General features: G+C 38.6%; 1 protein-coding gene and 1 long non-coding RNA gene across 11 annotated transcripts; one reads left to right on the plus strand and one right to left on the minus strand.

The window, feature by feature from the left end:
• Window positions 1–641: 641 nt before the first annotated feature.
• Window positions 642–47,495, minus strand: MDM1 (Mdm1 nuclear protein). 10 transcript variants are annotated; one of them, XM_072655315.1, is made up of 16 exons: window positions 47,303–47,473; window positions 46,274–46,562; window positions 43,206–43,320; window positions 39,988–40,364; window positions 38,784–38,918; window positions 33,296–33,460; window positions 16,918–17,006; window positions 16,728–16,827; window positions 9,021–9,059; window positions 8,500–8,675; window positions 7,335–7,637; window positions 6,618–6,766; window positions 6,418–6,530; window positions 3,528–3,777; window positions 2,826–2,891; window positions 642–1,541 (listed from the first exon to the last, which is right to left on the minus strand). In XM_072655315.1, the coding sequence occupies exons 4-16, from the start codon at window positions 40,222–40,224 to the stop codon at window positions 1,429–1,431; spliced, it is 1,935 nt and encodes a 644-aa protein (XP_072511416.1). In that variant the 5' UTR covers window positions 40,225–40,364; window positions 43,206–43,320; window positions 46,274–46,562; window positions 47,303–47,473; the 3' UTR covers window positions 642–1,428. The 10 variants fall into 10 exon arrangements, with proteins under 10 accessions (XP_072511416.1, XP_072511415.1, XP_072511409.1 ...); XM_072655314.1 differs by having other exon boundaries at window positions 38,784–38,921; XM_072655308.1 differs by lacking the exon at window positions 46,274–46,562 and having other exon boundaries at window positions 38,784–38,921; window positions 47,303–47,495.
• An 11,190-nt stretch (window positions 47,496–58,685) lies between these two features.
• LOC140534363 (uncharacterized) lies at window positions 58,686–66,084 on the plus strand. Its single transcript, XR_011977259.1, has 3 exons — window positions 58,686–58,927; window positions 59,407–63,713; window positions 65,058–66,084. It is a non-coding gene; the product is annotated as an uncharacterized lncRNA (long non-coding RNA).
• The last annotated feature ends 6,005 nt before the right edge of the window (window positions 66,085–72,089 follow it).

A 72,089-nucleotide genomic window follows, 5' to 3' on the forward strand; every position in this document is an offset into this window, starting at 1 on the left:
ACAGCCTGGCTCCTTCCTCCCTTTCCAGGCTTGGTGCACTTGATTCCTCTCCACTTCCTCTACCGTCCACTGAGCCCCAACATTTCCAAGGACGGTGCCCAACCCCCACATCCCTTTCTCCACAGTCTATTTCATGGATTCCTTGGCTTCCTTCAACTCAGTTCAAACCCCTTTTCGAAGAAGCTTTTCCTGGTCCTCCCTCACTGCTAGTGTCTTTGCTCAGAGATCACTTTCCACTTAGACTGTATTCATCTTGTTTGCACCTAACTGTTTTCATGTGGTCTCTCCCATTAGAATACAGTGACTCCTGAGGGCAGAGACTCTTTTTTACTTTTTTTGTATCTTCAATACTTAGTAGAGTGTCTAGCTAGCATACACTTAGTGCTAAATAAACGCTTTTTCACTTATGTGTGCCCTATAAGTAAAGAGAAGAGATTAAAGATACTGATTCTCTAATGTCTTCCTTAACATTCTTATCCTCCCCCACTACAAAAAGGTGAAAGATCTGGATTCATCTTCTATTGTATTGCAACAAAAGCTTTAAAGGAAGTACAGAAAACTTTGGCCACCTTGCTCTTGGAGGAAAAACTTTGTAAAAAGATTACTACAGTTCCATGAAATAACTTTCTGGAGAAACCAAACACTCTTGATGTTTTTTTTTATTTGAAAATGTCTAAAAAGTTTCAACACTTCATTATACAAATAACTTTTCCACTTTCAAACATTAAAATGTAAGACAAAGTTCTTATACAAATGAAAAACACAGACCAAAAATATACATTATTTTTAAGCAAACTTTCTCGTATAAGATAAAAAATATATATACAGTTAATATTTTCAACCTAAATACAATTATTTTAATCATACTAAAAGTAACTTTCTGAAGGAAATTTTTTTAAAATTAAAAAATACTAAAAAAAAATTTTTTAAATTAAAAAATAGTAGAAGTGAACATTGTGGGTACACATTCAATTTATGCTATCTTTAATTTATAAACATAGGTAACAGATCCTACAAAACCACACATTTCAAACTTAGTTCTTCATTTTTACAGTTTAACTTTTCAGAATACTCTTGGTAACATGGATGTAACTCTCAATCCTACCAACAACGCTTGATAAGAAATAGTTAAATTCAGAATTGTGAAGGACTGAGTAAATCCATTAGTGCCTTTTTAGATAAGTCTAAAATGGCAATGAATTTAAAGTTAAAACTCAATTTGTCTACATAAAGAAAACAAATTAAATGACTGAACTGAAATGGCTATTAGAATACAATTATTCATATCCCTAGACAAAACCAACCTTCCCTTCTCCCCAAAATACAAGAATCCCAAATACTTTAAAAACCTCAACTCCATATGGAATGAAAATAAAAATAATCACAGAAATAGTAAACAAAAATGGAAAGAGCTAGCCATAAAGAGCACTATTTTTTGCCCCAAAAACTCTCTTTCCTTTTCTGAGCACGTGCCAAAGTTTGAGAAGCCATCAGACTAGAGGCTGCAGACCGAGCAGAGATCTGGGACAATCTGTCATCATCTACAATGGAAAAATCCACAATTACAAGTCAGGGTAACCAAAACCAATCATTCCTTGTTGTGTTCATAACAATTCAGTAGAAAATTCAGCCACAAATACCAAAAAGTCCTATAACATAACAGCATCAGAACAGGAAAGCTAGAAGCCAGAAGCTCCAAGGTGACTTAATAGATCAAACCCTTCATTTTACAGATGAGAGAACTGAATCCCAAAAATGTGAAGTGACACAGGACAAAGTCACCAAACTGACAAACAGGAAAAATGGGCCCAGATCCCAGCCTCCTTGTTTATAACCCATCAACACCACTCATGATTCTGGGTTTCTGTTCTTAAAAGCAGAATATAGATGAATATGCTCCATACTATGAGTATTATGGCATATCTTTAAAACTTTAAGACAATTTAGAGAAAAAGAAACTGCTTCTAATTTCAGGAGCTTGTAATTCAATTAAGGAGGGCAGCTAGGTGGCAAGGTATAGACTACTGTGCCTGGGGTCAGGAAGACTCATCTTCAGGAGTTCAAGTTTGGTCTCAGACACTTATTAGGTGTGTGACCCTCGGCAAATCACTCAACCCTGTTTGCCACAGTTTTCTCATCTGTAAAGTGAGCTGGAGAAGGAAATGGCAAACCACTCCAATATCTTTCCTAAGAAAATCCCAAATAGAGTCTCAAAGAGTTGGACACAAATGAAAAATAAATTCAATTAAGTACTCAATTTTCTTCCTCAGTTTTCTGTTCAGGAAAATTTGGCTGAAAGCTTAATGGGGAAAAAAAAAAAGTCTATCTTTAAAAAAATGTGCATTAAGAAATCTCTCAAGTATTATCATTTTTAAGTGTATAATGATTTAATAACTATTTGCTAAATCTTCAAAAAAGACACCTCAGAGGGCTACTAATGCAGGGGGAAAATATCAAACCCTGAAATATGGGAATATAAATACATGTATTTTAGTAATTAAATTAATAATTGAGAAATTCAAGCATATTTTGTTAATAATCACTTATACTTTCTACAAACATTCTCATCAAGCTTTCAGAGCTCTTCCTACTGAGACTAATAACAATCAGTGAGGGTGAAAATTATGCACTGAAAAAAATGTATTTGCTCTTCAATTAGACAGAAAAGGGTTTCTGAGGAAAAAATATACAAGTAAACACAGGCAATTAAAATATATAAAATATTACTCTAGACCCAAATCCTAATCTGTGGGCTGGATCCATGAAATGGTTACTTTTAGAAACCTTACATATTATCAAATCTTACTCAGTTTTTAGTAAATTACCTTCATCATTAATGACTTCTTGGTGAGGTAAATGGTAAAGGCCTGTTCTTGGGCTCACAAGGTTTCCTATGGGGGGAAAAAAGCAAAACAGATTTTGTTCTGGCTCTAAACAGCTGATTCCTTTATACAAAACCACTTATAGAAGGCAAACTACAAAATATCAATTTTATCATTTTTATAAATATAAAAGCCTGATACAGCTGTCTAGTAAAGGTGTCCACTAACACGTGGACAGGCTGTCAGACTTACAGTGCTAACTAAGATGATAATTGCTAAGCTGGACATGCACGCAGTTAGACAATGCCCATTATTCATTTGATTTTTAGGGGATTGTGGTGAGGGGAAGGGTCCTTCAGGGGCTGCTTTTAGCAATCTGAACTGTCTCTACTGTACTTTAAATGTCACTTGTTGGATGTAGAAACTAACAGCATATGAAATACTGCTGAATCACATCATTTTCACAATATGTGTGTGGCTATGAAGTAAGAGGTTTGTCCTACGCGTTACTACCAGTTATCAATCTCATTACTTCAGTTGTGAGACACGTCCAATGCTGTTGACAACATCTTTATAAACAATTTAATTAGCATAACATACAACACATGTATATATGTACATATACCTACATTTGAATGTGTATCTCAGTGTGATATATAACAGTACAACATAGGTTTTAAAGAAAAAGATTAAATAAAAGATCACCATTATGCTGGAACTCTGCATTCCTGAGTGACCCCTGAATGCGACAAGATGGATTCCAGTTCGATGGAGCACAGAGAGGCCGAGTCCCCTGCACAGGAACTTTTGTGGAATGCTCAGGATGCTTTGGGCCTAGATGAGCCCCCTCAGATTTGGAAATATTGGTTTCAATTTCATCTCTCAATGGGAGGGGATCCACTGTTTTCATACCAGCTGCTGGAGGAGTGAATAAGGTTCTAGGCCCAAGTTCTTTCTAAAAGATAAAAAAATCTAATGAAAGGCTTCTGATGATAAAAGAGAGAAGTGAATGCTAATTAGAAGGGGAGCCCTACGGCAGCAGTAATAACTTCTGATTAGAAAATTAAAAGAGGAAGAACAAAACAGATTATAAACAGGCATTTATATGCTTTAAATAAATACTTATAGGGTAAATACTTACTGAACTGCTAACCATTGATGTTCTCCTGTCTGATAATTCCTAAGTGATTTCCTGTGATATTGGCTGTCTCTTTAGGTTTAGAGCTAAACTACTTCTCTCTCTTAGATTTTATTTTTCTTACAGTAAAAGTATGCTGACCCTCAGTGGTGGTGAGGCCTCTATCAGAAGACTGTGGTTCACATTATAAAAGCTCAAGCTTTATACAAGAGCTACACTAAAGTACACTCATTTCTCTTCTTTGAAACCATGTAACTATTAAAACAGCTAAACACAGCAAACATTAAAGTATGTAATTTTTATAAAGTATAATTTGTTACCAAAAAAAAGTTAAGGTTGTTACCTTTCTCATTCTTAAGTGTTAAGATTCTTAGTCCTTTCTTCTTGCATCTTCACACCAACATACTTAGTGCTTTCTCTAATCTATTCACTTCTGTATTAAAACCCCTAGGCTAATTCACGGCTTCCTAGCTTCCACTGACAGCAAAGTTCAACCACCCTTTTTCTCTCTGTAGCTAATGGCTTTACTTTTCCTAGTGATGATGAATCAAGTTCTTTCTAAAACGGCTCCTAAACTAATCATATGAAAAGCCTTGCTTCATCTGACTTTTGTGCTTCTAGATCTTAATTCTTCTTCACATGTAAGAGAAAACAGAAACAGAAAAACTGCAGAATCTCAATGCTAAAAATACAAATCTGAAGTGGTCATCATTCACAAGTCAAGGGCTGACTGGCAAAGAAATTTTCAGTTTCTTGGGCTGTTATTTTTTTCTCTTTTGGAGATGAACTGCATGAGATTAGTAGCTACATAAAGTAACTCCTTTTCTTGAACTGAGATTGTTGCAAAACAATGGAAAGATCTCACAAATTACCTGATCAACAGAATTCTTCCAACATAATTTCTAAAACAAAATACTAACATAAACATAGCGGTCCCTAATCTGGGGTCTGTGAACTGTAAAAAAAAATTTAACTTTATATAAAAGTTTTTTAAACTTTTAATAATATTTAATGACATGTTATAACATTTATATTCAATAAAATTTAAAGGAATAAGTAATGTTTTCTTATAACATTATTTACTAATATTTTGATAATCACATTCCAATACAATTGGTTTCCTTTGTAATCCCACAGACTTATTTTACTCTGTTAAAAACATCATCCTGAAATACAGATCCATTCGCCAGACGGCTAAGGGGTCCAAGACACAAAAGGGTCAAAAATTTCTGGGCTCACATCTGAATAGGGTCATTTTTACCAGTGTGATATTACTCAGTGAGTATCTGGAAATCTAGTGAAAATCATCTGGCAATCTGTCACATCCAAATATCTTCAGATTCAAAGCTGCTATTCACCTCTTACAAGTTGCCTATTAGGATGCACCTTGAATGTGAGTGTAGTATTCATTTATTTCATATTATTCAAAAACTTCTAATTTGACCATAATAAAAATGAACTACAGAAATCAGTCATGCCATGCAGTACCTACTTCAGGACCCTGACAGAGACCCCAAGAACAAAACATTAACTGAACAGTCTCATAACTCTACAATTTTATTATGTAGCCTAATGATGTGTAGTTTTAAAATGATGCATCACAAACAAAACAGAAGCTCCTAGAGAAACTTAACTAGACTACGAGATGGACTTCAGCCTTCATTCCCCATTCCTTTTCCTATTCTCTTAACAAGTCAGCGTGGTTCTACCCAAAGCAGCCATTAGTGTGGCCAAGCAAACCGAGCCATACCATCCAGGCCACAGCTGGCTCTCGAGGTCCAAGTTTGAATTTTACTTCTGACAAAAGTTGGATCTGCACTTACTATATCAAAATTGTTAAGGATTTTTCTCTTTTGAAATGACACACAAATGGGATTAAAATTGTTTAAGCCTGAAACCACTACTATAAAATGTGATTTTTAAGTTTCAGCTAAAATAAATCAGTATTTCATGCTAATCTGCTTGTAAAGAAACTGTTCTGGCATTCTCTACTACACAATATCAAATAAATTTAAGAATAAAAATTAAGTTACAATAAGCCACCCTTATTTATTCTAAGATTATAGATGGTTCATCTATGTACAATCAGCTCACTTGATTAAGTTACAGAGCTAATATGGCCCAAGTAAAAGTTTCAATTTCTAAATCAGACATAAACTACATACCCTAAACCCAACAAGCCATCTCATTAATGTTTCCTTCCTCATTCACAAATGGCCGCAGGTGAGGGACTGTGGTCAGCAAATTCATTTCCACTACTAGAAAAACCATTTCAAGAGCATACTTCACTAACAGTCACGGGTCATCTTATGAAAGAATACTTCTTATAGAGCTAAAGTTGTTAGGCATTTACTACATAGTGCTAACATATTTATTTAAACCAGAAAGAAATTTGGCTTCCTTTGCTCTCCCATCCCCACTCATTAAATATATTCACCAAAAATGACTCTATCTTACCCTATTAGATTCATTTTTTGAAGTTTCTCCTAAGAAATCTGGAGAGGGTTTTTTTTTCCTATGTTCTGGGAATGAAGACTTCATCTTAGATGGAGACACTAAAACAGCACCCCCTGGAAGAAGAGAGAAGGAAACACATTTAATTAAAACTGGACAATATTAGGCAGAAAAGATTCTGCTAGCTCTTCTCTCCTTATTACCAACAGCCGGAGTAGTTAGATCATGATGAGTCCTGGGGGCTCCACCAAGTTCTTTGAGCTTCGGAGTTGGGAGCCGGCCACCTTTTTCTGAGGACACAGAAGAAGAATCTGACCTATCTGCTGAAGCACTTGGCAAGGAAGCAGTCTCTCTGCAAAATATGATCAAAGACATTTGTGCCATTGATACGCAATTGTTAATTCTAAACTTACAAGAGGGACACTTCCATTATCAAATGTAATCAAATCTAGGTCATTCATACTAAAGAGACCTGACGCTATAAAGTACAGATAAGTGACTCACCTTGCCAGATGAGGACTGGTCCTTACTCCAAGTAGCTATCCTGAAATGCCCTTGGCCTGGATGACCAAAGCCACACACTAATTTGAAGGAGTAATGAGAAAGGCAAGGAATTCTGATTATGGAGCAGGGGCTAAAGGACAATTGAACTTTAGGGCAGTTCTGTGTTCCACTGAAAATAACTGAGTCAAATTCTTAACCTTAGTGATATTATATAAAGGGATCTATTTAACGATATTTATGCAAAATATGTTGCAATTTGTCTACAAGTTTCAAAACTTAACTGTTATTTTACTTAATTACTAACAAAACGCAATATCAAATAAATCTTTTGCCTTTTACATCAAACTAAGCACATTAACTATAAAGTACAATGTAGAGAAAAAGTGATTTCCTATAATAGGCAATTAAAAACTCACCCTGCTTGGATCCTGTCTTTCTTGGCATCACTATCATTTTCTTCTAATTCCTTGGCTTCCTCTCTACAATTCTGCTTGTCATTTTCATTTTTCTCTCCTTCTATTCTTCTTTCATGGTTATGTATCTGATCACCAGGGCTGCCTCCATCCCAAGCCAATTTTCTTCTAACAGGGAGGGTGGGAGCATCTGACACAGCCAATTTTTCTGTAGTATCTTTCTGGTATTGTGTTTCCAAAGGTGGCTTTTCTTCTGCTTTTTTGGGGGAATCATGGCTCTGCAATGTCTTATGACCTGTAGGAACTCTGTGTGGCCAAAACAAATGTAATTATAAGCTGATAACATAGTTTCTCCATTTTGAAGTAATTTTATTCCAGCTTGTTTCCCTCCATTACCCATAAATATATATTATTTATGTATACCTATATATAAATAACGTATGTGTGTGTGTCTTCTGCCACTGCAATGGATATAATGAAAGTGGGGTAACACATACAAATAGGTTCACTTTAAAGACTAGTAAATGAAACTAATCATCTGGAGTTCACACAAAATTCGAATATAAAAGCAATTAGTTCCCTGTCACACTTGTGATTACAAGAAAATCCACTCATGAAGCCACACCCACAAAGCCCACCAAACCCACATCTGACAGGTGCCTGCACACAGACACTAGCAAGTCATGTCGCCTAGATGGCCCCCTGTACTGTTACTCAGTCTTCACATACAAGTGCTCATTTTTAAAAGCACAAATATGTTTGAAAATGAGAAACCTCCATACAGTGAAATGGTAAATTCTCCTTTAAAGACATCATTAAATCAGCAAACATATATAGAGCAAAGAGACTCTGCACTTATCTACTGGGGAAGGAAAACTTCACCCCCCCATGCCAGATACACTAATTTCATGATACACACAATAAACAAAGTCAAATTTATTTGCTCCTACTTCCTATGGCACTTTTACTTTAGCAGATATTTATTGGTATTTACTTCAAAATCAACAAGATCTTAAGTGTGATTTTCACTTTTCAAAGCATTTGTAAAGTCTGAGTGATAGGTGTCATATTCTGATATCATTATTCCATTATTTTTTCAAATCCAAGTTTTGTAACTATAATGAATTGTTTCACTATCTAAAAAAAGGGAAGGGGGGAGGGTTCTCACCCAGCAAGATCTAGGGCTCTGATGTTGTTACTAATAGTTCCTTCTGAGCTGGACACAGAAGAGACATCCCATAGACAATTGTTATCAGAGAGAATCTGGTTCAGATGATCCCGAGAAAAATGTGTCCCAAGTACCCGTTTCCTATAAAATTCAGCTTTCTCTCGAAGTTCTTTAACCTACAAAAGAAGAATCCAGATGCCATGTATCACCATAAAAATCTAACTTTTGTTATAAATATCAAAAAAGCACAAGACAGACAATCTTGCACATCCACAGCACAAATTAGGCCACAAAATGAAGAAAAAAAGAAAAGAAAAATTAGCCAAATTTACATGACTATATGCATTCTGAAAGCAGAAATCAGAAGAGTCAAGCTGAAGCAAAGTGCTAGTTATTCATTCAGCAGGCAGGGAGATTATGTAGCAACTAAGAATATATTGATTTTGGAGTCTACTTTTTCAGTCTCAGCTTGCACAAATATTCTATGCATTAGATTTTTAAAAAACTCAGAAGCAACCAACCTCAGCATACCACAGGGAAATTAGAGTGTTTTGAGAACCCTAGGAGGAGGAATATAGAAAACACATTTGAAATATGTCAGTATGATAATACCATATTATCATTACTGGGAACCAATTAATCACACATTACATCCTCTCTTTTAGGTACACAGAACTGACCCAATGCTATTTTATTTTCTCAGTTCCCCAAAATCTCAAAAATAGATGGGCCCTTGGAGGTCATTAAGTTCAACTCATACCTGAATGAAAATCCTCTCTACAACAAGCTTCTCAGCTGGTCAGTCAGGCTCTGACTGACGCCCTCTGGTGGCGCAGACCCTACTCCTGCCTTCCCAATCACACATGCACTGCAGAAGAGCTCTGACTAGAATCAAGTTTTCCTCACAAGTCACAATCTGCCTCTTTGTAACTTCCACCCATTGCCCGCACTCCTATCCTCTGAATCCAAAGGAAACAAGACTAATCCTTTTCCCAAGTGACAGCCCTTCAAACACGTGAAGACTGCCCCATCCTCCATGTTCCTCATGTGAAGGGCATCTGGCCACGTCACTCCCCCGACACACTATGCTCCAGTAGTTTCCCATTACCTGCTGGATCAAATACGAACTCCTCTATTTGCCATTCTGAAGCTTTCAGAAACTGGTTCCCACCTACTTCTAGGTTTTTTATAAACTCTTCTGCTTTGCACACTCAACAATCCTGCCAAACTGGCCATGTTGCTATTTCTTTCTCTGTCACCATGCCCTCACAGAGACAGGACCGAATGCCAGGAATGCCCTGTCTCCTAACCTCTGCCTCTCAGAAACCCTCTTTTCTTTCAAGAGTGAGCTCAAATGCCATCTCCAAAATGAGATCCTGAGCCTCCTAGCTGCTGTTGTCTCCCCCTGCTCCTACCAAATATATCTTGCATTTACTTGGTATGTACATAATAAACGTAAATAGATGTTAAGTAAGTAAGGGCAGAGATTGGGTCATTTCTGTTTTGGGATCCCCAGCTCCTAGCACAGTGCCTGACATACAGTAGGCCTTTAATAAATGCTTAATTAGCAAATCTTCTCTTCTCAAAGCTACACATTCCCAGTTCCTTAACCAATCCACATATGGCATGATATGAAGGCCCTACATCATCCTGGTCATGCTTCTTTGGATGTTGTCATGCTTATCAATGTTCTTACAAACTAAACATAATACCCCAAAGGTGATCAAAACCAGGGAAGAGTATGACAGGATTTCCCTAGTCCTAAGCATTAGGCAGACTTAATACAACCTAGCATTACAGGAGGACTTTTGGTGGCCATATCACTCTGGTGACTCATATGGATACTAACCCCCAGGTTGCTTTCCAGAGAAACTACTTTCTATACCTGTTTACCTCAACTTTATGAAATATATTTTTTTGAACTTGTACAAAATTTTATTATTCAATCCTTATTCAATTTCATCTAATTCAGTTAAGCCCATTATTCTAGCCCAGAGGTTTTAAAATCTTTTTTGTGTGACATGGATTCCCGTTTGGCAGTCTGATGAAACATATGGATTCCTTTTCAGAGTAATATTTTTAAATGTATAAAACAAGAAACTACGCTGAAATAGTTACTAAAATACTGAAAAACAAGTTTACAGACCCCAGGTCTGTGGTTAGAGGCAGCTAGGTGGTGCAGCGCAATACAGCACAGGCCTGGAGTCAGGAAGTCAAGGTCAAATTCAGCCTCAGACTCGTATTAATTGTGTGATCCTGAACAAGTCACTAAACCTCTGTCTCAGTTTCTGCAATTGTAAAGTGGGAATAATACCCCAACCTAACTCCCGGGATTGTTGTTAGGGTCAAATGAGATACTATTTATAACCATTCAGGCCAGCACCCTGTACGTGGTAGGTACTTAATAATACTTCCTTCCTTCCTTCTTTCCTTCCCATGCTAAGAACACCTGTTCTAGCTAAGATCTGTTCTTTTCATATCCTGTCTCCATCATTCAACCTATTAGCTATAGCCAGGGCTACAAATTTCCATCTGTTCATAGTAAGCCAATGCCAAATCTGCTTAATTCTCCAATAGATACAATAGTCACTGGGATAAGAACTCACTGTTTGATAAAAATTGCTGGGAAAACTGGATAACAGTGTGGCGGAAACTGGACATAGACCAATTCCTGACACCGTACACAAGAATAAAGTCCAAATGGATACATGATCTCGGTATAAAGATTGAAACTATAAACAAGTTAGTGGAGCAAGGAATAGTATATTTATCAGATTTATGGAGAAGGGAAGAATTTTTGACTAAACAAGAGATAGAAAGCATTATGAAGTGCAAAATGGATAATTTTGATGACATTAAACTGAAAAGTTTTTGTACAACCAAACCCAAAGCAACCACAATTAGGAGAGAAGCAGAAAACTGGGAAAGAATTTTTGGAACTAGTGTCTGTGATAAAGGCCTCACTACATAGAGAACTAGGTCAAACATACAAGAATACAAGTCATTTCCCAACTGATAAATGGTCAAAGGACACGAACAGACAGTTTTCAGAGGAAGAAATTAAAGATATCTATAGTCATATGAAAAAATGCTCTAAATCACTATTGATTAGAGAGATGCAAATCAAAACTCTGAGATACCACATCACACCTATCAGATCGGCTAACATGACAAAACAGGAAGATGATAAATGTTGGAGAAGATATGGGACAGTTGGAATACTAATTCATTGCTGGTGGAGCTGTGAGCTCATCCAACCATTGTGGAGAGCAATTTGGAACTATGCCCAAAGGACTACAAAAATGTGCATACCCTTTGACCCAGAAATATCACTTCTAGGACTGCATCCCCAAGAGATCATAAAAATGGGAAAGGGTCCCACATGTACAAAAATATTTATAGCAGTGGCCAAAAACTGGAAATCAAGGAGATGCCCATAAATTGGGGAATGGCTGAATAAACTGTGGCATATGAATGTAATGGAGTACTATTGTGCTATAAGAAATGATGAACAGGTAAGACTTCAGAGAGACCTGGAAAGACTTATATGATCTGATGCTGAGTGAAAGGAGCAGAACCAGGAGAACTTTGTACACAGCAACAACCACAGTGTGCAAGGAATTTTTCTGGTAGACTTAGTACTTCACTGCAATGCAAGGACTTAAATAATTCCCAGTGGTGTCTTGGGGCAAAATGCCTTCCACATCCAGGGAAAGAACCATGAAATTTGATCGCAGAATGAAGCAGATCATTTTCTTTTGTATTATGTTTTGGTTTGTTTTATGATTTCTCCCATTCATTTTAATTCTTCTATACAACACGACTAAGGTGAAAATGTATTTAATAGGAATGTATGTGTAGAACCTATATAAAATTGTATGCCATCTCAGGGAGAGAGTGGGGAAGTAGGGAGAAGGAGGGGAAGGGAGGGAAAAAAATCTAAGATATAGGAAAGTGATAGCAGAACACTGAAAACAAATAAATAAATGATTGAAAAAAATAAAACGCAATAGCCACTTACACTGACATAGGGCTTTATAATTACAAAGCATTATTTCATTTGATCCTGCTTATAATCATCTCTATTTTATAGATAAAGAAAGTGAGACTCAGGAAAGTGAAGTAACTTGCTCAGCTAAGGAGCAGCAGTGCCTTCTGATTCCAAGTCTAATGTCCTTTCTGCCCCCCACCCCCCCCACCCCCCCTAACCCCCCCACCCCACTCCCATCCACACCCTCACCAACCCACCCCCCAGGGTAACTTCCAAGAGGCTGGGCCTGTTTTCTTCTTTCTATATCCCCTCCCTCCATTACCTGGTTCAGTACTCCCCACACATACACCCACAGCATGCATTTTAACATTGAATGAAAAGAATCTTCAGCTTTTATGTGCTACTTCCCCAATCCCAAGCAGCTCCCGGATAAGCAAAAATCTTTTCTCTACATTCCTGATCTCTGAGATCTCTTAAGAAAAAGAAGGCTATTTCTTTGTAGTATGTGGTTTGGTTAGATCAAACTACAACACCTATACATCAGGAAAAGAGAGGACATAAAAATGAATACTTTTTAACATGTTCATAATGCAGTTTCATCTTTCTATTAATTTGCAAAGCACTTTTAGTTGGGTCCTTTTGAATAAAAATGCCTTTAATAACTTTTCAGTTGCTTGAAATCCCTTCATCGTTTGCATCATACTGCCACCTGTTGGCTACCATTAAATACTATTCTAAGCCATTTTCAAAATAGATGTCTCGAATATACATTTTCCCTACAAAAAAACTTTAGAGAACTTTAAAATTACCTTTGTTTATTGCAGCATAGAACAGAAGCTAAAGGAATAAAGACACAATCCAAACAGAATAAAATGGCACACTTGTGCAGAAACTTAGAACTGCCTTTACTTCTTTATTCTTACATACACCATTCTTTCCAGTCCGGGCTACATTTGGCAAGCCTTTTTTTTTAACCTATTTAAACTAAAAAACCAGTAAGGAAGTCTGGCGTTACTAAAGCAACTGGAGAAATATATTCAAAGCCCCGTAACAGAGCCCGGGGAAAGTAGAAAGATCAAGATCACATCAAATCTCAAGAGAATCCCGAAGCCCAAAGGAAGCAGGACCAGAGCCTTGGCGAGTTTTTCTATGAAAAAGCACTACCAGGAGTCTGACGCACTGAACAGACAGACTGAAGGAAATATTCATTTTTCCAGAACTTTTCTTCTATTGTCTCATTCTACCAAAATACTTATGTAGTTTAAATATAAAAAAACTTAGGATTTTTAAAAATTCAGTTAAATTATATTGCAAGGGAAATGTGTCCTTTATGTAGAGTGATTTATAGGATCTCTCTCATTAAATCAATGATTATTGTCTAATACCAATATTATTTTTAACAAGGTTTATACTGTAATTAACCTAATTCTTTTTGTCATGGGTACTCTTTAATGCTTCCAACTCATTTAAACATCATTTCTATGAATTGTGTCAGTGTTTACTATCAGTAATCTTTTACAATGATCTACATTCATTTTCATCCCACAGAATATTAAAGTTTATTTTAATTAAAAATAATCATAATTACTAGAATTACAAATCTCCCAAATGAGGCTTCTTAAATAGTGAAAAGTACAATGAACCTGAAATAAGAAGACATGGGTTCAAGTCTACCTTGGACAAATCCCTTAGCCCCTTTGGGTCTTTCTCTCCCCATTTGCAAAATGAGGGTGTTGGACTAGGTAATAAAATAATGGCACATACATACAGGCATAAGGCTTACAAAGCACTTTAAATACAGTATTTCTTTCTATTGAGAGACGCTCATGACAACCCTCTAAGGCAGGCACTATGGTATCCATCTACAGATGGAGCACAACGATGCTTTAAAGTTCAAACGATCTATGATTCTGTGACTGTTCTAATAAATATTAGGTTAACTAAAAGCAATAATGCCGTGTTCTCTTCAATTATACTGTCCGTACAGCCAATTTCATTAGAAATTTTCACTGAAAATTCTGACAAGAAGTCCAACAATTCTCATGGCCATCCAACATATGCCACTTACATAATATAATATATAAATTACATACAAATAAACTGCATTTATTTCTGTTCATGCCTTAATTTCCAACCACCACATCAGTTAAAATACAATTTGAAAAAAAATTCATGTTTAAAAGAAAAACTTAAAAGAACAAGTTAAATGCAAATATTTAAATACCTTACATTTTACATTTTCATGAGAGTCAACACAACTAAAATTTCTTCCATCTTCAGTAGTTGCATGCCTAGTAACAAATGTCTCCCTTTCACAAAGAATCTCTAGTGCCCTTTTCTTTTTAGAACTCATTGTCTTTTCTATGACATTCTACCTTAGCCTCTGGGACAGATGTCAACTATGTTATTGATTTAAAATATTTATAACCACAGGTAGGAACAATTACTGTAATATCATGATTTTCTACCCACTCAGAAATCTTCATTAAAAGGATAAACTATATTTAATACAAAAAATTAGGAGTCTTCTCCTTTCCAGGAAGTATAAAAACTATTGGTCATCATTTAAAAATTACCTCCAAGTTCCCTGAAGATGTACAATTGAGAGCTCAATAGCCTGATAGACTCACTTATCTTATTTGACCTAAATAAATAAGAAAAGTTTTCTCAAGTGAAGAATCTACACAGCCTTTAGAACAGAAGTTCTTTAACCTGGGGTCCATGAACGTGTGGATTTTTTAAAATATTCTGATAACCATTGCAATATTATCATCTTCCTTTGTAATCGCAGGCATTTTATTTTGTACAGTTAAAAAAAAACATTCTGAGACAGGGTTCACAGGTTTCAGCAGACTGCAAAGGGGTATTTCTTTACAACTATCCCAACCCAACAGCATCCTTCCCCTGAACGTCCTGGAAGACATCAGCATCTAGACATGTCACTTAGCCTCTCCGGGGCTCAGCTTCCTATTCTGTAAAAAATACCTACTCACAGGCTTGTTGTGTGAAGCTTGAGTTAGATAATGTAAATACATGTCACCTCCCTTCCTCCTCTACAACTCATCCTCATTTCTGATTGTTAAAAAGTGAAATCAGGTTAAAATTAACATAAAGGGAAGATCTCAATGGAAAAAGATGTTATCCTTTTATGAAATGCAACCTGAGGGTTGTGTGTAACCTTTGATAATAATAGATGTTAGGGTCAATCAAGAAGCATTTACTAAGCCCTGAGTATGTGCCAGGTGTTGTGTATATAAATACAAAGAATGAAACAATCTCTACTCAAGAAGCTTACATCCTAAGGGTCCAACTACAAATCTAAAGTCTTGTTAGCTCCAGGTGAGAAAGCCACCCTCGGCTTCCTTAAGGCTCCAGCTATTAGAGCAGTAGTACAGGGACTAGACTGAAATCACAAAGCCTGGGACAAGCTGTCCCTTCTCCAGCCCTCAGGAATGCGCTGGTTTTCAATAGGTTGCTGCAGGACAGAATCATCCCACCAAACTAACGCCCTTCTCAGATTGATAACCTATTTTGGTAACTCTGCCAATAAATTCCTGCTTTAAACTGAACTGCTAGACCTTCACTTATATTTTTAAATTAGGCAGGTATGATAAAAACAGAGAATCCTTACTATTAAGCTACAATTTTTCAAAGATCCTAATGGTATCATAGCCTAAAGTGTTTTCCTTTTTCATCTAATGGCTTCATGTGGCTTCTTGCCATTTTCCAATTCTTAAAGTGACTCTACAACTCAACCCTAGCCCATACACCTTTTTCAGATCGCAAGAATTATTCCCTGCTCCAGAATCATAACTCCACTGGGATCTCTCCTCCTTCCTTAACACCTGTGTTATCTAACCATTGACTGCAGCATCACATTTTTCCAGTGGGTGTCATCATCTAACAAAGGACTTAACTGTAGCTTGATTTGAGGCTGCAAACCTCGACAAATAATGACTGCACTAATTAAGTATTCTGCAGGGGTAAGTATCTAAACTAAGTTTACTCAGACATGGAAGAAACTTAGACAGGCACAAGAAGTAGAAAGGGCTTCAGAACATTTTAAAATCTCTATGTCCAAACCTGCCGACCACAATCCTGGGTTTGTGCCCTATTTTTAACGATACAATTTTAAAGGTGCTATATTCATTCCACATTCCATCACTAACACAAAGACCTCAAGAAGAATTCAACATTTCTATATTCTTAGAGAAAATCTGAGCTTACAATTACTCACCTGACTTAGCGTGTTTTCCCTCACCCGTTTCCAAGCACCATCTCTGTATAAATACTGAGATGGGGACAAAAATTTAGCTCTATATTCAGTGTTTGCTTTCCTAGTACAAAGAAAACAAGAATAAATACATTTTGCTAAGCCCAAGATTTAAAAGCCATTATATTTTTGTTTCAAAAACTTATGCCCATACCTGTGATATTTAAGGGGAGAAATTTTGTCTTTTGGTTCCATGTCTGCTTCCCTCTGTTTTGATGAATTTTCTTTCTTACTATTCTGAAACTGAAATAATTTAAATTGTGTTAGTTTTTTTTAAATACTGCATTAGAAAATGTTTAAGTCCTATAATGTTAGATTTTATATCATAATATTTCTACATGAAGAAGATAGATTTTATTCATTCAAGAATTAAAGTTAAGCACCAATAAAAACAAACCATAAAACTTGTTTTACATGAGGCTGAAAAGCCATCCTGGTCAGTGATTTTTCCAAAGTGTAGCTCCAGATACAGCATCATTTTATGACACATCAAAGATTCTGAAGATAGTTTTTTTGAATTTTTTTTTCAAAAGAACACCTAAAAACCTACTACTCTGCAATTCAATGCTGTTACATAGCTTACTGTTCTACTGGTTTAACCCTGGTTTTCTGAATATTTGTATGGCCATTTAGTGGTACTATATATTACTAGATGCAGAGCAATTAAGAAAGAAGTGAAAGGAAAAACAAGGGGTAGAGTTCACTTCAGTAAATGTTATTCTGAAAAAGAAACAAATAATACATCTGTTCCCTTCTCAACAAGTATTAACTAATAGCAAACTTTCCCTCCCTTGCAAAAAAAATGGTAATAATAATTTAAAGATTAACAAGTTGCTTTATTTTTGTTATGTATATATGTAAATTTATATACATATATATATTAGCCATGAAAAATGTGACTGAACCAACATGAAAATTACATGGAAAATTATGAATTATTAAACTCTAACCCAGTACTGTATAGATAACAGAAATCTCAAGGCAGAGTCTATAGGACAGCACACACATAGTTTCTAATATCAATATTTTAGGCTATTCCTGTAAGATGAGGCGTCCAGGGTTAGTGTCAAGTGATTTGGCCAGAAGCAAAAATAATACACTGTGCTCATCAATCTAAATCCCTAGTTCCCAAAATGTCTTTATATCAGATAAAGGATACTCTTAAAGGGGAAAAGAAGTCATAAAAAGGCAATGCATGGACAATTTGCCAGCTTTGCCTTAGGGAAGGTACAGCTTTTATGAGAATATCTGTGCCTCTCTCTAAGAATACCAGCTGACTGGCTGCCTCTTCTTCTCAACCCTCCTCCAAAGTTCTCTTCCTAAGCCATTTTCCAGCTGTCAACATAGCCTTTGCTTCTCTTGCCTGGTTTCGAGGTACCTAGACGTTTCTAGGAAAACTTGAAGGGTTAGACATATTTCAGCTCCTTTTTATATGCTCCTATTATTTATAAATTTGACTCCAGCATCTTTTAATATATTTGTGTACCTTATCATCATATCTGATTTCAAGGGGAGCCTATCATGGTAAATACAGAACTGGCCTCAAAGACAGATCTGAATTAAAGTTCTGTCTCTGACAAATGCTGGATGTATGTATGTTAGTGCCCCCAGATAACTGTACAAGAATAAAAAGTGCACAATAATAGAGCACTTGCACTGGCACGACTTAACTCACTGAAAGTTCCTATGCTAATCAATTTACAGGTCCAGATTCGCCCACTATAAAAGTTGAATAAATATTTATTGAACCTAGACACAGACTGAGAGATGAGATATCATGAGGAAGGGACTGGCACAGGATGTATAACATGTTGGTAACATCTACCACATATCACTGAGTCTGTCAAACTTCCCTCATGAATGACCTGTAAGAGTGAAGCACAGCAGAAAAATGGGATGACAGAACAAAATCTATAAAAGCCATAACAAGAAACTTGAGGGAAGTCAGATCGGGAGCTTTTATCCCACAGAGTACATAAAGAAGTTAAGGAAGGAATAAAGGGTATAAAAATTACAGTATAAAATTTCAGGATGAAATGGAAGCAAAGATAATGAATGTGGAATAAAGAAAAACGTTTTAGAAAAAGGCATAGCAGCATCCAGATGATAGAGGAAAGAGGACCAAGGAAATCCTACCTAACCATCCAATAGTGCCAGAGGGGACTGGCATAAATACAAAACCACAGACCACAAACTGAGGTTGAAAATATGAGTAAACAGAAGAAAAGACTAAATACTAGGGCTTAAGAGAAGCCTAAGAGATAACTCCAGAAGAAGAGACTAACTCCACCTCAACTACAAACAGAATCTCAGAGGGGAAATAAAAAGGCCTGACCACAAGAATTATAAGAGCAGCTAAATGATGTACCTACGATCAAAAACAAATAACTGGAAACAAGTGTAAGAGAAAGAATTTAAAAATCTTTGGACTCCCTGAAAAACATAAACAAAACTATATCAAAAAAAAAAAAAGCAGATTAAAACCAGAGGGTATCTCATTAAAGAAACTTCAAACTGAAAATACCCAAGAACGTCATAATCCAAAATCCAGAATTCAAGTAACAAGGAACAATTGTAGAAATTACACTTTTAAGCAATTAACAGGAGAGAAAATCTTGGAATATAATATTTCAAAAGGCAAAAGTTAAAGGATTACATCTAAGAATAGTAGTCAACCAAAGAAAAGATAAAATCTCAGGAGATGAAATAAGCAATCTTGATAATTTTTTAAAGATTTTGCACAAACAAAATCAATGCAGCTAGAATTTTAAAAAAAATAATGAAGTAGGAAAAATCATTTACACCAAATTTTTATAAGAATCTGATATTAAAAACACATAGGGAAGGGATATAAATGTATGAGTAAGAGCTACTTCTCTCTTAAAGAATGATGAAATACTATCAATAGTCATACAAAAAAGTCCTCCAAATTACTTACAAGAGAAATGCACATTAAAATAACTCCGAGGTTCCACATCATATCCATCAGATTAGAAAAGGTAACAAAAAAGAAAATGATTATTGGTGAGATTGCAAGAGGACAGACACACTAACACCATGGTGTTAGAGCTATGAAATAGTACAACCACTGTAGAAAGCAACTTGGCACTAAAACCAAAAAGTCACTAAACTGTGCCTCCCCTTTGACCCAGGAATACCACTACCAGGCATATAGCCCTAAAAGAACAAAGAAAGAGGGAAAGGATCCATTCGCACACAAAAAATACTTTATAGCAGGACTTGTAAGCAAGGAATTGGAAATAAGCAGATGCTCATTAATGATGAATGCTGAAAAAATTACAGATGCAAGACGATATACTGTAAGATGAACTGTAAGAAATAACTGAAATCGTTGTTAAAAAAAAGAAATAATTAAATTGATGGATTCTGAAAAACTTTAGAGGACTGTATAAACTAATACAGAGTGAAATCCACAGAACTAGGAGAATAATTAATACAATATTGACAACAATGTAAAGAAAAACAACTGTGAAAGACTTAAGAACTCTGATTAATGCAACAACCAGTAATAACACCAAAAGGCTGATGATGAAGCATGTTCCTCATCTCTTGCCAGAGAGGTGATTTCTGAAACATATAGAGTGAGATAATTTTCAGACAAAATTAATACGTATGTGATTTGTTTTAAGTAACTACACTTGTTTCAAGGGAGAGTTTTTCTTTTGTTTTCTTTTTTTGTGGGGTAGTGATACTCATACCAAGAAAAAAAAAGAAAAGAAAAAAGTAACAAAAGAGTGTCAATGAATCATTAATGTGTTAATGTGAAATATGCAAAAATAAAAATAAATTCATAAAGGAGGAGTTAACTAAATAAGAAGAAGATATGTAGAAATAATAATAGAAGACTCTTCTCCCAGGAGCTAAGCAAAACAACAATAAAGAACAAAGAAGATAAGAGTTGACAGATATGTTACATCTTCCAAAAATATTAAAGAACAAAATATAATAATATACTCAAATTTGCCATATTATATTTAATGTCATGCTACATTAAATATATATATATACATATTAAAAACAATACATACTTTTTAACACCACATGGTACCTTTATAAAAACAGACTGTGTGCTAGATATGGCACAGAGATATTAAAAATAAGTGTAACAAATATATGGTAAGCAGCTACTATGTGTAAAGTACTACGAGGAATAAAGGCAGAATGGTAGAGTAGAAATAGCATTGGCTCTGGAGTGAGATGGTGTTGTTGAGTCATTTCAGTCACATGCAATTGTAAGTGACTCCATTTGAGGTTTTCTTGGCAAAGGTATTAGAGTGGTTTGCCATTTCCTTCTCCAGTTCATTTTACAGATGACGAAACTGAGACAAACAGAGTTAAATGACTTACCCAGGGTCATACAACTAGTAAGTGTTGAAGGCCAGATCTGTACTCAGAAAGATTGATCTGGCACTCTATCCACTATACCACCTAGCTGCCCCTGAATGACATGACTTGAATTCAAATCCCACCCATTTCCTCATCTGTAACATGAAAGTTAGACCAGATGGTCCTGGAAGTCCCTTCCTACTCTAGATCTGTAATTCATGGGGCCATCTCTAGTCATCCTAATCTATATCTTGCCACTGGGCCCAGATGGCTCTGGAGGAGAAAGTGAGGCTGATGACTTTGTACAGCCCTCCCTCACTTAAATCCACTTCACCTGCTAGTTTTGGCATCACCTTCCTGAGGTCATGGTGCTCTTTGAGAACAAAAGACAGACAGCAACACAATCTATGATCCTATGATCCTGTGACATGTTATTTGTTTAGGTGTCTTACCATCCAGTCTTACCATCTGGTCTGGTAAGACCAGACATAAATCTTCCAAATACCTTTCCAGCTCTAACTACTCTCCTGGGTGCTGCCCATATTTCTAATTCCCTACAGGCTATTCTTATCTGTATGTACCAGGAGCATCTTGGGCACAGATTTGGCATTTAAAACCCTCAACAATCTAGTTCCCAGTTACCTTTCCAGATTTATTTCATATTACTTCCTATCCTAAATTCTATGTACCAGATAAAAAGCCTACTAGCTGCTGCTGCTGCCCAAATTTGGTATTCCATCTCCAGTCTCTGCCTTTGCAAGGTACCATCAATGCTTGAAATTCCCTCCTGTTTCCTCCTCCTTAGAATCATTAGCCTTCTCGAGCCTCAGCTAAGATGTCATCTGCTAAAAACCTGTCCTTGCTTCCTCAGGCATCAGTGCTATCATCCTTCTCAAATTACCTTTTATCTTCTTATCCTTACCTTCTAATGTAGGCTCCTTGAGAAAGGGGATTAGGACTTTTTTGTGTTTATGTTCCCTAGAAAAGTGCTTTACATTTAGCAATTCCTTAAGAAGTGTTTGAAATGAAAGGGAAGTAAACATTGGGAAGTCAAATTCATCCTCTTTACTTCAAAACCCATAACTACAGACTTTTTTTCCTTATCATCAAAGTACCACAGATCTCCCCAACCTCAAAGTTATTTGACTTCTTCCTCCTCCCATATCCAAACAGTTATCAGGTCCTAGTGACTGTGAGGCAACATTTTATCACTATTCTCTCTTTTCTATGACCCAAGCTAGTCTAGTATTGGCCCTTGTTACTTCCTACTTAGACTACTACATTAGCTTCCTGATCATTCTTCACCATCTCACACCTTCACATGCTCCTAAAGTTTATGGATTTAAACCAGGGGTAAGCAACCTACAGCCTCAAGGCCACATGGGGCCCTCTGGGTCATCAAGTGCGATCCTTTTACTAAATCCAAACTTCGCAGAAGAAATCCTCTTAATAAAAGGATTTGTTCTGTAAAACTTGGACTCAGTCAAAAGGCTGCACTCAAGGACCTAGAAGGCCACACATGGCCTCAAGGTAGCCGGTTCCCCACTCCTGGTCTAACCACATCATTCTTCCACTTCAGTGGCTCTTAATGCCAATTAAAGGGAGCCCAAAACCCACTTGACGCTGAAGGAAACTTCATGACCTGGCACCTTGCCTTTCTCCATGCCCTACACACCAGCCAAAATGAACTACTGTCTATCCATAATATCTATCCTCAACTTTCAATTCAACAGACATTTGTTGAATATGTACAAAGCATCATTATGTTCTGGAGAAACAAAGACAGAACCAAAAAGGATCCCTTCCCTCAAGGAGCTGGTGTTCCTAAGCTGGCTCTACACTGCCTTTCCAGGCTTAGTATACATTATTCCCTTTCATTCACCTATTGGTTTTCTCACTGCTCCTTGTCCTCACTGTGCCTTTGCCCCAGGAAGCTCAGCCCCTATACAATCTCCTTGTGAGGGAGGACTTTCCTGATCCCCAAGCTGCTGGAACCTAGTGCCTCCTCACATCCTTGGGTCACCCAGAAATAACTTGGTATTGACTTACATTCCTAAGAGTCTCCTCTGAAAGAAGGTAAGCTTCTAAAAGGCAGAATTGTTTCACTTTTGCCTTTGTTATCCACATCACTACCACAGCTCTTGTTACGCACTTAAATGCTCATTACCTGAATGAATTAAAGGGCTATAGCTAGTGTACAGATGAGGGTTTAGGGATCTTGGAGAACAATCCTGTGATTTCGCTAGTTGAGGGAACTCCCAGTAAGGAAGCTCCCTCTACCAACACAAGTCAGCACCTACAGCACAACTTGGGGCCTTAGAGAACACAGAAGACAAGTGATACAAGATAAGGAAAATTTGTGGAGGAAGAAAGCACCAAAAATGTCAGTCAGGAGACCAGGGAGAAAAATCAAGAAAATTTCACAAAGAAGATGGTCCCTGAGGTAAGTTTTAAAGGAAGCTGGGAACTAAGAGATGGAAGTAAAGAAGGGCTACATTCCGGGCATGGGAGATAACCTTTGCAAAGGTGGGAATGTGAAGTGACGAGGCCAGACCAGAACCCAGGTACCAAGCCTTTGACCATCTCTCTTCCCTTAGTCTAGAATGGCCCTGCCCCTTCCCAAGTTTGAAATTCAGTTCAAATATAATACCCTCCAGGAAATGAAGCCTTTTACCTTCCCTTCCTTCAGTCTTATAGAGCACTTTTTACTTGTCTTACTATATTATATTCTTTTCAGTATATATTTGTTGTATGCCCATGAGGATGAAGAGTCAAATTGTTGGTGATCCAAATCATAATGGAGAGATGTTTGAGCCAGGGAATATTACCAATAACACTTGAATGCAAGAAATGGATAGTTAGACAAGAGAGGGGCTAGTTATGTAAGGGATAACACTAGTGCTACACTGGTGCACAAATAATTTTAAAAGACCTAGAAGGTGGGGGGCGGAGCCAAGATGGCGGAGTGAAAGCAACGACTCACCTAAGCTCCTGGAAAAACTCCTCTGGATATATCTGGGGGGAGAGTCTGACCAGACTTTGGAGGTGTAGAATCCAGTGGGAGACGGACTTTGACAGATTCGGAGCCCAGGCTGGACTGGAAGGTCCACGGGAGGGATTTGTTCCGCGGGGGTAAGACCCCGGCGCACAGCGCAGCGCGGTCGGCGCGGCAGGGCGGAGGCGACCCGAGGGGCCCGAGAGTGGCGGGCGAGACCAGCGGAGCAGGAGATAAGCCAGGCCGAGCCAACGATATCAGCGCAACAGCCTTTGAAATCTTCAGCCTAAAGACGGGACTTCAGTGGGTCACTACTTGAACATCCAGGAGCTGGGATGCCAGAGTGATCAGTAAGTGCTCTCCCCTCCCCCCCGATGACCGTGAGGGAACCATAAAATTCTTCCCCAGATTGATCCTGGATCAGTGGGAGCAGCAGAAGGGGGCGGGTGGTCTCATAACACCAGAGGCTGGAGAGGTGGCAAAGGGGGATTCTTCCTACCGTGGTGGAGGCTATCTGGAGGGACAGACGACCCAGGGCAGAGAAAAATTCGCACTGAGACCCAAGCAAGCCGCAGCCCGGGAGACGAGCCCCAGGAGGGGCGGGAACACGCATTAGCCTCTAGGCGTGCCCCAGCCCTCCAGGGGAAAAGGGAAGACAATAGGGAAGCTGGGATCACCATCCCCCGGACCTTGCCTTTGCCTCAGGCCAGCTGAGGAGATATCCTGAGACCAGACCACACCTCCCACACACCTATCAAGCTAAACCCAGGGTTGATCTGGGAAACAACAACAACAAAAAAAAGCCTGCTTTTAGCCTAGACAAACATCAACTCAACTTAAAAGATCTGTATCTTCTGACTGAAAGAACCAAAAGCTACAACACTCAGCCAACATCATGAATCGGAAAAAGCAGACGAAAAGTGAAAAAACCATAGAATCTTTCTATGGGGATAAGGACCAAAACACAAACACCAAAGAGGTCAGAGCTGAGACTGTACTTCCATCTGAAACCTCAGATGGGACTATGAATTTCTCGCAAGCACAACTAGATTACCTGGAACGTCTGAAGAAGGATATAAAAGAAAAACTGGCCAATGATTTTAAAACCATAAAAAAAGAATTCACTGATGAGAACATCAATCTGAAAAAGAAAATTGAAGAAATGGAAAAGGAAGTTCAAAAATTAACTGGAGAGAATAATTCCCTAAAAGGAAGAGTTAATCAAACGGAAAAGGAAACTCAAAACCTAATAGGGAAAATTGATCAGATGGAAAAGGAAACCCAAAACCTAACTGGGAAAACTGGTCGAATGGAAAAAGAAGTACAAAAATTAAATGGAGAAAATAGCTCCTTAAAGGGAAAAATTGGCCAGATGGAAAAGGAGATGCGAAACCTAACTGAAGAAAACAATACGATCAAGATTAGAATTGGGCAAGTAGAAACTAATGACTCAATGAGGCAACAAGAATCAGTCAAACAAAATCTAAAGAATGAAAAGATAGAAGAAAATCTAAAATATTTAATTGGAAAAACAACTGACCTGGAAAATAGATCCAGGAGAGAAAATCTAAGAATTATTGGCCTGCCAGAAACCCATGATGAAGAAAAGAGTCTGGACAATATCTTCCAGGAAATCATCAAGGAAAACTGCCCAGAAGTACTAGACTCAGAGGGCAAAATAGTCATCGAAAGAATCCACCGTTCCCCACCGGAAAGGGATCCCAAACTCAAAACCCCAAGAAATATAGTTGCCAAATTCCAGAGCTATCAAGTGAAGGAGAAAATACTACAAGCAGCCAGAAAGAAACAATTTAAATATCAAGGTCACACAGTCAGGATCACACAGGACCTTGCAGCTTCTACATTAAAAGATCGAAAGAATTGGAACCCAATATTCCGTAAGGCAAAGGAGTTGGGACTTCAACCGAGGATCAACTACCCAGCAAAGTTCAGCATAACATTTCAGGCAAGGAGAAAGTCATTCAACGAAATAAGGGATTTCCAGAGCTTCCTGACCAAAACACCAGAACTCAATAGACAATTTGATCTTCAAATGCAGGTCTCCAGAGAATCATAAAAAGGTAAACAGAGGGGAAAAAACAAAAACAAAAACTTGCAACTCAATTAGGGCAATCTGTTTACCTCCCTGTAAGGGAAGATGATACCTGTTAATCTTGAGAACTGTGCAGCTATTATGATAAAAGGGATATATGTAGAGGGAACGGGCATAAAGTAAATGATGTCATGTCAAAAATATGATTTAAGTATGAGAAGGGAATGTAATAGGAGGTGTGGAAAGGGGGAAGCAGAAAATGGCAAATTATATCACAGGAAGAAGTACAAAACCATAGTAGAGGGAAGGAGGGGAGGGAGATGAGCATTGTTTGAGAGGTACTCTCATCTGATTTGTTCAAAGGAGGGAACAATAACCTTAAGCAGATAATCCTAACTAGCTCTATAGGTAGTAGGAGGGGAAGGGGGAAGAAAGGGGAGGGTGGCTAAAAGGGAGGAAAGAAGCAATAAGAGTAAAGGGGAGTAAAAGGGAGGGGGGCTAAAAGAAGGAGGGGAAGGCTGCAGGAGGAGGGGGAGAAAAGTGAATACTATTGAGGAGGGGAAGGGAGACGGGAGAGTTAAAAGCACAAATGGTGGGAAAGAGGGTGGAGGGAAATACACAGATTGTAATCATAACTGTGAATGTGAATGGGATGAACTCTCCCATAAAACGGAGACGGATAGCAGAATGGATTAAAAGCCATAATCCAACAATATGCTGCTTACAAGAAACACATTTGAAACGGGGGGATACACATAGGATAAAGGTCACAGGATGGAGCAGAATATATTGTGCTTCAGCTCATGTAAGAAAGGCAGGAGTAGCAATCCTAATCTCAGACAAAGCAAAAGCAGAAATAGATCTAATCAAAAGGGATAAGGATGGAAACTATATCCTACTAAAAGGCACCATAGACAATGAAGCAATATCATTACTAAACATGTATGCTCCAAGTGGTATAGCATCCAGATTCTTAGAGGAGAGGTTGGGGGAGTTGAAGGAAGAAATTGATAGCAAAACTATACTAGTGGGAGACCTCAACCTCCCCCTCTCTGAACTCGATAAATCCAACCTTAAAATAAACAAGAAAGAGGTTAAGGAGGTAAATAAAACTCTGGATAAGGTAGATATGATAGATCTTTGGAGAAAATTAAATGGGAATAGAAAGGAATATACCTTTTTCTCAGCGGTACATGGAACATTTACAAAAATTGACCATGTACTAGGACATAAAAATCTCACAATCCAGTGCAGAAAGGTAGAGATAATCAATGCATCCTTTTCAGATCATAATGCATTAAAAATTACATGTAATAAAAGGCCATGGAAAGAGAAACCAAAAATCAATTGGAAACTAAATAATCTAATTCTAAAGAAGGATTGGGTTAAAGAAGAAATCATAGAAACAATCAACAACTTCATTCAAGAGAATGACAATAGTGAGACAACGTACCAAAACTTATGGGACACTGCAAAAGCAGTTATTAGGGGAAGTTTTATATCTCTGAATGCTTACATAAATAAAATAGAGAAAGAGGAGATCAATGACTTAGGCTTGCAGTTGAAAAAGCTAGAAAAAGAACAAATTGAAAATCCCCAAGTAAATACCAAATTAGAAATACTGAAAACCAAAGGAGAGATTAATAAAATTGAAATAAAGAAAACTATTGAATAATAAATAAAACCAATAGTTGGTTTTATGAAAAAACTAATAAAATTGATAAACCTTTGGTTAATCTGATCAAAAAAAAGAAAGAAGAAAACCAAATTACTAACATTAAAAATGAAAGGGGTGAACTCACCTCCAATGAGGAGGAAATTAAAACAATAATTAGAAACTACTTTGCCCAACTTTATGCCCACAAATTCGACAATCTAAACGAGATGGATGAATATTTTAAAAAATACAAATTGCCCAGATTAACAGAAGAGGAAGTTGAATACTTAAACAACCCCATCTCAGAAAAAGAAATTGAACAAGCCATCAATGAACTCCCTAGGAAAAAATCTCCAGGGCCAGATGGATTCACAAGTGAATTCTATCAAACATTTAAAGAACAGTTAATTCCAATACTACATACACTATTCTTGAAAATTGGGGAAGAAGGAGTCCTCCCAAATTCTTTCTATGATACAAATATGGTTTTGATACCCAAACCAGGAAGAGACAAAACAGAGAAAGAAAATTATAGACCAATTTCCCTAATGAATATAGATGCAAAAATTTTAAATAAGATTTTAGCAAAACGAATACAGCATCTTATCACGAGATTAATACATTATGATCAGGTAGGATTCATACCAGGACTACAGGGCTGGTTCAATATTAGGAAAACTATTAGCATTATCGACCACATCAACAACAAAGCTAACAAAAACCACATGATTATCTCAATAGATGCAGAAAAAGCTTTTGACAAAATACAACATCCATTCCTACTAAAAACATTGGAGAACATAGGAATAAAGGGAACTTTCCATAAAATAATAAGCAGTATCTATCTAAAACCTTCAGCAAGCATTATATGCAATGGGGATAAGCTAGATGCATTCCCAATAAGATCAGGGGTGAAACAAGGTTGTCCATTATCACCACTATTATTCAATATGGTACTAGAAATGTTAGCTGTAGCAATTAGACAAGATAAAGATATTCAAGGAATTAGAATAGCCAAAGAAGAAACTAAGTTATCACTCTTTGCAGATGATATGATGATTTACCTAGAGAATCCCAGAGATTCAAGTAAAAAATTACTTGAATTAATAAACAACTTTGGCAAAGTTGCAGGGTACAAAATAAACCCACACAAATCCTCTGCATTCCTATATATAAGCAACAAAGTTCAACAGCAAGAGATAGAAAGAGAAATCCCATTTAAAGTTAGGGTAGACAGTATAAAATACTTAGGAGTCTACCTGCCAAAACAAACCCAGGGACTATATGAACACAATTACAAGACACTTTTTGCACAAATAAACTCAGATTTAAGTAAGTGGAAAAACATTAGTTGCTCATGGGTAGGCCGTGCTAATATAATAAAAATGACAATTCTACCCAAATTAATATACTTATTTAGTGCCATACCAATTAAACTATCAGACAATTACTTTCTAGAGCTGGATAAAATAATATCAAAATTCATTTGGAAAAACAAAAGGTCCAGAATATCAAAGGGACTAATGAAAAGAAATGCCTGGGAAGGTGGCCTAGCGCTACCAGACCTTAAACTGTACTATAAAGCAGCAATTATCAAAACCACTTGGTATTGGCTAAGAAACAGAGAGGTAGACAAGTGGAATAGACTTGGCACTCAAGATGCAGTAGGCAAGGAATATAGCAACCTTCTGTTTGATAAACCCAAGGACCCCAGCTTCTGGGATAAGAACCCATTGTTTGACAAAAATTGCTGGGAAAACTGGATAACAGTGTGGCGGAAATTAGGCATAGACCCATACCTGACACCGTACACAAGAATAAAGTCCAAATGGGTACATGATTTAGGTATAAAGATTGATACCATGAACAAACTGGAGAAGCAAGGAATAGTGTATTTATCAGATCTATGGAGAAGGGAAGAATTCTTTACTAAAGGAGAGATAGAATGCATTATGAAATGCAAAATGGATAACTTTGAGTACATTAAACTGAGAAGTTTTTGCACAACCAAACCCAATGCAACCAAAATCCGGAGGGATGTAGTAAATTGGGAAAAAATTTTTACAGCTAAGCTCGGGGATAAAGGCCTCATTTCTAGAATATATAGAGAACTGACCCAAATGTATAATCATACAAGTCATTCCCCAATTGATAAATGGTCAAAGGATATGAACAGGCAATTTTCAGAGGAAGAAATTAAAGCTATCTATAATCATATGAAAAAATGCTCTAAATCACTATTGGTTAGAGAGATGCAAATCAAAACAACTCTGAGGTACCACATCACACCTATAAGATTGGCAAACATGACAGAACAAGAAAATGATAAATGCTGGAGAGGATGTGGGAGAGTTGGAACACTAATTCATTGTTGGTGGAGCTGTGAGCGCATCCAACCATTCTGGAGAGCAATTTGGAACTATGCCCAAAGGGCTACAAAAATGTGCATACCCTTTGACCCAGCAATATCGCTACTAGGACTATATCCCCAAGAGATCATAAAAATGGGAAAGGGTCCCACATGTACAAAAATATTTATAGCAGCACTCTATGTAGTTGCCAAAAACTGGAAGTCAAGGGGATGTCCATCAATTGGGGAATGGCTGAATAAATTATGGTATATGAATGTAATGGAGTACTATTGTGCCATAAGAAATGATGAACAAGAAGACTTCAGAGAGGCCTGGAAGGACTTATATGACCTGATGCTGAGTGAAAGGAGCAGAACCAGGAGAACTTTATGCACAGCAACAACCACAGTGTGTGAGAGTTTTTTCTGGTAGACTTAGATTTTTGTAATAACACAAGAACTTCTGAAAAAAAAAAAAAAATCCCAATGGTGGACCTCAAGGCAAAATGCCTTCCACACTCAGAGAGAGAAATATGGAAGTCACTCACATAATGTAGCAGATCATGTTTGTGTATGTGTATCTGTTTGTGTATCATGTTCTGATTTGTTATACGGATTCTTTCATTTATCTTAGTCTGACTACATAGCATGACTATAGTGAAAATATACTCAATAGGAAAGTATATGTAGAATCTATACAGAATTGTATGCAGTCGTGGGGAGGGAGGGAGGTAGTGGAGGGTGGGTGGGGAGGGATAAAATCGCAATTGTATGGCAGTGATTGTTAAACATTAAAAAAATAAAAAAATTAATAAAAAAAAAAAAAAAAAAAGACCTAGAAGGTGGCTTGCAGAACACTGAGGAGGATTTATGGGAGGACAAAAAGATGAATCACAAATGAGGAGAAGGCATGGATGGATATTGATCTATACCTATACCTATATCAGCATGGATGACATCACAGCTTCATTGGAGTTTAAGAGATTGTATTCCCACCCAATCTCAGCCAGATTAAACTCTACAAGGGTAAGGAAAGAGATGCTCTTTGCATCTTCCCCACTGTGCCTTGCATAGTGCTTTAGGGCAATGAGTTCTAACAGCTACTGAACTGAGTACTGAAGGAAAAGGATTTCTGAAAGCAGAGAGGGAGTATTTATTTACTAGATGTGTGAACATGGATAAATCACTTAATTTTTTAGATCCTCAGTTTCTCATCTACAAAATGAAAATTCTACTTCCTCCCTTACAGCTATAAGATTATTATGAGGAAATCACTTTATAAGCCTAAAATCACTAACTCAACTTATTAGTGGTAATGTTAATAAATAGCTATTGAGATACTTAATTTCAATCATTAAAATTAATAAATAGCTATTGAACATCTTGAGATAAAAAGAGAATACCTATGATGGCTAATTAATTCCCAAAGGGTACCAATAATAAGTATTATAAGAGCTCAAAGCAAGGGAAAAGCACTTTCAGGATAGGATGGGTCAATTAAGACGTTATAAGAATGAAGGATCTAGGATGAGTCACTTCAACTATGTTATTTCCTGATCCATGAAATGAGAGGTTTTGGACCAGGTAATCTGAATTCATGCACAGCCCTAAACCTCATGACCGGTGATTTGAGTTAGGCCTTGAGGATAGGCGGTAATTAGAAAAGAGATGAGACGGGTGGCATTCCCAGCAAGGAGAAAGGCAAAAGCAAAGTACTGATACAGGAGACAGTAAAGTTTGCTCCTGGGACAAAGATAAAGCACCAGGCCGCTTCTTGGGACAATGAGGTCTACAGGTTTATTACCCCTACGATGTTGATATTTCCTTTAATTGCCACAAATTTACCTCATTCAAGTTTTAAAAGGTGCCTTGCCACCATTCTAGTAATTCAGGACATGGCAAGTCAGTCATGTTCACATAGCAGCACATGTTCCTGAATTCCACATTCCATCACACACCCCTTAAAGCCTAAGAGCCCTCAGCTTTTCCACAAGAATTTCTGGGTTCCAATTCCATCAGCCAAATAAATGCAAGGAAGACTGAACCAGATGAGTTTTAGCATTCTTTCCAACTCTAATTCTGTGATTAAGAGTCCCAATCTGTTCTTAAATAGCAATATTTCTCTAATTCAAAGGAGTAGCATGGTCAGATCCATCAAAATAATGATTAATAATAATGAGTTTACCTATTTCTGCTTGAATCTTTTCTATTTCTATTATATCTTTCTGAAGCTGACTAGAGCTACAATACACACAGTATTACAGGTAGAGACATATCATGCTATTCTAAGGGTAGAATTATGTTTTTGTTTTATATTTCCAAAGATGTCAATATGATGTTCAACATATTATTCTTTGGGGTAATATGGCCATACTCTGAGGACATAAAGCCACACATATAAAGCATTTAGTAAGCACTTACTATATGTCAAGCACTATTAAGCACTGGTGACACAAATACAAGCCAATAACACACCCCTACTTTTAAAGAGCTTATTTTCTAGGATGTAACCGGCTGCTGAGAATCCTTGATTTTATGCCTTGATGTGGACTGTTTATCCCTAAAAACATTGTCTTTCTGATGGCAACCTCATTACCTCTTAGCAGTACAACAGCACAGCCATGCTAGATGTGACCACAGAGTCATCAGTTCAACCACTTCATTTTAACACTGTGTCAACTGAAGCCCAGAGTAGTTAAGCAATTCCTTTAAGGTCAAGCCTTGCTCATATTCAAATACTATTGACATTTAATAGTCAGAACACTTATAAAATGCTGTTATCTTTTTGAGTTTCAGAGCACTTTAATTTTCATTAATTATGAATTTAGTACAAGGAAGAGAAGCTTCTCTGAGGTGCAATTAATACTGCTGATATTCCAAAGGAAATACATGACATGTATACTGAGGCAATGCACATACATGATGCTGAATGAGTTCTTGTCTGCTACACGTTTCCTCAAAAGAATGGAACAGCAATTCCTGGGATCATATTTTTTTCTTTATTTAAATTCTGTTTGTACTCATGGCTCCTGGAAAGTCGGGATATGCTATTTTTCCAGGAAACTAAGCCATCGTATAGTCAATTGAGAATAAGATACAGAAAAATGTAGTTAAAAAGGATAAGAAATACCTTCTCAGGGGAGTCAATTTCAGGATTTTCATTCTCTTTCAAATCATGACTATATCTTCTTTCTTTGTTCAGAGACAAACCTTTGAAATTCCTCTTGTATTCTGTTTCAGGGATAGTTACATCAACTTTGAATGGTGGAATAGATTTATTTTTACTAAAAAAAACCTTAAAATAAGAACAACAAAGTTATTTTTCCTATTTTCAAATGGTCAACCATGCAAAAATTAGATCTCTGAGAATAGACAATAAAATACAACACAATGTTATGACTAGAAAGAAACATAACTATAATTCATCCAACCCTTTTAATTTTAAACATGAGAAAAGTGAAGACCAGAAAAGCAATATAACTTGTCTAAGGTTATCCAACTAGTTAATGGCAGAGCCAGGAACTAAACCCAGGTCTCCTGACTCAGAATTTAACACACTTTTCACTATACCAAACTGATAAGAGATTAGGTTACTGCACACAAAACTGTATTTGTGGTCCATTATACTTTCATTCACATGCCAGGAAGTTAATACCCAAAGATCAGCATGTGTTAATACAAAATAATGCTCTGTTCTCAGACTAACACTTTAAATTACAGTTACTATCACCAGCTGTTAGCACGTCGTCATAATGCTTAAAGATAATAAAATGTATCTGTTTGCTTTTTTCTTGCCAAAATGATGAATAGCTGAAAGAAGGGGTTTCCTAACTCTGTCCAAAGTTATGAACAATCTCTTAATTGCGAAATCCAATGACTTTTTTTAGGCCAATTCCTAAAAAGGATTGCCTATAATCCCACCCCACTCCCCCAATCTACTTCTCCTCTCCACCTTCCTACTCACTTCTCAGTCTCTTACAATTTGGATCCTTACTGCACCACTCTATTAAAATCTATGTCTCCAAGGTTACCATTACCTTTTTTTGGTCTTTTCTCATTTCTTATCTTTTTTTTTTCCTTTCTGCATCTTTTGACATATTCAAAACCCTTTCCTCTTAACAGACTTTTTTCCCTTGGTTTCCATGACGCTACTTTTTCCTATTTATCCTGCCTGTCTATACCTTCTCAGGCTCCTTCACTGAATCATCTTCCATCTCTCACCTCTTCAGTTTGTATCTCAAACTTCTATCTTGCACCTTCCTCATTTCACTCTCTCTGTAGTTTCAATTATCTTAATGCAGAAGTCTACCAAATCAACAAATTCAGCCCTAATCTCTTGGGAGCCTTATCAAAAACTGACTTTTGGCATAGAAAGGGTGCTTAATAAATCCTTTTTACTTGATTGATTTTGGCCATCTTCACCTAGATGTAATGTCCTGCTACCATCTTAAACTCAATACATCCAAATTACAACTCATTGTGTTTTCATCAAGGTTCCCAACTTGAGAATCCTACTCAGCTCTTCCCTTGGCTCTCACTTAGTTCTCCCTCCCCCTTGCCCCCCCCCCCCCCATGGCTAAGAATTGCCAGTTCTCCCTCCTCAATAGCTCTCAAATCCATCCCTTCCTCTCCATTCACACCACCACTACCAAATCATGGACCCTGCTCCTCCTTTCCAGGATCACTGTACTAGGCTCCTAACTGGTTCTAACCCCACCTCACCACCTCCATCCCCTCACCCTCCCACCCCTCTCTCCACTCCACCAAAGTGATATTCCTGAAGCCCAGGCATGACTCCCAAGGACAAAATACAGCCTCCTCGGTTTGGCATTGAAAGCCCTTCACAATCTGGCCCCAGTCTATCTTCCCAGAATTCCTGAATTGTCCATCATCCCTCACTCATTCTACACTCCAATAAACTGGCTTGCTTACTGTTCTCTGAAGACAACAACTGATCTCCTATCTCTGTGCCTTGGCCTATGCTACCTCCCATGCTTGAAATGCTCTCCCTCCCCATCGTGGAACTCCTGGCTCCCTTCAAGTACAGAGGGAGAGCCACGTCGTATAAGAAGCTCTCTCCAGTTGTTAGTGCCCTAGCAGAAATTATCTCCAACAGCACACATATATCCTGCATGTACTCATCTGTAATCATGTTTTAGGGGGCAGCTAGGTAGCAAAATGGATCTAGCTAGTCCTGGAGTCAGGAAGACCTGAGTTCAAATCTAATTGCATACACTAGCAATGTAACCCTGGGCAAGTCACTTAACCTTGTTTGCCTCAGGCCTTCATCTGTAAAATGAGCTAGAGAAGGAAATGACAAACCACTCCAGTATCCTTCTCAAGAAAACCCCAAAACAGAGTCACAAAGCATTGGACACAACTGAACAACAATGAAATTAGGACAGCTAGGTGGCACAGTGAAAAGAGCTCGGGGCCTGGAGTCAAGAAACCTGCATTCAAATCTGGCCTCAGACACTGACTAGCTGTCTGAGCTTGGGCAAGACATTTAACCCTGTTTGCCTCAGTTTCCTCATCTGTAAAATAAGCTAGAGCAGGAAATGGCCAACCACCGCAGTATCTTTGCCAAAAATGTCCCAACTGGGGCCATGAAGAGTCAGACACAACTAAAATAATAACAACAATCTTGTTTTGTCTGTCTCCCTAGTAGAATATAAACTCCCAAAGGCAGGGACTCTCAAGTTTGCCTCTGCCTCCTGAGTGGGATAGGTTTAGTGAAGACTTCTCAGATTGTAATTCTTCTCCCAGGGGTGAGGTAAGGCCTAAAGGCTCAAGGTTACAATATTTTTAGAATAGAATAGTTCCTTATAAGGATATAAAACTGTGTAGTGTATTAGGGTCTCAACGATTGGACAAAACTAACATAATTCCTCGATGTCTTCATTTCAAAAGGGATTGGTTAGATTTCATGTCTAGAATGTAAGATCATATTCTCAGCTAATGAGGATAATAGTCAGTGGGAGAGGAGAGACTTGCATTAGGGTCTATATAAATCACTGCCCTTTTCTTTGTCTTCGGCTTTCCTACTCCTACAGGTTAGCCCCGCTTCTTGAGAATCGAATAAATCACTTTTCTGTCATCACTTTGAGAGGCCTCTGAATAACTGATTTATGTAGGGACCTGAGCCATCCCACACACTCCTGACAGAGTGGGTGCTTAATAAATACACAATGAATGACTGATTATCTGAAAACTAATCTTCCTCGTAACTTCTCTACTTCTCCTAAGGATACTATCACCTTACAAATCACCCAATCACTTTTGGGGTCATCCTGGTTTTCCCCTTCTCCTATCCCCTATATCCAATCATTTGCCAAGTCTTATGTTTCTGTTTCTACATTTTCCACCTCCAATCCCTTCTTTCTATTCACCTGCCAGTCACCTAATTTAGGTCCTCATCTCCTTTATGCCTAGAATATTACAAGAACCTCTCAACTGGTCTCTCACTTTCTCCTTTCAAGCCATCCTCTATGGAGCTGCCAAAAATAAATCTAACCATGTCAAATGTCTTCAGTGGCTCCCTACTGCCTCTGGAATACCACAAACTCTAGCTGGTATTTAAAGTGCTTCACAATTTGACTTCAATCTACCTTTCCAGTTTTTTTTTTTATGCTACCTATGCCCCAGCTCACTCCCAATCACCTCCCCTTCTTATACTCTACTTTCTGGGCAAATTGGTCTACAAACCGTTCCCTGGAGCTCCACATTACCTCTCTTGCCCTAGCTTCTTCCTCTTCATAAACTCTCACACAAACGACAGCTCAACTGAGGTGCCAAGAACCTCCAAAAAATTCTTCCCTAATCCGTATCTGTATGCAGGTAAATGAATGCATCTTGTCCCCAAGAGTTTTGTTTTTGTATCCCTGTACAGAAGACACTCTAACAAATACTGGAATCTTAACAAATGTCTATTTGACTGAACAACAGTGTACTAACTCCTTCTGAAGACAAAAGTAAAAGAAACAAAGTATTAGACAAGAGACAGAAATGCCAACCAAACACAACCTATTCGTCATCTGACACAGGGTCAATCCAGCCATTGTCAAAGCACAGTCAAAACAAGCAGTGATGAATACTAACTACTTAAAAGATTGTTGCTACAAGGTCATGCAATCCTGACATCTTAAAGCTGGAAAAGACCTTTGACCAAAGAAATGGAGGTCCATTGAGTTAAAGTGATGGAGTTACTTTATGTAACTAGCCACTGGACATCCAATTCAGTTCGATTATCTTAAATTAGAAAAAACTGAGGCCCCAGAGAGGGGAACTTTAAGGCCCTTCTAGCTCTCATATTCTATGAGTCTGAATTTAATGACAGAATTCAGACTAGAACTTGAATTCTGGACTTCTGGATTTCAGAGTTCTTTCCCCCATAACATGCTGTCTCTGAAAAAATTAACTCATTTACAAGCTTTGTACTTTTTAAAATCATTCTCTTAGGAATTTTTTTTTCCATTTCCTGCAACAGTATTTACTTAAGTCATAATTTGTTCACTACAATCAATCAGGAAAAATACTTGTATTTGAAAGCTTAAACATCTCTTATAATTTGTTTAATTTTTATCTTGTATTAGGCAAGAAAAAACTTTTTTTTTATAGTTCCATCTTTTGCCTCTAATACCCAAAAAAGGGCAAATATCAGGGTCTGACTTAACCCCAGGGATTTCTTAAGTAAAGTCCCATAGTTATCTTACAAACTTAAACTTGTATATGGCTTCTTTCAGAAAACAGGCTTTTGGCATAATAGAACTTATTTACAAATTCACTGTCAACTTCTTTCACACAGCTCTCCAATACATACACAGAATTCGGAAACTGATCTGGCTTCAAATGAAATATCAAATCTGACTCCAAAAAACTCCTTTAGATTCTTCTCTAATGAAAGGGATGAAATTAATACCCAAGACAATGGAAATGCCTCATTTTGTTCATTTGAGGAAACACTGGCTTAATCCAATTCTTTCATCTGCACATAAGCCTACTGAATTCAGTTAGCCAGATTTATGACAAGTTCATCTCTGTTTTAAGCAACTCAAATAATTCAATTGAAAAATCTATGAAATTGAAGAAATGCAAAGTTTTCATTTCTAAGTCTCAAGTAAGATTTCTAATCTTGTGAGCAGATTTAATCTATTGGGACTTCTGTGAGTAGGTTTTTAAAAAGCAAAGGTACACCTGTTATCATTTCTGGAAAGTTTTATATAAGTTAAATTTTTTGCACTGAACAGTTATGACTAAAATAATAAACTAATACTAATAATTCAGCAACAGTTATAACTGATGAAATAGATCACTGCTCTACGTACAACTAATAGCATTTTATTCCACTCCTATTCTTGGAGGTTCTAAAGGTACAAAAGTGTGCAGGAAAAAAAAATTAACATGAGGTCTAAGTATACTTACAAAGAAAAGAAGAAAAAGGAAATTAAGTCTCTGGGGAAATAGGAAGTAATAACAAGAAACCCAACTCAGCAATTTAAAGCAAAATTTTCACTTTCCTAGACTCTACTTCTTTTAAACTTCAGTTCAGTTTCTTGAGGATCTTGGTCCCTACATCATAAAAAGTTTACCAAATACTATCAACCCGTCCTTCAAGCTACCTGATCAGCTGCAAGAACTGGGGAGTTCTCCTTTGGGGTCTTCCATACAAACTGTCTTTGATATTCAGAATTTCTGAGGGAATGATATATGGGACCAACAGGCAATCCTGCTTTCCTCCGTAGAATCCTGTCCAACTGCTTAAAAAAAAAATTTAATGTTTTATACTTTTTTTAATTTCTATCACCAATGCAATTGCTATTTAAACCAAATCTTAATTTCCCTCCTTAAAACTATTCAGACTTGTCAAATCAAAATAGTTACAATACATTTAACAATGACATTTTTTAATATTATGCTAGTATTCTAGTTAAGACTGGCTCTCTTATCCACATGCCATCTAGCAGGTATCATTATGTACTCAGTCACTACCATGGTCACTGTCCCCTGCCCACCAAGCTTCCCCATCACCTTTCTTGAATCCCTTCTCCTTGTCTGCTTTCTTTGAGGGGCCACGGGTTCTTCTCTCACGCTATTTAGTGTTCTTCTATTGTCCCAAACAGCTGCAGACATGAAACTGGGAAGGAGAGCTCACACAGGCAAAGGAACCCAGGAGATAGTGATATCCCTACAAGTGCTGCTACAAACCCTTATGTGCATGACAACAACCTGGCCTTGGCATGAGAAAGCAAGGCTGGCAATGACACTTGAGAGATCCAGCCAGTCCTCTCCTCCTTCCTCTTAGTATTTTTGTCAATCAAGATTCTGTTCGCTTTCCTGTTGCTCCATGATAACAAACTGAAAGGGGGTTATTAAGAGGTCAACTCTTAAAGGTCAGACCAAAGTATCTGAATTCACCACCTCCTACTCCCCTTCTCCTTCCATTTGATCTCTCTCTCAGAATTCAGATACTGATTTTCAGTGAATAAAATCCGGAGGCAGATCATCCACTGTTTTGTATCACTAACAATAATTCCCAAGTTTATGTGGATAATCAAGAGTCTAGATTTAGAAATGATCCCTAAGCCAGAGCCCAGCATTTATTACCATTTCCTGCAGGTATAACACCAGAGTAGAACCTCAGTGAGCGCGCGCACGCGCACGCACAGACACACACACACACACACACACACACACACAAACACACACACACACTCTGCACAACACACAAAAGAGTTTTAGGTACGTATGCCATTACTGCTAGAGCTACTATGAATTTGAGATTTTTTTTCTTTACTTTTCATAAAACTCAGTGACAATTCTTACCTGGTTATGGACATTTTCTGAAAGACCTCGGGTAGACTTTTGTGCTTCTGCATTCCTATTCACTGGGGTAGGATCTGAAATTGCTTCTTTTTTATTATCCACAGGGTCAACAGCTTCTTCAACTCGAGAGTCAGCAGAGTGAGATCGAACCCTCTTAGGCACTCTAGGGGCTTCAGGGGTTAAAATTCTTTCCTCATTCAGGTCATTTTTTTCTTTTATTTCCTGCAATTTTGGCATTTCTGGAACTTCAGGTTCTGGTAATACAACCAACTCATTCTCAGAGGCATCTTCTGCCTTCCATTCAAGGTATTTGGGAATTTCTGGGTCATAGTAAGGAACTCTTTTCTTCGAGATAAAATTTGGTTCTTTTGTGATTCCTATAAAATGGAGTTGAGAATAAGAATACTTAGGTGGTTCTAATGTTATAATGATGGTTCTAATATTATAAAGACACAAATTTGTATATGGAAAGGAGGAGAAATTCAAGTTAAAATGCATCAGCTTATTTGATTAGGCAAACTAAATAAGGATTTTTCAAAATAAAACCTAGCTTAAGAAATTTAAGCCCTGGGAGTCTTCTCAGAAAAAATGAAAACAAAATTAGGGTCATGCTGTTCCAGTCAGTTGTGACAGGCACCAAAGGTCACAACATCATACACAAGGCAAGTCAAGGACATGTTGCCAAAGCTGCTAATTGTTTTTCCTGGCTACTTAATAAAAACAACTGGCTCTGATGCTGCCCAAATTTGAACCTTTTTAAAAGGCTTTCTATGCAGATTAGTCAGAGAAAAGTAAATATTTCAAGATAAGAGATTCCCAAAAGAGATTCTACATTAGTCGAGTTCCTAAGGACTAAGAAAAGAAAGATCTCCTAGAAAAGCTGACATCATTGCAGTGAATTCTGTCTGATGAATCTGTTTTAATAGGGCAAACTTTTTTTTTTTTTTTAAGACAAACAATTCACAGTTTGGGAACCTTAGTTACAAAACAAACCAAAATTGTCCATATTTGGGGAAAAGCTCTTCAGCTGTAAAGGTAACTTTACTGTGTGGAGAAGTTCACAGATCATAAATCTAGAGCTTGAGGGGACCCTAAAGGCTGTACAAGTCTGATGTGATCCCTTAATTCTATAGTTGGGGAAACTAGCATAGAGATTAAATGATTTGCCCAAGAATATACAGGATTTATTTCCAAATTCTCTGTTTTCAAGTAATCAGGACATGAAAGAAGAGAGGACAGAAACATGATAGTGGAGAAAAAGTTAATCTGAGTTGGTCTGGGTAGTATTTATTACTCCCTCTAAGTGACCATATAAAATACGATACAAGATCAAAAGTGTCTCTGCACATCTTGTTCACTGCGCCCACTTAGAATCCTGTGTGTAGAGGCAGAGGACCCCCATGAGAATGGTGGTTCTGCTTTTTACCACCACTATAACCTAGCTCATGTCACTGGCTTCTGTAAATCACACAGCCAGCTTCTGTTTCTTCATCGGTAAAAAGAAGGATGTGGACCACATGATTCCTAAGGTGCCCCCCAGCTGTAAATCCTAGTATCAATAAAGACACCTCAGCATTCTTTGTGTTTGTGAGTGGGGGGAATCTCCCTGTGGCAACTGAGCATCACAAAGGAAGTTTTTCCAAGTGTCATCAGGCAACATTGCAGAGAAAGGAGAGTTTGCTCTTACCTTCTAATACCATAGAGTCTTTGGGAACAGAGATTAAAAAGCAAGCTGGCAGAAAAGGAAAAGTCAAGGACACAGAGCCTCACAAAAGTTGTTTGGAACTTTTATTTGGCATTTTCCTACCTTCCTGTCTCCAAACTTCTAGGATCCTTAACAATTCCAGCCCTCTAAGGTTCTGACACTGTCCAAGCTCCCCTCTCACCATAATATTGCACCTACGCTTGTCTCCCCTCCCACAATATGATCATAATCCCAAATTATCTGTCCTTTCTCTATATTCTCCTCTACCTGTTTCCCCCCTTACCTTTCCATCTAAAATCTAATTGGGATCATCTGAGTTTAAGAAGGAAATCTGACCAAACTAATTCAACCCAAAGGTGTAGGCTACAAAACATTGCCTCCCCCTTGTCACTCCAACTAAAGTCTGCATTTTAGGACATTTATTTGGGCTTGATAATTTACCAAAGACTCTAAATGGTAGACTTTCAAGCAGTCTAACTAGGTTTCACCTATCAAAATCATACAGTGATGTCTCACTGTGGCATAAATGGGAACCTGAGGTCTTGAAAGTTTGCCAGTAGAACAAGCTCTAGCAGGTCCTAGATGAAAAGGCTTTAAACTCTGGCATTGAAAAGAACTGTGTCTCTCATAACTGAGAGAACCAACCTAAGTTCACAAAGGCTGGCCATAGCAATTTGGACCCTCTGTGAAGGCATGGAGGAGTTGCCATTTACATTCAGCACCAAAAAAGTCACACAGTTTTTCAAATATTTAAGAATGACTAAGACAAGACAGCATCTAGGACCTATTTTTGAACAAGCAATCCATTCTCCACACTGCCAGGAGTACAGAAGCCTAACTGCCCCCAGTTAGTGATATGGCACTATTCTCTCCTTCCTCCAGATGATCTCAGAAACCCTCTCTGATTTAATCTATTAAAGCTCTCCGTTTCCCAGCTCCTGTTCTGTTCCCCTGCGACCAAGGTCATCCAATAAGACACAGTCTAATACATGTTTTCCCACCTCCCATTCTTGGCCCTCTCCCAGCATGGGAAGGTCTGATCTGACTTAGGAAGGGGTGAAGTATACAAAAAGAGCTGCCCCTCTCAGGAGCATATGTGGGATCTGAAGAGTCAGGGGAATAAGCACAGCAGACCCTTCCACCTAACCCCTGGTTCAATTTTGTTCTCTAAAGCCTCAACTTCACAGCTGCTCATATGGCAATGTCATTTGACAGCAACATGCAAAAATTACACAGAACACTGGCCAGAGTACAAGTAAAAATCTGCCACTTGCTACTGCATCGCAGACATTTACATGCCTCTATATGGAGCAGAGTATTCCAATGTTTATAAGTCAATGTAGTTTAAGTTAACATCAACTATGTCAAGTTCACATACATCAACCAGGACAACCTTAAGAACTCTTAGGAGACCTCACAATTTATAAACTGTGAAGCCAAACTGAAATATCATTTTGCCTAGTAAGGAAAAAATTAGCACAAATTACAAAAGCCATCAACTTCTAAAACTTACCTATTTGATCCGATCGAAGTCCAGCCCATGGACTTTTTTGACTTTCTGGAGAATTAGTTAACTCTGAGAGATGCGATTTCTTCCACAGAAAATTTCTCTGGTATTCACTCAGACCCTGTAAAACACAAAGATGTATAGGATTGGTACAGTCAGAGACTTTGCAAACAAATACCATTAAGTAATATTTTTAAACCTTTAAAAAATTTTCAAATCTCAGAATCAGTAATCAAATTCAAAAGATCTCCCTTTGATAACTGGATGACAAGAAGTTAAATGCATTACTTCATGGTAGGTTATCATTACTGTGAGACTACTTTTACTTACTAATTCAAGGTTTGGCCATGGTATATTCTTCTATGGGAAGTCAGCCTTTCTTGAATCCCCTACTTATTACTGTTCTCTCCCCCCTCAGATTCTCTTCATTTTACTTTCCTGTCTACATGCACATCCCTCAGTAGAAGGTAACTCCTTGAGGGTAGTCACTATGAATCTTTTTTGTCTTTGACTCTCCAGTGCCTTGGACATGGTAGGAACTTTATTATTCTTGTTGAATTTAATTAATCAATCCTTGCTGAAGCATTCAATGGATGACAGGATGTATTTAACATACAGTCCAGTGTGGCAAACATTTAGAACTAAAAAGATACACTTTCCTAAGCAGAAGAAGATGACACCCTATCAGGCCATGCACTTTTTCATCAGTTATGGGGGGAGGGGGTTGTATTTATTTAGTACTTAATTTTTCCCCAGTTACATGTAAACAACAATTTTTAACATTTGTTTTTAAAACTTTGACTTCCAAATTCTATCCCTTCTTCCCTCCCTAACCCCCTCATTGAGAAGGCAAGCAATTCCTTATAGGCTATATATGTGCAGTCATGCAAAAAAATATCCATAATAGTCATGTTGTGAAAGAAAATATAGATTTAAAAAACTCAAGAAAAATTAAAAAGTGAAAATCTTCAATCTGTATTCAGACACCATGAGTTCTTTCTCTGGGGATGGGACAGCATTTTTCATCCTAAGTCCTTCAGAGTTCTCTTGGATCACTGCATTGCTGAGAACAGCTAAATCATTCAATACTGCTGTTATTTTGTACCCATTACATATCACTTTGCATCTATTCATGTAAGTCTCTCTAGGTTTTTCCGAGAGCATCCTGCTCATCATTTCGTATCATAGTATTCCATCACAATTACATACCACAACTTATTCAGTCATTCTCCAGGTGATGTGCATGCCCTCAACTTCCAATTCTTTACCCCCAGAAAAGAGCTGCTATAAAAATTTTTTTGTACATATAGGTCTCTTTTTCCTTTTTTTTTTTTATCTCTTTTGGAACACAGACCTAGTAGTGGTAATAACTATGCCAAAGGGTTTTATAGCCCTTTGGTCATAGTTCCACATTGCTCTATAGAATGATTTAATCAATTCACAACTCCAACAACAGTACGTTAATGTCTCATTTTTCCCATATTCCCTCCAACTTTTGTCATTTACCTTTTCTGTCCTATTATCTAATCTAATAGGTATGAGTACCTCAGAATTGTTTTAACTTGCATTTATCCAATTAATAGTGTGAGGATATTTTTTCATATGGCTATAGATAGCTTTAATTACTTCACCTGAAAACTGATTATAACTTTCGATCATTTAACAATTGGGGAATGGCTCTTATTTTTATAAATTTGACACAGTTCTCTATATGTTAGAGAACCAAGGCCTTTATCAGAGAAGCTTGCTTCAGAAAAAGTTTTTTTCCACAGTTACTACTGCTAACTGTATCTCCCTCCATCCTATTCCTCCACCCCCCTTTATTCTATTCCCTTCTTTCACCTTGTCCCTCCTCAAGTGTTTTGCTTCTGACTATCCTTTCCCCCATTCTGCTCTCCCTCCTATCATACGTCCCCCCCACTTCACTTATTCCCTTCTCTATTTTCCTGTAGGGTAACATATATTTCTATATCCCACAGTCCAACAGTTGTGTATAGGACAAATGATCCCTAGAGCTAGTCTAGTAGTTACCCAAACTCTAGAATGCACAAGAAAATATGATTCTCTATCTGAATCTCATTTCTGAAAAGAATGAAGATACAGAGGATCACAGATTTAGAGATGGAAAAGACCACAGCATCGGCCTATCTGGTCCAATCTCATTTTATAGATGAGGAGAAAGAGGTTTAGACATGTGAAGTTGATTGTCCAAAGTCATGCATTTAAATATCAGGGAAAGTATTAGAATGTAGGACTTGAGTCCAAATGCAGTACTGCCTCCAATACACCAAGCAGCTGCCTCTGTCTATTCTGAAAGTCTCCACAAGCAGTTATTTTATTTAAGCTAAGTAAATGACAGGACTTGATTTTACCAATTGCGATATCAAATCATAACAATAACAGCCAGAATTCATACAGTGCTTTTAAAATTTGTAAAGTACTTTACACACATACTGCCAGTGTGTACATGAGCGTACAAGGTATCCCCAAAGTCTTAGCGCAATCATAAGTTTACTACCTATTAAACTACTTTTTTTTAAAAGCTTTATACTGCTAAGACTTTTGGGACATATTCTTTCTGTAGAAACAGATATTTATATATATACATACATATATGTGTGTGTATATATATTATCTATTATATGTAATATATACATACACAAATACAGCTAGGAGGTACAGTGCATAGAAGATTGCATTAAGATTTTGGGGACAACCTAGATGTATATGTGTATGTATGTTTGTGTATGTATGTATGTATGCAAACACATAGGTATAAGTACACAAACATAAGCACAGTGCATAAAAGACTGCATTAAGATTTTTGATACATCTATTTTATGTGTGTATGTATATGGAGTAAAAATATACTCACAAATACAGCTAGGTGGCACCGTGCATAGGAGATTTACACTAAGACTTTTGGGACACTTTTGGGCTGTGTGTATATATATATGGTCTTCCTGAATCCTACCTCAGGCAGTTTGCTAGCAGTTGGACCCTGGGAAAGTCACTTAACTTCTCCTGTGCCTTCGTTTTCCCAACTGTAAAAAGGGTCTAATAACAGCACCTACCTTCCAGGGTTACCCTGAGGATCCAATGAGATAACTGTAAAGTACTCAGCACACAGTACTTGCTATGCAAACCATAAGGCACTAAATAAATGGTATCTATCATCATCATCATCATCATGGCAGTGAGGAGGCTGCAGTGGATGCAGCACAGGGCCTGGAGTCAGGAAGACTCCTCTTCCTGAATTCAAATCCGGATGTGTGACCCTGGCCAAGTCACTTCACCCCGTTTGCCTCAGTTTCCTCATTTGTAAAATGAGCTGGAGAAGGAAACGGCCAGCCGCTCCAGCATCTGCCAAAATAATCCCAAATGGGATCACAACAAGTCAGATCCAATGGAACAACAAAATTATCACTTTTATTGTTATAAATATTACATACAGTAATACCATTGCTATTCGTTATATCATATATGCTATATATAACACATAATATAGTATATATTACATGTACTACGTATAATATATACTATATTACTGCATTAACAGTAATGAATATTACTACCAGTTATAGTACACGTACTATATGTAGTATAGGATAGGCGCTATATCACCATAGGAATAGTCATAAATAGGACTATCGCTATACCAGATGTCCCAAAAGTCGGAGTGCAGTTCGAAGCATCGACGGCAGAACTCTCCCAACTGCACTCGGACTTTGGGGACACCCTGCGTACACGCCGATTGATCTATTTTTATTACCTATGTATCATTTGATTACAGATGTCCTCTCCACTCTACCCCCTCCCTTACACACACACACACACCCCAGTAGCCCCGAAGTGTCTCCCTACGCTTGGAGCGCTGGAGGAGCCACCTGGCCCGTGTACAAGGCCGAGCGCGGAGGGGAGGGCAGCGGAGGACACCGGCTCGTCTCCCCTCGCTGGCTCCGTCACTAGCGGGCTGCACACACACAGACGCACGCCCACTCCCGCCTCCAGGCCTCAGTTTCCTCGTCTGTAAAGTGAGGCGCCGGAGGTAAGACGGGCCGCCCCAGCGGGCCCCCGACCCCACCCCCATCCCGGGAGCTCACCTTGAAGCGCACGGGCATGTCTCCGAAGCCCCCGCCGCCCCCGGACCGCAGCCCTCCCTCCACCCGAGGACAGTTAACGGGACAAAGAGCGCCGTGGGCGGGGCGACGCGGTTCGTGCCCCCAACTAAAGAGTCTCCCTCCGGCGTCCCCAGCGACGCGCCGGCGCGCTGCATCCTGACCCGCCCTTAAAATGAGGCCATGTCCCGCCCCCTCTCAAGCCTCTGAGCCAATTGCCGAGAGGACCTTCCCAGCTCGGCCGCGGCCCTCGACCAATGGCGGCTCTGGACGGCCGATGCGCCCGCCTTGCCCGCCTTCCCAAATCCGGAGCTCCAATGTCGATCGCGGGGCGGGGCTCGGGGACCCGCCCGTCACTCACTCGAGTGGGCGGGGCTCCCAGAGGAGCTGGGTTCCCGCGAAAGTTCTAACCAGTCTAGTCCCCTGGCGTCGTCAGCGATGCTTTGCCCCACCCCCACCCCCACCCCCGAAAGGCTCTGTCTAAGGAACAACTCCAAAATTTCCCGATAAGTTATCTTTTCAAGAGCAGCCATACATTAAAAAGAAGTTAGAGCTTATTAAACAGCCCCTACACTAAGGGGTTTTACAAATATCATCTCCTGTTATTCTGGCAACAACCCTGGGAGCTGGGTGCTGCTCTCAATCCTATTTTACAGCTAGGGAAACTGAGGCAAGCAGAGGTGAAGGGATTTGCCAGAGTCTAAGGCTGGGTCTGAGTTGGGCCGTCCTGACTCCAGGCTCAGCACTCTCTCCCAGTAAGGGAAGATGGCCTCTTCTGTAAAGAAGGATCTCCTAAGCTCTCTGCGAGAACTGCAGAACAGAGGCGTTATGGCAGACCCCAGCAGTCTGCATGCCTCGCCTTCCCCAGAGCTGTCAGACTACCGCAGGTCCCACGCCATGGACCAGGAACCCGATTAAGAGGTTAATTTGGAAATGCTGAACAAAAAATTAGATAATGTTCATTTCTGGTTCTCTAAGGCAAAGTGTGGCCCACATAGATCTGTCTCTGTTTGCATTTGACGCTACTGACCTACAGCAATTGTAGAGAAGAAAACCGGGAAAGTCTATATGTGTGTGGAGCTACCAAAGCTTGAGTGAGATCACTAGGGTAGACCAGACTGTCATGTCCAGAGTTCGAGATGTCCTGGGTTGTTTTCTGGGCTGGTGGTGTTCGGTGTTGAGTTTACACAGTGGAGCTACCAAAGTTTGAATGAGATCACTAGGGTAGACCAGACTGTCATGTCCAGAGTTCAAGATGTCCTGGGTTGTTTTCTGGGCTGGTGGTGTTCGGTGTTGAGTTTACACAGTGGAGCTACCAAAGTTTGAATGAGATCACTAGGGTAGACCAGACTGTCATGTCCAGAGTTCGAGATGTCCTGGGTTGTTTTCTGGGCTGGTGGTGTTCGGTGTTGAGTTTACACAGTGGAGCTACCAAAGTTTGAATGAGATCACTAGGGTAGACCAGACTGTCATGTCCAGAGTTCAAGATGTCCTGGGTTGTTTTCTGGGCTGGTGGTGTTCAGTGTTGAGTTTACACAGTGGAGCTACCAAAGCTTGAATGAGATCACTAGGGTAGACCAGACTGTCATGTCCAGAGTTCAAGATGTCCTGGGTTGTTTTCTGGGCTGGTGGTGTTCAGTGTTGAGTTTACACAGTGGAGCTACCAAAGCTTGAATGAGATCACTAGGGTAGACCAGACTGTCATGTCCAGAGTTCAAGATGTCCTGGGTTGTTTTCTGGGCTAGTGGTGTTCGGAGTTGAGTTTACACAGTGGATGCTACCAAAGTCCAACAGCAAAGAAAGACAAAGAAAAGGCAGCTTTCATCCTTCCCTCAGCATTTTACCCATTGGAAGGTGTCATGCCCCAAAGCATATCAGAGCTTCAGCCACTTTTCAACGACTGGTGGAGAAGGTAGTTCAAGACAGAAACTACTGTTCTTAGATGACTTTGTTGTCTTTAGAAAGACACTTGAAAGAACATGGGGGAAAACTGATGAAAATGTTGGAACAATCCAGTGGAAGTTGGTCTGAAGCTTTCAGGTGATGGGTACTAGTTTCAGAGACCCTCCCTTACATAGGTGGATCCCATAAAAAAGTGAGCTAAGGCCAGAGAACCAACTGTTAAATTTTCAATGGGAGCATATACTTCTTGGAAATAGGCAAAACTACAAATCAGAGTTCAATTTTATTGTTTCGTTGATTGTCTAGACTTAAGAAAGTGATGGAGAAAAGGAAAAACTTCAGATTAAATTTAAAAGTAAGTGGAATATACTTTTTTTTTCCTGAAGAGCTGGTTGTTAAACAATGACCAGCCCACAACCATAAAGAGAAGGTAGATGTGGTTTTTTAACTTGCCTGTATTCAAACCCTTCAAGAATTAAGAATTTTTCTGGGATTCAGTGACTTTTATCTAAAATTTGTGAAGAACTATGCTATTAAAACCAAGCCACTCCATGATCTCATTTGGGGATATATGATCAGGAAGAACTGAAAACAGAAAGAAAAGAAAGATTAGCATGGCCTAAATCCTCTAAAAATTGGAACAAAGAGAATAAGAAAATGGTTCTCTGCAGCTTAGTACTTATTATGGAGCCATATACCCAGGGGGCACTTGATACATGCTAATTGGTGAGGACAGTCCCTCTGTCATTTAAATCAAGAATGGTAGAAACAAGACACTTTTCAGTCTAACAGCTAGGAAAATAGCAGCTCTGTTTAGTGGATCTCTGCCTGTAGCTCTAAGAGACAGTAAGGTACCGTGGAAAAAGCATTCATTTTGGAATCAGAAGACCTGAGTTCAAATCTTACCTCTTGTCCCTCACTGTCTGTGTGACCTGGGGTGAACACACCCTCTCTGGGGTCCCCAAGAGAAGCAGTTGTCTTTCATTCTTGCTTTGTTGTATAGACTGATTATTCCAGATCCTTTATTTTATTTTTTTTTTTTGGTACTTCTTGGCTAATATCTCCTTTCCACAAGCTCATGAGATCCAGACCTGAAACAACATTAATAAGATCATCTAGGGCAGCTAAGAGGTCCATAGAGCATCAGCCTTAGAGTCAGGAGGACCTGAGTTCAAATCCAGCATCAGAAACCTACTAGCTGTGTGACCCAGGGCAAGTCATTTAACCCCAATTCCCTCCCCCAAGTCATCTAGTCTAATCCCCTCGTTTTAGAGGTGAGGAAATTCAGGTCTAGGGAAATTAAGTGACTTGCCCCAGATCACACAAATTGCAGACCCAAGTCTGATAGCTCCATATTGATGCTTTTTATTGGCAAAGATACTGGAGTGGTTTGCCACTTCCTTCTCCAGCTCATTTTACAGATGAGAAAACTGAGGTAAACAGGGTGAAGTGACTTGTCCAGGGTCACACAGCTATTAAGTATCTGAGGCCAGATTTGAACTCAGAAAGGTAAGTCCTCTTGACTTCAGGCTCCTCTATCGACTGTGCCACTTAGCTGTCCATTGTATTACTATAAGGAAAGATAATTAATCAATCAACAAATATTTTGTTACACTTACTAAGTTTATACTATTCAAAGCATTAGGGATCCAAGTACAGAGAATGATATAATCCCTCTTCTTAAGTTTATATTCTAATGGGGGAGATAAGTATATATAAAAACAAAAAAGCATAAATATAAAGTTTATATATACATATATACCCACATATTATATATACACACATATAGGTATATGTGTGTGTATATATGAGTATATATACATGCACATATGTATACATATGCAAGTGTGTGTATATATGAGCATATATGCATATAAATATATGTTCATATGTATATGTGTGTATACATGAATATAGACATACATGCACAAAGTAGTTAAATGAAAGGAAGATTATGAGGGAAAGCATTAGCCTTTGGGGAATCAGGAAAGGAATTGAGATTGCAATGATAGAAGATTTTGTCTGAGCTGCATTTTAAAGGAAGAAGGGAGCTCTCTGAGGCAGAGGTAAGGAGGGAATGCATTCCAGGCATAGGGAAAAGCCAATGCAAAGAGGCGGAGTTTGGACTTGGAGTGTCATAAGTGAGGAACAGAGAGAATGCTAGTTTGACTGGATGGCAGAATGCAAGAGGAGGAGTAATGTCTAATGAGGTTGTATGGATTTACAGAGCAGATCAGTATTTGGAAAAGAAAGCTCTGATAGAATTCTAGAAGACAGATGGGAATGAAGACAGATGTGAGTTAAGGAGAACAATTAGGAAGCTGTCACAATAATTTAGGCTACTCATGTTGAGGGGCTGAATGAAGCTGTAATCATATGAATAGAGAGATGCAAAGAGCTGAAAGAGATATTATGGACATAGAAATGGCAAGGTTTGGTAAATGATTAGAAATATAAGTATGGCGGAAATTGATAAATCAGATTACAAACCTGGGAGACTGAAAGAATGGTGGAACCTTCAACAAAAATAAGCAGATTTGGAAGATGGCTGAGTTTGGTGGGGGGGATATAAATAATGAGATCTGTTTTGAACACTCTGAATTTGAAATGACTCCAGGTCATTTAGTTTAAATCTCCAAAAGGCAATTGGAGGTTTTGGAAGAAACTCAGGAGACATACGTGGATATATAGATCTGTGAACCATCTGCATAGAGATGGTAATTAAACCCTTGGGAGTTGATGAAGTCATCTGGAGAATGAAGGTAAAGAAGGAAGAGTAAAAGGACTTGGGGAATACAGTTGGGGGGAGGGGAGGTTCTGAATGATGAACCAGACATGGGGACTGAGAGAGGCTAGAGAAGAACCAGGAGAGAGTAGTGTTACAAAAACCTAGACAAGAGAGTATCCAGGAGGGTAGGGTGCCCAACACTGTCAAATGCAACAGACAGATAGAGAATGAGATGTAGGGAGGCAAAGACCATTAAATTTGACAATTAAAAAATCTATGGTAATTTGGAAGTGAGTAATTTCTGTTGAGTGATGAGTTCTGAAGTCAGGTTTCAAAGAGTTGAAGAATGAGTGAAAGTAGAGGAAGTGAAGATGATAAGTAAACAGATTTTTCTAGGAGTTTGGCTAGGATAGAAATATAGAATGAAGGTTTGAGAAAATTGTAGGGTCTAGTGAAGGTTTTTTTTTTTTTAAGGATAAGAGAGACAGTCATGGTTGAAGGCAGTAGGGAAAGAATTGGTAGAGAAGAGAGTGAAAATTAGAGAGAGAAAGAGAGAGAAAGAAAGAGAGAGAATGATTGAGATTGCAATGTGTTGGAGAAAATGGAAGGGGTTAGAATAAAAAGAGTATGTAGAGGAATTGATCTTGGCAAAAAGGACTACTTCACTGCCAGACACTCAAGAAAAGAAGGAGAATGGGGGTCAGGTAGAGAGTCAAGAGGTCTTGAGGTGAAAAGAAAGGGAGAAGAGATAGCTCACATTGAGTGGCCTCAATTTTCTCAATAAAGTAGGAGGTAAATTCTTCAATTGAAAGAGAGGGATGATGGGGAGGTATGGAAAGTTTCAGAGGATAAGCAAAGTCTGGAAAATCTACATTAACTGTTGGCTGCCATATCACACTATGGACTTGTAAGCTTAATGTTCTCCAAATTTTCCAGATCTTTTCCACACGCCCAACTATTCTTTCCCTACTCTATATTTCGGTAATTGATTTATTCCCAGTAAATGTTCTTGTATTAGACACCACTCATCTTTCTAGCCTGTCAAGATCTTTTGGTAGACAACCCATTCTCACTTTTAGGCATGTTTGTGCATGTGGATAACAACCCTAAAAGCAACATCTTAATTCATAAACATAATATGAATGTGAGGAAATGAAAAGAAGCTTAAATAACTAAAGAAATATCCAGTTCTCATGGCTAGACTATACCAACACGATAAAAATGAGAATACTACCAAAGTTAATTTATAATTTTACTGCTACATCAATTAAATTATCAATGGGGAACTTCACAGATATAGAGAATTTTTAATAATTCATTCAGAGAAATAAAAGATCTAGAATATCAAGGAAAATCATTAAAAAGGTAAAAATGAAGGGAAAATAGTACTTCCAGATCTCAAACTATACTATAAAGGAAGAGTCATCAAGACAATTTTGTTGCTGTGGTTCACTCATTTCAGTCATGTCCAACCCTCCAGGACTCCATTTTAGCCTTTCCTTGGCAAAGATACTGGAGTGGTTTGCCATTTCCTTCTCCAGCTCATTTTACAGATAAAGAACCAAGACAAACAGGGTTGATCGACTTGCCCAAGGTCACATAGCTAGTAAGTGTCTGAGGCCAGATTTAAATTCTTGAAGATTAGTTTCTGATTCTGGGCTCACTACTCTAGCCACTGTACCACCTAGTTCTCCCTCAACCCCCAAGATAATTTAGTGCTGCTAAAAAACACAGAACTAGACTGATGGAACAGACTAGACAGGGAGAATCAGGAAATAATGGAACTTGAAAATATAAATTATTTAGAAAAGATGTCCTTTTTCAATAAGAACTGGGAAAACTGGCAAGAAGGCTTCAACCAACACCTTACTCCATATTCCATAATAAATTCAAAATGGATATTTGATCTGAATATTAAAAATTAGACCCCCCCAAAAATGAGAAGGTAAACAGATTGTGTACCTTTCACAGCTACAGGAGATGGATTCTCAAGCAAACAAGAGATAGCAACAATTATAAAAGATAAAGTGGGAAATTTTGATTATATGAAACTGAAAATTTTCCAGATAGAGTTCATGCATCTAAGACAAGAAGAGAAGCTGTTGAATGGGAAGAAAAATCTTTGTATCAAATTTCTCAGTTGAGGATTTGGTTTCCAAGATATTTAGACAACTAATAAAAACAAAGACCCAGAATCATTCCTCAATATGTAAGTGACCAACAGCTATGATTAAGCAGTTCTCTAAAGAGTATGAAAGAATGTTCCAAATCACAAATAACAAATGAATTACAAATCAGACAACCCTGAAGTTTCAGCTCACACTGAACAAACTGGGAAAGATAACAAAAGATAGAATAGTCCATGTCGTAGGATTATGGAAAGATAGGTACACTAATGTATTGTTGGTGGATCTGAGAACTGGTCCAACTGTTTTGGAAAGCATTTTAGAATTATACAAAAAGGGGAGAGGGTCTGTAGCCTATCCATACCTTTTGATCCAGAGATTCCACTGTTAGGCATATACCCCAAGAAAATAACAATAAAAAGAAAAATCTTATTTACACCAAAATATTTATGGTGGCACTTTTTGTTGTAGCAAAGAATTGGAAATAAAGTAGATGTCCATAGGGAAATGGCTAAATGAATTGTGAAAGTAAAAAACAGCAAATGTGATGTATAGAGAACAGCAAAAAAGGAACTCCATGAGCTGATGCAAAGTAAAGTAAGCAGAACCAAGACACACACACACACACATACATGCACGCATGCACGCGCACACACACAACTACAATAATGTAAATGGAAAAAATGATCATCAAAAAAAATTTAAGAGAACAATCCAAAATTAAAGGGATAAACCCATCAGATTTTTTAAACTTGAAAATGTTTTTAAACATGAGGGGAGAAACCTCAGGCTTATGCCATCCCAGGGTCACCTGTGGTCCATGATATAGACCTTCATTCTTAGAGGCATAGTTCTATGCCTCTAAATTTACTATTTCATTTTAGATGGAGGAAATTATTCTAGAGGCCGCAACTTTGTGAGGCTCAAGAGGTCAGAAGACTTCCACTAACAAAGTCCAAGGGTCGTATCCGTGTAGGGTTTTATAACCAACTGGTTGAAATTTGGAGACCAGGGGAACTCAAAGATTTTTCAGTTCCAGTCTGGAAGCATGTGAAACAAGGGTTCTATGTATCAGGGATACTGCATTTAGGCATAGACTTCATGAGATCAAAACTATGTAGAAATCATATAAAGTCTTAGCTCACTCTTCCCAGAGACCAAGATGGTTCAGGAGAGAATATGCCCCTGAGGTTTGGGGTAGAAATGTTTATATTTTTATTCTTGCTATATATTCAAAATAAATATCCCTTTGTAAAAACTAATGGTATTAATTGGTTAAATAGAACTGGAGCGCTAGTCACTAGTGGCTAATATGGGGAGCAACACCCTGGAACGGGAGCTTGAGCTAATAGTACTTACAATGTGGCAAGAAATGTACTAAGTTCTTTTACAAATATTGTCTCATTTGATCCTCACAACAACTCTGAGTGGTTGTCACTATTTAGGTCCCTACTTTATAGTTGAGGAGACTGAGGCAAACAGGGTTAAATGACTTGCCCAGGATCACACAGCTAGTAAGTGTCTGAAGCCAGGGCTTCCTGCTTCCAGGTCCAGAACTCCATCTACTGTGCCACCAAACTGCCCCTCAGGGGTACCCCTAGAAATCTGAAGGGATGATGTAGCCAGCCTTACTCTAGAAGAATGAGGCCAGAATACTCACTACAAAAACATTAGCAAAGAGAAAGAAAAAAAATTCTTTAAAAAATATATTGGGAATATAAGTGAAGTAAAAGATGGATAATTCAAGAGTTACCTGTTCAGTTCTCAGAAACACGAATGACTCCAGTCATTTTATATCTATTCGGGATGGCTCCTGCATTATCTGGTCACAGGTAATTAACTTATTGCCTCAGCTTTTACTCTTCTACTGGTTCACTTGGGTGGCCACAGCAGGGTCTTCACTTTTGCTCACATCAGTAATGGTAGTAGCAATGGTGGCTGCAAGGACAGCTTCAGTTTATCTTAGATCCCCAATATACCAGTGCCAATATCTTGCATTCCCTCTGTCTCCACTTGTCTTAAGATGCTTCATCTTCCCCTCCCTTTCCCTTAGGAAAGGAGATTGTTTTTAGAACTAGGTCATCACTCAGAGGGTCTCAGTGACCCTCCAGGGGCATAGACCAGCGGAGTTCTGGGTATTTCTACCTATCAATGGACATTGACTTTGGCATCATGCTACTTTAACATTAACTTAATTGTAGATATTAGAAATATGAAACCAATAACCAAGGTGAATTTATTATACAATCAGAAAATTTCAATGGCATAGATATTGATAATCACATGATAAAACCAGAAGACAAAAAGAGTCCCAGTCAAACAAAAGGATGGCTCACCATTCCAGCCCCCAGATCCAAACATGTTTCAGAAGATTACAGATGACAATTAAAATTCTCTACCAACCAAGAGCAGTTACCTCGCAATATTCCCTATCCTGGCTACATCAGGCACAGAAAGAACCAGAGGGTTGGCTCACCTCCCAAAGCTTTAACACTATTAGTTGCAAGTGTTTTCCAAATAAATTTCTGTTTATTTTCAAACTCACTTAGTAACTGTAATTTTAATCTGCATAAATTTCCATAGCTGTCATAATATTGTTTGTTTTTTAATGTGCTGCGTCCTCTGTGTGTACCAGAGGTGTGAGTTGTGACTATGTCAAAGGTTTGAGGGGAAGAAGAGATTCTTGGCTAAACCTATTGCTTCCCTCCAAATGGAAATCAATATCTCCTTTGCACATCTTTTGTTGGCATGTTGTCTCCACTCCTTCCCTGCTTTAGATGATGAGCTCCTTGAGGGCAGGGACTATTTTTCCCCTTTCTTGAATCCCCAGCACTTAGCACATTGCCTGTACATAGTAGAAGCTTAGTAAATGCTTGTCAACTTGACTCTGGGGTTATAGCCAGACTGTAGCACTAATATTCATTTTGTTGTCCCATGAGGAATAATGGATGGATTAGTTCAAATTGAATGTCATTACTAGAAAAACTGTTCAAAGTTCACGGTCACATTTGTTCTCATTCAAATTTCAATATAGTTTTATTTTTACAGCCATCCTCTCACCTGTCCTTCTAGTCTCAAAGGCAGAACTATGCATCTTTCCTTCCACTTCAAACCTTCCTAAAATGTAAGTCTGATCATGTCTCTGTCTCTCTCTGTCTCTGTCTCTGTCTCTGTCTGTCTCTGTCTCTCTGTCTCTGTCTCTCTGTCTCTGTCTCTCTGTCTCTGTCTCTCTCTCTCTCTGTCTCTCTCTCTCTGTCTCTCTGTCTCTGTCTCTGTCTCTCTCTCTCTCTCTCTCTCTCTCTCTCTCTCTCTCTCTCTCTCTCTCTCTCTCTCTCTCTCTCTCTCTTTCTCTCTCAATTCCACAGTCTTCCTGTCACCTCCAGGGGCAAATGTTTGGCATTCAAAGTCCTTCATAACCTCCCAGCCCCCTTCCTATCTTTCCAGTCTTCTTACACCTTATTCCTCAACACATACTCTTAGTTCCAGGGATACTGCTCCATCTCTCAGCTCCAGGCATTTTCTCTGGCCATCCCCCATGTCTGGGATTCTCTCCCTCCTCATTTCTGCCTCCTTGAAGTTCCAACTAAAATTCTACCTTCTACAAGATGCTTTTTTTCTGAATCCCAGTACTTTCTCTCTTTTAATGATTTCCTGTTTATTCTGTATATAGAATGTTTTTGCATATCTTTGTTTACATGTTGCCTCCCTCATTGGATGGTAAGTTCCTTGAGGACAGGAACTATCTTTTGCCTCTTTTTGTATCCCCAACACTTAGTATAGTGGTACATAATTGGCACTTAATAAATGTTTACTGAATTTAAATTGATTAAACCTAGCCCTCCCTTAATTCTATCCTTCTCTGACTTCAACATAATTCAACAAGTTTTTATCATTTGGCTGCTACAACACTATACCCCAGAAGATAGGAAGACAAAAGAAAAGTAGTCCCTACCCTCAAGGAGTTTACACTGGATCCCTGAGGTACCATGTTGGCACTCCTAATACCCTCATTGTCTAGTATTGACCTCATCCTGTATACTGATTCACTGGCTGCTCATTGTATTAGCAAAAATCAGGGCTTCTGGGATTTTCCAACTCTGCTCTCCAGTCAGTCCCTGCTAAATATTTTGGAAACAAATAGATTGTTGACCATGGACTAAACTTCAAAATTAATTACATAGCAATTTCCTTTTATAAATCACACAGAACTAAAATGAACATGCAAACTGGGGAAAATTTCTAGCTCAACACTATAGGCTATTTTTTTGGGCAACTAGACAGCATAGTGGATAGAGCATTGGACCTGGAGTCAGGAAGACCTGAGTTCAAATTCAGCCTCAGACACTTACTAGCTGTGTGATCCTGGGCAAATGATTTAACTTGTTTGCCTCAGTTTCCTCAATAGTAAAAAGGGGATAATAATATCATCTATCCCCCAGAGTGTTGGGAGGGTCAAATAAAATTATGTTTGTCAAAGATTCATTCCCTTTCTCTTGTTTCTTGCAGGGACCCATTTGGAAAGGTACCTCTCTCTCCTCTTATTGTTAAGAATCACGTTACCCAGGAGATTATTTTAGGCCATCTGCCAGATTAATCTGAGAAGCTGCAGGAAGTATATACATTGTGAGAGAAAAGTGGGTTTAATTCCCATGTGGGTGTGGGTGAGTTTATGTAACCATGGTTTTTAATCTCCACAGCTTTATGCTACATGAAACATGCTAGGGTTTGACAGCTGGCCTCTCGTCTATCACTTCCTTATCAAGCACCATCCAGCCTGCCGTCTTGCAGAACAAAGAATGCCTTTGCTTTTTAAAGAATTGACTCATGGAGTACAGAAGTTTTCGTATATGACAGGTAATGAACCTGGCCAGAATTTATTATGAATTTATGGTGTTGTACATGTACATATAAAAGTGACTGTAATGTAGAAGGACTACTTATTTTAACTCAATTAACCCTTTTGAGTGCTCTCTTCAATCTAGTAATTATAAGCCTTCATTATTCTAATTTAAAGATAATTTTCTACAGAGCAGTAACTTCAGTGGGCAATTGAGATTTTGGACCAGGGTACCAAATGAGAGAGGGGCATACTTCCACCCCGAGAGATTGTGAGGGAAGGTTGATTCTGGGGGAGAATGAAAGAGGAGGGTCCTAGATTGGGATTGGTTGAGGATATGGACTACCCACTCTCCTGACTCACCTGGGCCAGACTGTCATCTGCAAACACTGCTGCGGCCCTCCTCCCTCACTCTCTGCACTACTGCTACCTCTTTTTTGCCTCAGATGAAAACATTCCTAGTTACAGCTCTGCTTATCTGATTTCTTATTCACAGATTCAAGTATTCTCTGTTTACTTATCCACCTATGGGAAGAACAGAAAAATCCTTGTCCTCCTGTGGGCCTAAGTCACATGTGCTCAGTTTCACAATGGCCAAACTCCAAGTGTGATCTTGGATATGGTGATAGGATCACAGTGTACTTTTCCAGAACATTTTAATACCAAGGCTCTCACCTCACAAGACAGCCTGGAACCAAGGTGAAATCAATTCTTTGTCTTATCCCATGGGGACTGGTGTTGTGAATTAAGTCACCCTCACTTAGCCAACTAACAAAGATAAACAGCATCTTGTCTCCCCCAAGGGTCTAATTTCTTTAAATTATGATCAGGTATAACAAAGTACCAGTTGTGACATTCACTCACCTGGCCTGCCAGACCAAACCTATCTCAGGAAGCAACTCGCACATAGAGAAAGCTCATTATAGCTTTGAAATCAGGAATCCTTTTAAGGAGACAGGATACACAAACTCATCTTCATAAGTCACCTGCCTGGGAAACCTGAGTGAAAAAGAACTATGCAACACCATGGATCCAGGCAACTAGACCACCTTTTGTTCTCAGGTTTATTTTATTCCCAAACTTCTTCTGTCATCAGCTCCTTCCCAAGGGACTGAGCTAATAGTTAATTGTACCATCTATCAGCAAGCCCATCTGGTTAGCTGGAAATTTATCTGAGCCCCAAGATATGGTCAGAGCAACACCATTAATCTAATTTTTAAAGATTCTCACCACCTGACTGAGGAAAGTTTTAGCATCCACACTGTATCAAGTTCAATAAACACCTATCTCCTGTAAAGTCTAGATCAGGGGTAGGGAACCTGCGGTCTGGAGGCCACATGTGGCCTTTTAGATCCTTGGGTGTGGCCTTTTGACTGAGTCCAAGTTTTACAGGACAAATCCTTTTATTAAGAGGATTTGTTCTGAGTTTGGATTCAGTCAAAGGGCCCTATTTGGGGACCTAGAGGGTCACATATGGCCTCAAGGGCCACAGGTTCCCCACTCCCGCTCTAGACCCACACCCAACCCTCATGGTAGGTCCCCCAGACAAGGCTACCCTAAATTCAAGGTATTCTGTGGGTCTGCATCCATATCAAAAGCAAAGATCTTGAGCCCCCGTCAATGTGTTTATTTTTTCTAGCTGGGCAAAGGGCATAAGTAGCTCACACAAAAGACATTGAATAAAATAGCATAGCAAGAATTGTAGCAGTAAAACATTCTCCACTAAACCTGGGACATACCATTTCACAAACATGCATACCATCACTGGCAAGAGTGGACACATGTAGGGTACACACCCAAATGGAACAATGTGACTCTGGCATACTTGTGTGCAAAGGTGACTCCCATCTCGGAAGTTCCTGGGGCCCTGAGCTCTTCTGGTAATGCTATCACACTGCTCTTGTGGACACACTCCACATGCAATGCTCCCGAGGCATGTAATTTCTGCTGAAGGCTTAGTCTTGGCCAATATTGCCACTGGCTGCTTCTTTCCACAGGGCTATTGTTATAAGGATCATAGATTTAGAGCTGGAAAGAACCTTAGAGGTCTTCTCATCCAATTGATTCATTTTCTAGATGAGGAAACAAAGGCCTAGATAGGTGAAATGATTTGCACAAGGTCATAAAAGTAGCAGTCATCATTTGAACCTAGGCCTTCTGACTCCAAATCCATTATTCTTTCCATTGTATCATGTTATCCCTGGTTACTGCTAGGTACTTCCATGCCCAGCTCCATTGGGTACTAGGTTGTGGGATTTCTCTCTGCTTCAAGCTTCTGAATTAATTTGTTGTTGTTCAGTGGTTTCAGTCCTGCCCAAATATCTGTGATTCCATTTGGGATTTTCTTGGCAAAGTTACTGGAATGGTCTGCCATTTTCTTCCCCAACTCATTTTACAGATGAGGAAACTGAGGCAAACAGGGTGAAGTGACTAGCCCAGGATCACACAGCTACTAAGTAAACTCACAAAGGTAAGGCTTCCTGACTCCAGGCCTGGCACTCTATCCACTGAGACATCTAGCTGCCCTTTCTGGATTAAACTGGAATCCTAAACTAAGGTGCTCCTTCTTACTTATAGAAGAAGAGTGAATTCTGCAGCTTTTCTTTTGGGTTAAAGTACAAAAAATCTTTGAGGCTATAGATCTTTCAGAAAAAGAGAAACCTCATACAAGTCATCATCAAACACTGAAAAATGCACTCAAGCATTCCCTCCTTCTCCTCCCCCCTCCCCCCCCAAGCCATGATCTGTCTTTTCTGGGGTGGGAGGAAAGGGATTGACTAGAAGAGACTTTGCTCCTGATAAGGTTAATTAGCACTTCAGGCACCAAGTACCATAGAACACAAAGTAAAGCGTCCAGGACTCCAAGTAACTTGGGCCTTCAGATTTCATTCACCTGTATTTCCTGATCCCCAAAGCCATTGTTTCTCTTATGAGCATTTAGAGTCAGAAAGTTCATTGAATTAATTCTATGCTTTATTTGACCAAACCACGCCTAATCAGGGTATGTTTTAGAGACTTCCTTGCCAACAGACTGCCAAAGGTTCACCCTGTTCTAGATGCCCATTTTTTAAAACTGAAAATCTTTCCCAAGTAAATGAGTGGGAATCAGACTGTAAACATGGACTGAGCCCTCCCTCCCACCACCACCATCAATTATCCAGGTAACCAAGAAGAGCTGCAAGAGGACCAGCTACATTAGCTAAGATACAGGCCTACTTGACATATCAACAATCCTTTGCAGTGTCTAAGAGTAAACCCAGCTGTACATACAGAAAATCAGCAACTCTGGAGTCAATTAAGCTCATACCAGCGTTGAAGCCAACCCTGAGCCATTTGGTGGTTTATGGACTTTCAGGAGACATCCTTTTCTTCAGACTCCCCTCATTATGGTTATGGGTCTCTCGGACACATTCTGCTTTACAGTTTTTGGAGACATTCTTATTTTTTGTGCTCAAGTCTTGAAATGCCAGCTTATCAACAAGAATGCCTTCTGATTTGTGTATCACAGGGCCATATCTCTAACACCTGGTATTTCTTACTCTCCTTGTTTCCTGGATCTCCCCCTCCCCTTGGGAATAGAATTCCCAGCCTCATTCCTGTCTAGGACCTGCCCAATTCCTGCCTTTCTCTGCAATTCCCTGCCTTCCTTTGATTAAAAATTGTAAGTAACACACTCTTTCTAAATCCCTTTCAAACAGATAAGGATGCTGTCTCACTGTTCCGGCTTGCAAGCTCGTTCTCAGGCAATAAACGTATTTATAATCTTTGTAAACTGTGATCAGACTCCAGCTCATTCCAGGTCCCTTATTTTGGATCTAGGGGTTCTTCCATTTTAACAATTCACAGGATTTTTTAAATTTTAACTAGACAGACACAAAAATAAACTGAGAAGGCAAAGTCATCATCCTCTGATTCTATTATATCCCATTATATTTACATACACAAGCACATATACATATATACCTATACATATAGACATTTATGATACACATAGATCTATATACACATACATGTAGACATGCATGCGTGCCCATGTCTAGAGACATCTATAACATAATATGTGTATGTGTTTATGTGTATATATGTAAGCATATATGTATATCATACCCAAGACCAGTCATCCAACTCTCACTGACTTTGGCAGGTTCAGTCCCAGGAGAGAGAATAACACTCTCCTCTTGGGTCAAGGGGTAATCCTGAAAGGTTGCGGCTTCTAATACTAGCACTCACAGGTCCTTATTCAGTGTGTTTCCAATATCAACCAAACAATTGACATCAGTTAGCTCTTACAAAAGGATATCTGCTGAAAACGCATAGCAAAAACAGTATTATAAAACAATCCTTCAACTGTGAGGCATACCTTCCCCTTCCACGTATACACAATGTGCCCAAGAAAAGAGTCCCATACATAAAGTTCAAAGGCAATGGAGCTTACATGTAGGAGACATGAAGTCAAGGGCTACTTTGGGGCTCAAAGCCCTGGTAATCTCTTTCTCTCTTCAAGGGGCTCCCACCAAGTTCAGTACAGAGTGAGGCAAATGAGTAAACTCCCCAGAGTCAGCTGGGCTATCATTAACTCTTTATATGTCACTGTGTCCTTGCTGACAGGTCAATCCACTTCTGGGCTAAATCAAGCAGGTTATTCAACTACTGTGCTGGTTCCTCACTGGACTTGGCTGCACCTGCTACCAGTATTGGTTGTCAAGTGGACCTCTGATTGCCTTGATTGATCTCCAGCAACCTGGTCACCTGGACATCCCTCTCCAACTAAGATCAGGAAAAAACAAACATACAGGAAAAAAGGTACTATATGTTCTTCAATATATGGTATCAAGGAGAGGATAGGCAGCTACTGCCTTCCTGCCATCTGGTGGCTCATAGTAGTTATGTCTTTTCCGCCATCAGAAAGAAAAAATTCAAGAAAAGACAGAAAGAGGGGTATATCAATCTTTTTGTATTTGATCACAGTTGCAGCTCCATTCTTCCTGAGACATCAGACTTTCTGGCTTCTCAGGCAACTGCACAGCATTAAAACTGCCACTAATGACTAGAAGTAGGTTCACCAAGCCTTCACATGTTAGACTGAAACCAAAGAGGGAATGTTGTGCATGTTTCTTATAACCCACAAGGAAAGGCAAATATGAGCATGCTCTAAGGACTAGTCTTTATCGGTCAGTTCCGTCTTACAGCCAGTAACAAGTTTATCCTGCATCTTCCCTCTACTGAAGAATTTTCAGTCCCCACAAACTACACAGGCTACACCAAGATTTTTTTTTAGCATATTATGAAAATGTAGAAATTAACATGCTATATAATAATAGCATATATTACATGTACAATGCCAAAAATACAAGTGTTGTGCAATACATAATACAAAGCACATATAATAGGATTATATACAGTAAATAACTATGTAGGTTAAGTGCATGAATATTATTGCCCATACAGCAACAATACATACATAAAATTACATACTAAAATACATGTCCAGTCTATCAAATCTCAATATCCAGGGCTATGATGGTTATATCTTCAGCTATTTTCTTTAGCTATGTCCAAGTAGACATAATATATTAAACCTCTAGGAAAACGTGATAGACTGGTCTTTTTTGCATAATGCAAAACAAATAATGTATAAAGACAACCCACAGTCTGAGAGATGAGTGCTATGTTTCAGCCTCCTTATAAAAAGCACCTTTTCTAAGTCAGGTCCTGGCATCCAATCCGGGTCAAACAATCTCCAAAAAAGTAAGCCTTTTTCTCAGTGGAGTGGGTAAACCATAAGCGCAGAATGATGTATACATTTTTAGACACAGCCACTGCATCGATTTGTTTTGCTAGACTGTACTGATTTTGGTATAAGCGAGGGTTCTTTTGTGAATGGAGGGGAGTCACTGGGAAATAATAATGATGTTTAAAAAAAAAAAACTGAAGAAGAGTCAGTAAAACATTTAAAGGGAAAGAAGATGAGAAAAATTGTAACTTAGAGAAAAAACAAACCAAAATAGTGGACCAGGAAAATTCCTGTGATGTGAAGTCCCTTCTAAGTAGGGAACTACCTACTTTTCTCCACCCTTCAGTGTAAGAAGACAGACCATTAGGGATGTCTTAAGACCTCTGATTTAGCCTAATCTGGTTTCATTTCAGTCTAGGAATCTCCTATCAGCCTCCTCTCAGAACCAAGAATCTTGCCAGCCCCAGCTAACATCTGGGATATGTTTTGTTAAAATTACCTCAGTAAGAGAAAGAACAGCAGAGAATGATACTTCTATTTGTCTCCAGTTTGGAACCCGGGACAGGGAATAAGGAGAATGGGGAAGAGCCCTAGGAAAAGGTATCACTTATGACAGAACTTGTACTAGCTCTCCTCTACTCTTACACATGAATTAGGCTTCAATTGTTCAACAGATTCAGGCATTTTTTACTTTTTCTGACCCCTTTGTGAGATTTGCCTGGCAAAGATGCCTTCTCCGTTGGAACACTAATTCATTGTTGGTGGAGCTGCGAGCGCATCCAACCATTCTGGAGAGCAATTTGGAACTATGCCCAAAGGGCTACAAAAATGTGCATACCCTTTGACCCAGCAATATCGCTACTAGGACTATATCCCCAAGAGATCGTAAAAATGGGAAAGGGTCCCACATGTACAAAAATATTTATAGCAGCACTCTATGTAGTTGCCAAAAACTGGAAGTCAAGGGGATGTCCATCAATTGGGGAATGGCTGAATAAATTATGGTATATGAATGTAATGGAGTACTATTGTGCCATAAGAAATGATGAACAAGAAGACTTCAGAGAGGCCTGGAAGGACTTATATGACCTGATGCTGAGTGAAAGGAGCAGAACCAGGAGAACTTTATGCACAGCAACGACCACAGTGCGTGAGAGTTTTTTCTGGTAGACTTAGATTTTTGTAATAACACAAGAACTTCTTACAAAAAAAAAAAAATCCCAATGGTGGATCTCAAGGCAAAATGCCTTCCACACTCAGAGAGAGAAATATGGAAGTCACTCACATAATGTAGCAGATCATGTTTGTGTATGTGTATGTGTTTGTGTATCATGTTCTGATTTGTTATACGATTTCTTTCATTTATCTTAGTCTGACTACATAGCATGACTATAGTGAAAATATACTCAATAGGAAAGTATATGTAGAATCTATACAGAATTGTACGCAGTCGTGGGGAGGGAGGGGGGTAGTGGGGGGTAGGTGGGGAGGGATAAAATCGCAATTGTATGGCAGTGATTGTTAAACATTAAAAAATAAAAATTAAAAAAAATTTAAAAAAAAAAGATGCCTTCTCCAGCTCATTTTACAGATGAAGAAACTGAAGCAGAGTTAAGTGACTTACCCAGGATCACACAGCTAATTAGTGTCTGATGCCAGATTTGAACTCAAGAAGATGAGTCTTTTTTAGTTCCAGAGCTCTATCAACTGCATCACCCAGCTGCCCCATAGGGTAGGCTAGATTTTCCCTAAAAGGCAACAAAGTTGAGATTTGACTGGCTCAAGAGGTAGGGTAAAGTAATTTGAGGCAGCTTCCTAGCAGACTCTGGCTATGCTGATATGGCTTCTTGGTCATGTAGGCACTTGAAAGTTTCCATCCATGTAGGGTTGGTGCCTTTCAGATTTAATAGATGTCCTGAGATAATTCGTCACCTAGCTAACCAGACAAGTATCCATACAGAGGAAAAGGAGAGGAAGGGGAGCTGCATCTACTGAAACTGAGTATTACTGGATAGCCTTTCTATGTTAGGGCTAAGTAAACCACCCTTTGTTAACTGTTAAGTGATATATAAGTGCCTCATTTCATTTCAACTTTATATTGGAACTCCTGAGGGAGTGGAAGAGAAAGGAGAGAATATATACCCCCAAAATTATATTTAGCATTTGAAGTAGAGGTTATCAAATACACTGCTTTTGGCCACAGCATTCCAGAGTGCAGCCTGAACCAGACTAAAATGTAATTGGGAAATATTTAACAAAATAAACAAAAATGCAATAAAGCATGGCTAATATTACATTTTAAAACTTAGATAATATATGACCCAACGATTGCCATTCCTCCTTGAGTTTGACAATACTGCTTTAAGGTTTGCAAAGTTCATATCTCATCTGACCCTCACAACAATTCTTGTAGATAGGAGTAGGTGTCATCATCATACCCACTTTGCAGGTAGGGCAAGTGATGCCAAGATGGCAGACAAGAGATACCCTGTGTTTCCCAGGGATACAGAGTTAGTTGGGCAGCATAGTGCACAGAGCAGTGGGCTTGGAAATCAGGAAGACTCCTCTTCCTGAGTTCAAATCTGACCTCAGATACTTCCTAGCTGTGTGACTCTGAGCAAGTCACGTAACTCTGTTTTCCTCAGCTTCCTCAACAGTAAAATGAGAGTCTGAAATGACTGAAAAACAACAGAGCTAGTAAACATCTACAGCAGAATTTGTACTTACATCTTATTGACTCCAAGTCCAACATTCTACCAACCACATTACCACCTGACTTAAATAAGTATGAATTGTACAAGGTAGAAAATAGTCAAGGAAAAAGGGAGAATCATACAAAAATTTGAGAAAAATGAAGGAAAAAGATTACAGGACACTTTTTATAACTTCTCACTATAGAACTGAAAGAGACCTCAAAGATCAATTAACTCAAGAGATAGGGAAACTGAGGTACAGAAAGATCTTATTAGTCTGTGTCTAAAGTCATAAAGATGGCAGAGCTTTCTAAGTAAGTATAAGGGTAAGTGAAGTCCAAGCCATCACCTCTGATTCCAAGTCCATTTTTCTTTCTACTACATCACATAAGGGAGATTGGGAAAGGCTTCAGACTGGTAAAAGCATTTGGTTGAGCCTTGAAGCAACTCTGAGAATTTATGATTCTTAGATGGCCACCAAAGTATTGCAATAGTGCAGGAGGGATGTGATGAGGCCCTTAACTAGGGCCTTGGTTGCATGAGTGGAGAAAAGGGGACATTAGATTTTCGAAAATCTAATTAAATGCATTAGCATTCCCATAACATATGACATAGGTGGTAAGGGAAAGATTATTCCCATTTTTCAGATGAGTTAACTGACAAACAAGATCTTTTTCTAGTATACACAGAAGCAGAAAAAGAAATAGAATATGTCTAGTGTGACTTATTTGTTATTACACTAGCTGGTGTCTACCTTTGAAGGTCTACCTTATACCCCTAATGATGAATATATAGCCTTTTTCAGTTGATTTCCACTTGCCTTCAGGAATTTTAGCATAGACAATCCCTTGATGGTAACTTTCTTAATAATGAAAACAAATCACTACATGGGCATTTTGGATACAAGCAGGTAGTAAACCATCATGAGAAAGAGTCAAGTAAAAATCAGCTTGCCTACCATCTCTTGACATAGCCGCCATTTTGAAAAGGACATAGAGTAACTTGTTGCATGAGCAATTGGAATTTGTTCATGGATACAAGGAAGTTGCTATAAAAGGGGAGAGGGAACACAGGAAAAATTCATGAGTGTGTAGTATTGCAAATAGCCTGACCTGGAGTCAGGAAGTCCAGGGCTCAAATTTCACCAATTCAAACAATCACTTAACCTCTCTGGGCTTCTGTAAAATGAGTGGGTTGGACTAGATGACTTTTAAGATCCTTTCCAGTTCTAAATCTATAATCCTATGATTCAGGGGATGGATTGAAATAATCATGACAATGAATAACTTAAAGGGGGAGGAGGAAGAGAAAGATACAAGGAGAAAAGGGATGTATAGAAGGGAAAGAAGTAGGTGCAAAGACTGAATATAGTGTGATATCATGGAAATATCACCAGATTTGGAATCAAAGAACCCAAATTTGAATCCTGATTTCCCATATGCTACTTTTCTCTCTCAGACTCAGTTTCCTCTTCTATATAAATAAGAAGGTTAGATTAGATGAACTCTGAATTCCCTTCCAACCTTAAATCTAGTTGTGACATTCATAGAGAAACAAATAAAATACTGTGATCTCAGGGAATTTAGAAAAAGGAGGGACAATAATTTTGAATACCAGATTTCAAATGTGCTTAGGGAATAGGAAGGCTAAAGACAAGGAGACCAGTGATTGGAATGTACCCCAATCATTAGTTTCTAGCAATGATAATGCTCTCAGAGCATTACAGTTTCAGAATAGAAATGAGGAAGAGATAATAACATTTTGTACTAATGTTGCCCTTTTTATTCATCTCAAAGTATTTTATATTGACTCATTAATTTTAATGACAGCTCTGAGGTGTTCCTGAATAGAAATGAAGAAAATCATAAAACTATGCTGACTGGCTCCACTACAAATTTATGTCATATTTTTAACTAGTCCCTTGCTGGACCAAGAGAATCATTTTGCACCTCCCTCATTAATTTACTATCTTAGCACCACTGTGGCTATTCTAAACCTTTAGTCTTCCAATCTCCTACCATCCTTCTTCCCCAACCCTTCAGTTTGCCTCACATTTCCCTGAAAAAATTGTAAACCATTCACCAAAAGCTCTCTTTTCTACCATCCTCATATTGAATCACTCAGACATCATTTCCCATTCTCTCTTTCATTCCTGTCTCCTATAAAGAAATGACTTTTCTCCTTACCAAGGCAAAGCCCTCTGTATGCACCCTTGATAGCAAATTGTCGTGTACAGTAGTTCCCCCTACTGTCATTCCTACCCTCTAATCTTCCATCTTTCCCTATGTGTCTCCTTTCCTGCCTTCAAATGTGCCCATCTCTCCATCTTTTAAAAAAAACCTAACTTGATCTGACCATTCACACTATCTCATCTCCTCTCCTCAGCTATACTCCTTTAGAAACTCACAAGATGGCTCCGTGCTCTCTCCTCCTACTCACTTTTGAACCCTTTGCCATTGGCTCCTAACATCATCATTCAACTGATAGAACCCTCTCCAAAATTTCTAAATCATCTTCTAATTGCTAAATCTATTGATCTTTTTTGCAGCTCTCATCCTTCTTGACTTCTCTGTGACCTTTGACATTGTTGGTCTCAATCTTCTAGGTCCTCCTCCCTCTCTGTAGGTTTTCATGACACTGTTCTCTCTTGGTTATTCTCCTAGCTATCAGACCATTCCTTCTTACTCTCCTTTGCTAGATTTCTATCCATATCATGCATACTAGCCATAGATGCCTCCTCAAGGCTCCTCTTGGATCCTCTTACCTTTTCTCCCTCTACTATCTCACTTAGTGATCTCATCAGCTCCCATGGGTTCGTTTATCATCTCTATACAGAATATTCTGAAATTAAGGTATCTTGCCTTCATCTCTCTTCTGAGTTCCACTTCTTCATTTCAAACTAAACTTTGGACATGTCAAATTGGTTGTCCCATACACATCTCAATCTCAAAAAGCTCTCCTTCACCCTGTCCTCCACCAAAATCTCTTCTCTTCCCAATTTTCCTATTATTGTCAAAGGCATCATCTACCAGTCACCCAGGCTCCCAACCTTAGCTACACACACACACGCACATACACACATCCAATCTGTCATCAACTCTTGTCATTTTTACCTTCAAATATCTCACATTTACCTCCCCTTCTCTCCATTTTCACAACCACCAGCTTAGTAAAGAGGAACCCCTCACCCCACAGTTATCTCTTTTATCCAAAAATCACAACAGTTATCACAACAAAATCACAAATAAGACATTATTTCAGGATCACATCTCTTATCTGGAAAATGGTAATAAGCCTTTTAGTTGGTCTCCCTACCTCAAGTCTCCAAACCACCCTCTGTTCAGTTGCCAAAGTGATTTTCTAAAGTATAGGTCTGACCATGTCACCAAACCCACACACACATTCAACAAATTCCAGTCACTCCCTATTACCTCCAGGATCAATAGAGTTCTTTTTTTGGCATTTAAAGCCTTTTACAACCTGGTCCTTTCCTACTTCTCAGGTCTTCTTATGCTTGACTCCTCCTCATATAGGATTTTTTGCTATTTCTCTCACACAGTACTCCTCCTGACTCAGTGCTTTTGCACTGACTGTTCCCTATGCCTGTAATGTCCTTCCTCTTCATTTCCTTCTCTTAGACCAAAGATGGGGAACTTGAAGCCTTGAGGTCATGTATGACCCTCTAGGTTCTCAAGTACAGTCCTTTGACTGAATCCAGACTTCACAGGACAAAATAAATCAAGGATTTGTTCAGTGAAATTTGGATTCAGTCAAAGGACCCCACTCAAGGACCTAGAGGGCCACATGTGGCCTCGAGGCTGAAGGTTCCCCATCTCTGTTAGACTCTTTGGCTTGCTTCAAAATTCAGTTCCAATGCTTCTTCAAATACTAGGGCCTTCTCTCTTCGAATATTTTCCATCCTCTCTGCAGGTGTTTTGTATGTAAATATATTTACATTTTATCTCCCCAGAAGAATGTGAGCTCTTTAAAAACAAGGATGTCATTTTCACCTTTCTTTGAATTCCCAGAGGTTAACATAGTACATGGCTCATAGTAAGGGCTTAATAAATACTGGTTGACAAACTGGATGATCTATTTCCTGATCCCTATAGTACAGCCAAAGTAGCCTTCATATCATTCCATACATACAAAACCTTCTATCACCTCTGTGCCTTTGTTCAGATTGTCTCTTCTGCCTAAAATGTACTTCTCTCCAGTTACTAGCCTCCTTCGAAGCTCAGGTCAAGCTTTAACTCCTGTCTGAGACTTTTTCTGATCCCAGACAGCTGTTTCTCTACCCACTATCTTGAAACTACCTTGTATTTAGAGGAAAGGGAAAGAGAACAAGCATTTATTAAGTACCTACTAGGTGTAAGACCCTATGCAAAGCACCTTAAAGATATTATGTCATTTGAGTCTCACAACTTTGGGAGATGGGTGCTCTGGTGATCGCCATTTTATAGCTGAGGAAACTGAACAGACATGCCAAGCAACTTACCTAGGGTCACACAGCTAAGTATCTGAGACTGGTTTTCAACTTAGGCAGTCATATAGTAGCCTTTGTACATATACAAAAAGATATAACATGACACAACATTATATAATAGATGTACCATGTGTGTCAAATTTTTATACATGGCATATCTATACATTTACAACCATGCATCATATCTCCATACATGTTATAGCTATTTGAAAATGTACATATATGTATCATATTTCCATATAAGTATTCTATTTGTAAGTATGCAT

This window comes from Notamacropus eugenii, chromosome 3 (assembly GCF_028372415.1).
Source record: "Notamacropus eugenii isolate mMacEug1 chromosome 3, mMacEug1.pri_v2, whole genome shotgun sequence".
Lineage (NCBI taxonomy): Eukaryota > Metazoa > Chordata > Mammalia > Diprotodontia > Macropodidae > Notamacropus > Notamacropus eugenii.

What these genes read in the sequence shown, in the direction of transcription:
- MDM1 (XM_072655308.1), bottom strand. An exon ending in CAGTTCTTGCAGCTGATCAG is followed by an intron (nt 33,461 to 38,783) that starts GTAGCTTGAAGG and finishes TCTTATTTTAAG; the next exon opens with GTTTTTTTTAGTAAAAATAA. An exon ending in TTTCCCTGTGGTATGCTGAG is followed by an intron (nt 8,676 to 9,020) that starts GTTGGTTGCTTC and finishes CTTCTTTTGTAG; the next exon opens with GTTAAAGAACTTCGAGAGAA.